This window comes from Erinaceus europaeus, chromosome 1 (assembly GCF_950295315.1).
Source record: "Erinaceus europaeus chromosome 1, mEriEur2.1, whole genome shotgun sequence".
Taxonomy (NCBI): Eukaryota; Metazoa; Chordata; class Mammalia; order Eulipotyphla; family Erinaceidae; genus Erinaceus; species Erinaceus europaeus.
Genome location: NC_080162.1, coordinates 111,151,052 through 111,223,140, shown reverse-complemented (window position 1 = coordinate 111,223,140; position 72,089 = coordinate 111,151,052).

Below are 72,089 nucleotides of genomic sequence, written 5' to 3'. Positions count from 1 at the left end.
CCAGGTCCTTGTGCATTGTAATATGTGCATTCAACCAGGTGCACCACAACCCGGCCCCAAGACGCTCAATAGTGCTCAGGAAATGTTAATTTTATAATCTCGTGCACTCTTCAACACACCTTCCATTTTACAAATAGGAAGGAGATTAAAGTCCTGTACCTACCCAGGCTGCTTGTTCAGAGTCCTCCCAGCCCAAATTCCCCCAGGAGAGACGCCACATCCATTTTCTGACAGTGTATGTTCTCTAATCTAGGGCTCTAGACACTGCAATTTAAGTTCTTTCCTGGACAACTGGAGCAAGGAAGTTAAAAGTAGGTGTGGGTGTGGGGCTTTGAACAGTAAAAACAAAACAAAACAAAAAGCCCTAAAGATTTATCCTCTTGAGGCCAGGTGATGGCACACCTGGTTAAGTGCACATATTACCAAGCATAAGGACCTGGGTTCAAGCCCCTGGTCCCCACCTGCAGGGGGAAAGCTTACTGAATGAAGCAGGGCTGCAGGTGTCTCTGTCCCTCTCCCTCTCTATTTCCCCTCTCATTTCAATTTCTTTCTGTCCTGTTAAAAATTAAAGAGAGAAAGAAAGGGAGGAAGAAAGAAAGAAAGAAAGAAAGAAAGAAAGAAAGAAAGAAAGGAAGGAAGAAAAAATGACAGGAGCAGTGGAGGTGTAGTGTCAGCACCAAACCACAGCAATAATACTACTGGAAAAAAACAAAAAAAAGTTTATCCTCTCTTTTACTTTCCCTAGAAGAAGTTCAGCTGACAAGGGTCAGTCCTTAATAAGCATTTCCTTTCTCTTCCTGAATGTGGATTTGTTTTGTTAGGTCACAGCAGACAGCAAAATGTCCTTGGTTTGAGACAGGAATAACCTAATCAGTTAACACACTCACACACACACCCTCCCCCCCACACACACACACAACTAAAATGAAAGGTAAATATAGTGTTTCCTTCCAGGGTCAATGCTTCCATATGCAAAAGAAAAGAAAAGAAACTAAAAGCCACGCAGCATGATAAATGAAGCTCAGAACCTTCATCCCTGTGTAAATTCTTTTTCTTCTTTCCTGAGGACTCAAGCCAACTCAGAGCTGGCTTTTCAGTGTGACAAGTGAGAGTTGGAAACCTGCCTTCCTTCTCAGCACCAGGTGTGTGGTCAACCACGGGCAGCTAGCCTACCCAGTTTGGCAGCTTCCTCACACACAACAGGCGGAGTCCTTGATGGGTGCAGAGTTTGAGAGATGCCAAATTCTCTGCACATTAGAATCACCTAGAGAAGATTCTCCACATTTCACAACCTGGGCCCCATTCCAGGTTAAGTAAACCACAATCTGCCACATAGGACACAGACACCTGGAGTTTGGAAGATCTCTGGAGGGTTTTAATAATTAGACACTTTCTGATAAGCACTGCTTTTTAAACACCTGGTCCTCATCTAGGGACCACTTTGCTTCCCTCTGTTCCCAACCACGTACATGCGAGGAGGCACATCTGTGTGCTTCTGGGGTACTGTACTGCCCTACAGTAGGAAGAATTCAGGGATGTCACTCAAACAACACCAACAACACAGACTGTCTGACCAGCATGTTAACCCAGGATATGTTCTTGCAATTCAAAATATGATTCGTGAACCAGTTACAATGTATCATGTGGACTTTGTTAGAAAGGAAGAGTCTCAGGCTTCACCTCAGACTTACTAGATCAAAATCCAAATTTTAAAGCAGAGAAGAAATTACAGAAGCCAGACCTTCCACCTTCTGTACTCCACAAGGATCCTGGGTCCATGCTCCCAGAGGATAAAGAATAGGGAAGTGTGGTCCAGGAGGTGGCACAGTGATAGAGCTTTGGACCCAGACTCTCAAGCATGGCGTCCTGAGTTCGATCCCCAGCAGCACACGTGCCAGAGTGATGTCTGGTTCTTTCTCTCTCCTCCTATCTTTTTCAGAAAGAAAGAGAGAGAGAGAGAGAGAGAAAGGAATGAAGGAAGAAAGGAAGAAAGAAAGGGGAAGCTATCAAGGGAGAGGATTGGATATGGAGCTCTGGGGGTAGACATTGTGTGGAAATGTGCCCCTCTTATCCCGTAGTCTTGTCAATATTTCCATTTTATTTAAAAAAAAAAAAAGAACAAAACAATAAAACTTTTAAATATCAACACATTGAAAAAAAATCCAAATTAGAGAAGGTCCCGCAGGATTCAGAATTCTGGTGGTGGTGTTGAGGGACAAGAGGTACCTGGGGGGTATTGCCACAAAAATGGGAGTGGTGACAGGTATGCTTGGAAAGGTGGAGGCGGGGTTTTGGTGGTAAAAGCTAGACCTGTGAGCTTCTGGCTCTCTGCCTAGATATCATCATGTGAGTATCAACTCACACTCTCTCTGTATGTGTCTTTCTCTCTGTGTGTGTCTTTCTCTGTATGTGTGTCTTTCTGTGTGTGTCTTTCTCTCTCTCTCTCATGTTCTAACACGAATGTTCTCAGTTTTCTCAAAATTTAAAATTCCTGAAAATCATGCTCTCTCCTGAATTCTTTGTTGAGATAATATGTAAACAACTTAAATGTTGAGGAAGCAAGCATCACTCCCTACTCCCCCAAAACAGTGGGAACAGTGTGGAGTTGCACCCCTGTTATCTTGTAAATCAATATTAAATCACTAATAAAAATTTTTTAAAGATTCCCCCAGTGATGCATGTATATTTTACAATCACATTATTTTAGGTTTATGTTGTATAGTGAGAGGTCCCTCAATTTACACTGCTATGCCAGATTTTTTAAAATTTATTTTTATTTATTTATCTTTACCAGAGCATTGCTCAGCTCTGGCTTATTATGGTGTAGAGGACTGAACCTGGAACTTTGGAGCTTCAGTCATGAAAGTCTTTTTGTATAATATTATGCTATCTACCCCTGGATACCAGATTTTTTTTATATATACAATTGTTTGTTTCACAAAAATTCCCAAGCTCCCCAACCTTATATACAGAAGCAGTCTTGGGGAATGTGATGGCATCTGGCTGCAGCTCGCTCTCTCTCTCTCTCTCTCTCTCTCTCTCTCACACACACACACACACACACACACACACACACACTCACATCCACACTGTCACAGTCAACTAACACATGTCTACACTATCTTGTGGGCTGTCTTGTGAGACAATGAGTGTTTATCTTTTCTCCTCAGTTGGCTGCTATGTACCCGAAGCAGGGATGGTGCCTTTTCCTGGTTTGTTCCCCTTAACACACAACTGAATCACACCAGAATCTCGGTAAACCTCTTAGTGATTGTGAGTGAGTTGATTGACTGACCAGGTCACAAATGACTGAACTAAATATGGCACAAGTATAGAAGGTACACACTGCAGTAAGATGGACTGTTACAAGAAAACTAGCCTTCTAAATATGTTTCCCTTCATCCAGGACAGAGTTACTTACGCAGCCCAGAAAACAAATTAGATACAAGGTAAGATGAGGGGAGGGAGTTGAGTTATGAAGACCCAAACCCACAAGTCTGTAATGTTCTGTTTCCAGCTGGAAATGCTTCAGGGTGGACTGAAACAGCAATTGCATTGTGTCTGAAGAAGTGAGAGGGGACCTGGTGGCAACACACCCGGTTGGGTGCACATAGCACCATGCACAAGGATCTGGGTTTGAGCCCCCACTCCCTACTTGCAGGGGGGATGCTTCACAAGCGGTGAAGCAGGTCTGCAGGTGTCTCTCTCTCTCTCTCTCTTCCCTCTCCCCTCTCAATTTGTCTCCATCTTATCAAATAAAAATAGAAAAGGGAAAAAAAAAAAAGAAAAATGGCTGTCAGGAGCAGTAGATTCATAGTGCAGGCACTGAGCCCCAACGATAACCTTGGTAGCAATGAAAAAAAAAAATATTAGCATATATGTACAAAAGTGAGATGCATGCAATGAGGAGAACCAGGAAGAATGGGAGGTGAAGAATACAACTTCAGAAGAAAAGCAGTTAGGTGTTAGAACAATAAAAACTTCCTCTTTGGGACAAGGTGTCCAGCATGTTCAAGAAGTGTGACAGACAAATGTGGCTTCATGCACTGGAGAGAACAGAACTGACACCTGCTGGGGGTGGGGGAGCCACAGCAGGTTGAACCGGCCAGTCTCCATGATTCTGGGCAGCCAATAATGGCACTGGGTCCAAATGGCACTGGGTTGAGCCCAAGAAACATGGAGCAGGAGTTTGGGAGAACTCCAGTTCCAGTAATTAAACGCAGACCTGGGCTACTGGGCTGGGATACAGGGATTTTTAATTCTCTTTTTTGCCACAGACAAAAAACTCAGTAGCTGCCATGTGTTAGCTAGGGCAAAGCAACCATGAGCAGGAGCAAGAGTGAGTACTGGCTTTCCATGGAGAATGGTCAGTTTCTCACAGAGAAAGCAAGATAGACAGTTCCAGGTGTGTGTGTGTGTGTGTGTGTGTGTGTGTGTGTGTGTGTGTGTGTGTGTGTGTGTGTGTGTGTGTGTGTGTTTATCTCCCAGGGGAATGTGGTCTGCTGGGCTTTCCATGGGGCTGTATCAACCCAAGTGTTCACTCTTGGAGATCAGAGGACAGCTGTGGATTCAGCAAAGATAAGGTGAAAACCCCTAAACATCAGAAGGGAAAGAGCAAGAGAGCCAGGTGCAGAAGGATGGAGGTTGAAGAGTGCAAAGAAAATGCCAAGAGCAGTGAGTGGTGAAGGACTCTAGGAAGCCTATGAGAATTAAGTCGAGAGTAAGAGAAAACTGTGTTCCAGAAGAATTTATCCAGAGAGAGAGAGAGAGATTTACCCTGGTGCATCAGCTATAAGCCACCAGTAAAGAAAGGCCTCCCAAGGTGGGGTAGATAGTATAATGGTTATGCAGAGAGACTCTCATGCCAGAGGCTCCAAAGTCCCAAGTTCAATCCTCTGCACCACCATCAGCCAGAGCTGAGCAGTGCTCTGGTTAAATAAAATAAAAAAAAGAAAAGAAAAAGAAAGGGAAACTCAAAGCAGAATCTGACTGAGTTTGGGGTATTGCATCAAAGTAAAAAATCTCTGGGAGGTTGTTCATAGCAGCACAATTTGTAATAGCCAAAACCTGGAAGTAACCCACGTGTCCAACAACAAATGAGTGGCTGAGTAAGTTGTGGTCTATATACACAATGGACTACTACTCAGCTATCAAAAATAGTGAATTCATCTTTTTCAGCCCAGTTTGGATGGAGCTGGAAGAAATCATGTTAAGTGAAATAAGTCAGAAACAAAAGGATGAATACAGGATGATCTCACTCTCAGACAGAAGTTGAAAAAAGAGACCAAAATAGAAAACACTAAGCAGAACCTGGACTGGAGTTGTGTATTACACCAAAGTAAAAGACTCTGGAGTTGGTGGGGAGGAGAGTACAGGTCCTGGAAAAGGATGACAGAGGACATAGTGGAGGCTATATTGTTATGTGGAACACTGAGAAATGTTATGCTCGTACAAACTATTGTATTTGCTGTTGACTGTAAAACATTATTCCCACAATAAAGAAATTTAAAAAAAAAAAAAAACTAATTCCCCAATAAAGAAAAAAATTAATTTTTTAAAAAATCTCATGGGGGAGAGGGAGGGTAAATGTTCAACTTCACTGTGTGGGGAAGGGGCAGAACTTTGGTGGCAAGAGTGATGTTAATATGCACTCCTATTAACTTATAGCCTCAAAAATCACTATTTAATCATTTTTTTAAAAGAAATAAAAAATGAAAATAAGAAAGGTCACCCATGGGTCCCAAAGAGGAACAGAAGCTCATTTCATCTGAGGCCTCCTTTTATTTCTTCTGCAAAATAAAATAACTACCCCAGCCTATTTCACACCCTTCTAAAAAGCAAAGCTGCATTATTTTGGAGGTTGACATAGAAGCAGTGCAGAGTGGGACAGACCTGCCTATGACAGAGTGAAGAGATGAGGGAAACCACACTCAGAGGGGTAATAGTAAGGGAATGGAGGTGTCTGGTTGTTTTTTTTTTAATTAACTACTGTCAATGAAAACCAGAAATCATGTCTGAATTTTTCCTCTTACAGAGAAATTCCTATCACCTGCCCAAGCTGGTTTCCGCCCAGGAGGATCTACCTGCGAACAAGTCCTGGCCCTCTCAACTTACATTGAAAATGGATTCCAGAAGAATTTAAAGACGGGTGCTGTCTTTGTTGATCTCACAGCAGCCTATGACACGGTCTGGCACCGTGGTCTCCTAGTCAAGATCTCAAGATGCCTGCCTCCATGGGTGGCCAACACTATATCATTTCTTCTTCAAAACAGAAGATTCCGGGTGCATCTGGGCGACAAGTCTAGCAGATGGAGACTTGTCTCAAGTGGCCTCCCCCAGGGCTCTGTTCTGGCTCCTACGCTATTTAATATTTACATCAATGACCTTCCAGAAACTTCTTCAAGGAAGTTCATCTACGCCCATGACATCTGCTGTGCAACTCAGGCATCCAAGTTTGACATCCTCGAGGAAACACTCACGAAAGACATGTCTCTGATATCTGATTACTGTAAAAAATGGCGACTAATCCCTAGCACTGCAAAAACGGTATCATCTCTTTTCTATCTACACCATGCCTCGGCCTTGCGTGAGCTTAATGTGCAGCTTGGGGATACGAGAATCCAGCATGAAGCCCAGCCAGTCTATCTTGGCATTACTCTCGATCGCACTCTGTCATTTCACGAACATCTCATAAAAACTGCAGCAAAGGTGGGTGCAAGGAATAACATCATTGCAAGACTGGCCAGCTCCTCATGGGGCGTGAGTGCTTCCACACTACGATCATCATCTCTGGCATTATGCTATTCCACTGCAGAATACTGTGCCCCAGTATGGTTGCGTAGCCCCCATGTCCACTTGGTCGATTCCAAATTGTACTCCTCCATGAGGATAATTTCTGGAACCATCCGTTCCACCCCGGTTCCATGGCTGCCAGTTCTTAGCAACATCGCCCCGCCAGATACTCGTCGGGATGCGGCATCATCTAAGTTCATTTCCCACGTCTACGCTCTTCCGGACCTGCCAATATACGCGGATATCTTCGCCCACCCTGTCCAACGCTTGATGTCTCGTCACCCAATCTGGTCCCCTACGCCTACACTGAACTTCTCTGTTCCAGACTCTTGGAATCAGAGTTGGCAGTCAGCTGAGGTAAAGAACAAACACCTCATCACAGACCCCTGCAAGCGTCAACCCGGCTTTGACCTAGCACGTTATGATTGGGCCCTCCTCAATCGCTATTGAACAGGCCATGGTCCGTGCGCAGCTATGCTCCATCGCTGGGGAGCCAGAGACGACCCGAACTGCCCCTGAGGCTACAGACAGACTATGACCCACATAGTCAACGACTGCCACCTCTCCAGATTCAAAGGAGGTCTCAAAACTTTACATCAGACTCAACCTGATGATGTTGACTGGCTACAGAAGAAGGGCAAACGCTAGAAGAAGACTCACTCACAGACATGGGTTTTGGGAAGTAAACAGCACAATGATTGTTCGGAATATAGAAGGGAAAGCACAAAGCAGAACTTAGGATTTGGTGTATTGCACCAAAGTAAAGGACTCTGGGACAGGGGTGTATATTCAGGTCCTGTAACATGATGGTGGAGGAGGACTTTGGTGGTCCTCCAAAGTTAGAGTTTGGTTAGAGTGTTATGTGGAAAACTGAGAAATGCCATAATGCACAAGGACCCGGGTTCAAGCCCCTGGCCCCCACTTGCTAAGGGAAAGCTTCATGAGTAGTGAAGCAGGTCTGCAGGTGTCTTTCTCTCCCTCTCTCTATATCCCCTTCTTTTTCAGTTTCTCTAACCTATCTAATAAAAACAGAATGAAAAAAGGAAGAAAATGTCCATCAGGAGCAGTGGGTTAGTAGTGCCGGCACTGAGCCCCAGCAATAACCCTGATGGCAAAAAATTGAATTAAATTAATACTCTTCAGTCTTCTTGTTCTCTTTCAGTGCTGTGTTGAACCTAGTGTTTCAACTTTAATTTTTGTTCTCATCTATATTCTTAAATTGTATTTAAAAACAAAAGGCTCACACCAGCTTGTGAGCATTTCTGTCCCAACTGCATCTATTTGGCAGCGGGGACAGGCTTTGGTCACCTGCAGGTCCACATCCAAAGAACTCTAAGTGGGGGTGAAAGGATGTCACCACAAAACACAGAAAAATAAAGATTACGACTTCTCAATCCCTGTTAGCATGAAAACATAATGATGCATGTTATGTTGCTCAGAGGCAAGGGTCATGCCTGTCAGAACCTCCTGACTTTGCAATCTTGTTGTCACCACCAGTTAAAAAGAAAGCATCAATTGACTTGAATTGTCTCAGCCAGTGTTGGCTGAATTGCAGGCCATGTGAAATCATAAGTATCATTATGAAATTAATCATGACAATAACAATTTCTTTTTTCTTGAGTGCCTCCTATCCTATGTGCATGTTATTTAATTCTTACAGCTATCCTGTGTATTATCATATTATATTAATGAGAAGCTGAAGCTGAGAGAGGTTAAGCAACTTGTCTAACTCAAGCTTGTTACAATCTAACTCCATGAGTACTGTAAAACAACTTCATAAACTATAACCTTTTTTTCCAATTTTTATTGCCACCAAGGCTATCACTGGAACTCAGTGCCTGCATAATAAAACCACTGTTCCAAGCAGCTATTTATTTTTCTTTCTCCTTCCTTTTCCTCCCTCTCTCCCTCCCTCCCTTCCTTCCTTCTTTCTTTCTTTCTTTCTTTCTTTCTTTCTTCCCTTCCTTCTTTCCTCCCTCCCTTCTTTCCTTCCATCCTTCTTTCCTTCCTTCTTCCCTGCTTTCTTTTTTATTTGTTTTTGTTTTTATTTTGTTTTCTTTTACCTTCTTATATTTTGATGGGACAGAGAAAATTTAGAGGGAAAGAGGAGCTAGAGAAGGAAAGAGAAAGAGTTCTGCTTCACAGCACAAGAAGCTCTGCCACCCTACCCTCTGCAGGTGAGGAGATTAGAGGCTTGAGCCCAGGTCCTTCCATATGACACTGTGTGCACTCAACCAGGTGTGCCCCCTCCTGACCCAACAAATTATATCCTTAATAGAAATCTTCATTGGATCTATAAATTGATTTTGGCAGAATTTCCATTTGAATAATATTTATTTTTCCAATCCATAAACAGGAGATATTCTTTCGTGTGTGTGTGTGTGTGTGTGTATGTGTTATCTTCTATTTCTTTTAAAAATGTCTTATAGTTTTCATTAAAAAGATTCTTCACCTCCTTTGTTAGATTTATTCTTAGGCATTTTACCTTCATAGGTTCAATTGTAAACAGAATTGCTTCCTTCAGTTCCCTTTCCTCTGTCCCATCTTTTGTGTAGAGAAATGCTACTGATTTTTGGGTATTGATTTTGTAGCCTGATACTTTACTTAACTTCAGACTGTGTCCAGAGACTTCAGGTGTGGATCGACAACCCTTCAGCTTCATCACTTGGGTGAGACCTTTCCTTTCATAGTATTCTCTAATTCCATTCCAGGTAGTTCACTTCCTAACAAAATCCCAAAACCTAGATATAGACCAGGTTCCAGGAGATAGAGCATATGTTCACACGTATCCTTAAACTAGTGCAAAATATATACCTGAACACAGTAGTACACTAGAGTTTGCAGTGAGTCCCCCCCCCCAACACTTCCTCTCCACTATTCCAACCTTTGGGTCCATGATTCTTCAACAATTTGTTTGGTTTTGTATGTTAGCTCTCTTTTCAGCCACCAGGTTCCAGATGCCATCAGGATGCTGGCCAGGCTTCCCTGGACTGAAGACGCCAGCAATGTGTCCTGGAGCTCCACTTCCCCAGAGACTCGCCCTACTAGGGAAAGAGAGAGGCATACTGGGAGTATGGACTGACCAGTCAATGCCCATGTTCAGTGGGGAAGCAATTACAGAAGCCAGACCTTCTACCTTCTGAAACCCACAATGACCCTGGGTCCATGCTCCCAGATGGATAGAGAATGGGAAAGCCATCAGGGGAGGGTTGGGATATAGAGATTGGGTGGTGGGAATTGTGTGGAGTTGTACCCCTCCATCCTATGATTTTGTTAATGTCTCCTTTCTTAAATAAATAAAAATATATATTATATTTTCACTTTTTCTCCAGAAAAGTGACCAAGATGTAATCTTTTCTCTCACCACACCCTCACACCTAAATAAATACACTAATTTTTTTTTGTCAGTGGTTGGGAATGTGTTCCTGTCCTTTTCCAAGCTACAAATAAATAGAACATAAGCATTCCATCTAATGTTAGTGATTAGAGGGACGAGATTAAATATGTACATAAGCATGCATGCCCTTATAGATCTGGGAACCACCAGCAGAAGTGAGTTCACTTTAAAACTGACTTTTCTTCACTTACAGCATGAGCTGTTTTTCTACCTTTTTAAATCACACATCACCAACTCAAAGTTGCATCATCACCACAGATTAATTTAAGCACGTATCTTAGCATATAATGAAACCAATGGTGTCCTGAGGTAAATAGCTTGTCAGAACTTGTCAGAATCAGTATTGTCAGAAGTTCTGAAATAAACTATTATACTAGACTCTTTGTCTTAGAATCTGTCTCAGGAGGGATACTTTGGCAAACTGAGGGCATTGGAAAGGCTTTCAGGAAGTAGAGAGACCTTCTGGATGTTAGTAAGCATGAGAGAAATGCCCAAGAAACAAGTTGAAAGGAAGCAGTGGAATTCCCATGGTTTTATTTATTTTTTTATTTCCTTCCTATTTTATTTTTTCCCATGGTTTTATTTATTTTTTTATTTCCTTCCTATTTTACAGGACAGAGAGAAATTAAGAGGAGAGGGGGATAGATAGAGGGGGTGATAAAAAGAGACACCTGCAGACCTGCTCCACTACTTGTGAAGCATCCCCGCTGCATGAGAGAGGCTGGGGCATCGAACCCAGGTCCTTGTGCTTAGTACTATGGGCATTTACTAGGTGTTAAGTCTCTTCCCGTAGAGACTTCCTGACTTCTGTGCCATCTACACTTTGGATCAATAGTGACACTGAAATGCTATAAGCACATGGAAATTTGTCTTCCAAAAAAAAGCTAACAATAGTCTTACATTACTAAAATGTGATTTTTTTGTAAAAACTGGCTACTCTCCAAGTGTGGGTTCTGAACCTGCATCAGCATTGCCTGAGGACTTGGAAATGTACACCCTCAGGCCTCTCCCAGGCTTCAGAAGGTTTCAAGATGGGTAGCAGCAAACTGCTCTAATAATCCTTCCAAGGGCTCCATGCCAAGAAAAGTGTCTGTAGGCACAAGACAGGGCCCCATCACAGAGCTTTCTGGCACTTACTCAGTGCACTTTTAGGCTTGCTATTTAATATATAATATATATTAATATCAAATATAAAAATATATAATACATTAATATAATATATATCCAATATATATTAAATATATTGGATAGAAGCATGGTGAAATTTAGAGGGGAAAATAGAAAGGGAAAGAGACAGAGAGACACCTACAGCCCTGCTTCACCACTCATGAAACTTCCCCCTGCAGGTGGGGACCAGGGGCTTAAACCCAGGTCTTGTGCATTGTAATGTGTGCACTTAACTAGGTGTACCATTGCCTAGCCCCTAGGCTTGCTATATATCCATCCTTTCTGAGAAGTTTTCTTTTTCTTTTTCTCTTTTTCATTTTCTTTCTTTCTTCTTTTCGCCTATAAAGTAGTGACTGATGATCATCACAATTATCATAAAAATGAAAATTAAGCAATGTAGAATGAAAGATGTTCATAATTGTAAAAGAGAGAGGGGGCGGAGGGAGAGAGAGAGAAACCATAGAAATACAAGGCAAACAAATAGGCAAGCTTTTAAAATGCCAGCAGTACTCACAGCACAACAGCTTGATTGGAGGTTCTGGTGTATTCTGAACAGGCCTCTGAGGGCCTTAACAGCTGCTGGGATCAGCCCCACATCTACACAAATCCAGCAGCCATTTGTCTGCCCTTGCTGACATGTGAGGCCATCTCTTTTCTCTCTGCCGGCAGCCTCCAGAGATGAGGGCTCTGAGGGCAGGCAGTCTCATGTCCTCCCTGCACTGTGACTGCAGGTGGGAATGAGTTACAGATAGCTGGCTCCATGTTTCCTCAGCTGCCTGGTCTTCCCAAAGGCAAGGAGAAGAGAGAAAAGAGCCAGGGGCAGAAGAGAGATAAAAGGTCTCAGCTTGACATCCTAGAGGCAAGCTGCTGTGCATCAGGAAGGAAGAAGTAATTAGGTCACAGACTGAGCAGAGATCATCTAGGATCCAGGGAGGAGGAGGCTTGATTCGGATCCCATTTGCTCATGCCTGTCCCCTGTGTACAGAACACAATGCAAGCAGCGTTCACACAGCCTTAAGCCCTGCTGAGAATACTTGCCACCAGGTTCTGTCAGGAAGATCCACAGCACGTGAATATAAAGAGTGGTCCCTCCTCTGCAGGTGGACAAACACAGTGCAGCTTCATCTTCCAGAAGCCCTCTTGGCTTTAAGTCTTTGGATAGCAAAAATTCTGCTAAGCATGAACGTATCTAAGACAGTGGAGCCCCGGGGAAGCCAGGACAGTACACAAATCCCCTCACTCTGTGTCCAGCAAGGGAGTGAGATTTTCTTGCAAAGAGAGTGAAGCAGGAAAGCTTGCTGAGTGTGGAAGTTGTGTTTCACCTGTATAAAGACTAAGCAGCGGGGGTCGGGCGGTGGCGCAGTGGGTTAAGCGCATGTGGCGCAAAGCGCAGGGACCAGAATAAGGATCCCGGTTCGAGCCCCCGGCTCCCCACCTACAGGGGAGTCCCTTCACAGGCGGTGAAGCAGGTCTGCAGGTGTCTATCTTTCTCTCCCCTTCTCTGTCTTCCCCTCCTCTCTCCATTTCTCTTTGTCCTATCCAACAACGAATTGTGTCAACAAGGGCAATAATAATAACCACAATGAAGCTACAACAAGGGCAACAAAAGGGGGAAAAAAAAAAACGGGCCTCCAGGAGCGGTGGATTCATGGTGCAGGCACCGAGCCCAGCAATATCCCTGGAGGAGGAAAAAAAAAAAAAAAAAAAAAAAGAGGCCAAGCAGCTCACTAATAAAATTAAAAAAAAAAAAAAAAGACTAAGCAGAGGGTCCCCGGCAGTGGGTTCAAATCCGCAGTCCCCACATGCAGGGAGAAAGCTTAATACATGATGAAACAGGGCTTCAGGTGTCTCTGTCTCTCTTCCTCTCTCTGTGTTTAACTCACTGCTATACCACCTGACCCCTCTTGTCCTCTCTATATTCCCCTTCCCTCTCAATTTCTCTCTGTCTCTATCCAATAATAAATAAATAGACTAAGCAGTGGTAGTAATTTTCAAAAGGGGGAAAATTCCTATATTTGATGGATTCTCTTCTACAGTGTGATGAGATGATCTCCAACTCATCACAAATTCTGAAACTCCAGAATCTAGTTATTTTATTTGATGCAAAGAAAAAAATCTGAAAAACTATACCCTTGCACATACAGAATATAGCTGTAAGCACCAGATTAGTGGAACCATTTTTTACCAGATGCCCAAGATTACTCTCATATGTTGGTGTTTTACACTGAAATAGCTAGTTCAGACTCCAGAAGCACAGGCTGAAATGGTCTTGTGTTTTTAGCTTCCATATTCTGACACAAGGTCAAGGGGAATAAAGACCAGACATAAATGTCATCCAAAAGAGAAAAAAAATGAACAATTTTCTTTTTAGTTCTTTTTATTATATTTTTATTTATTTATTAATGGATAGAAACAGAGAGAAACTGAAAAAGGGAGGGGAGGTAGAGGAGAAGAGAGACCTAGAGACACCTGTGGCCCAGCTTCACTGCTCATGAAGCTTTCCCTCTGCAAGTGGGGATCAGGGGCTTAAACCCAGGACCTTGTGCATTGTAATATAATGTGTGTGCTTAACCAGGTGCACCACCACCAGGCCCCAGAACAATTTTCTTACAGACAACGTTTTTGGGTTGCATTAAAGATGGTAGCAATAGCAGGAAAGGTGGGGGTGGGAGAGGGTAGGCACACAAATATCTCTGGCCTGGCCAGACAAGAGATAAATGGGAGATTGTTGTTGTACACGGGCCGGCGGAGAAGAGAGAGAGGGGGTCCAGAGCGAAGAGGAAACACAAATCTTTATTTGCGCTGGCACCTCAGAGTTGGGTGCTAGAGAGGCAGGTTGGGCCACATGGAGGTAGCGAAAATGGCCACCTCACGCAGTAACCTTTCCTGCGTCTGAACACCGGAGTGAAGCGCTGGCAAGAGAATGAGGTGAGGAAGAAGAAGGGCTTTTATAGGAGTAGCTTTCCTGAGAATGGGAAGGGGGAGGAGTAACCATAGCAGTCCAGGATAGGATAATAACTCTCATGAGAATGGGAGGGGGGAGGAGTAACCAAAGCACTCCAAATATTGCGGGGATATAGACAATGTCCTGAGGGCACAACATGGCTGAACAGGCACTCCGAGAATGTCCCAACTCTCACAGGAACTAGCAGTAGCCTGAGGGGACAACATGGTAGATGTGACTGCATTGGCACAATTTCCCAGCAGGAGATGACCATAAAAAAGAAAGATAAATAGGAAATGACAGAAAGAAAGAAAGAAAGAAAGAAAGAAAGAAAGAAAGAAAGAGAATAGCTCAACCTTATGGTTTTATAAACACAATTCCTCTCTTCCCTTCTTACTATCTCCTAAGCCTGCAGCTAGTGTTTTTCCCATTTTTTTGTATTTGTACAGATGCCAATTTAGCTCACAGAGCAGAATAAACAGCAGCTCTCAAATATTCTCTGAAAACTGGACATTCATGTTTGGCCAGAGTTTTACCCATATTAAGCTGAGGACTACAGTCAAAGAATCCCATTTAGCCTTTCTTTGTATTTGATTTCCAGTATAAACAGATGAGAGCTGACACATTATCTCCAGTTGGAGGGATTTAGGGAATGTCTGTGTAAAACAACACAATTTGAAAGTGTTGACATTCAGAACTGATCATATCACAGAAATGAAACTGCAAGTAAAGAGATTACGTGATATTCCCTGGGATCTCAAAGCATCTCACTGATGGGTATTAAAGTATCCAGTGATTTCTGAAGTTCTTTTTTTATTATCTGTATTTATTTATTGGCTAGAGACAGCCAGAAATTGAGAGGGAAGGGGTGATAGAGAGGGAGAAAGACAGAGAAACACCTGCAACATTGCTTCACCATTCACAAAGCTTTCCCCCTACAGGTGGGGACTGGGGACTTGAGCATTGGGTCCTTGTGCATTGTAACATGTGCTCTCAACCAGGTGTGCCACCACCCAACCCCCTGTGAAGTTCTTTCAATCTTTATCAATTTGCATTAAAGCCTACTCCCTATGTCAAACCCATAGACCACAGAGGTAGAAATAGCAAGTGAAGTATAAAGTAAAGGTTTAAAAAGTCCACTCCACTTCCACAAACAGGATTCAGGGATCCTGGAAGAGGAAAGATAAATAAGTTCCGGAAGTCTGGAACCATCAGGAAAAGAAAAGATAAAGGCCTAGACACCATTTCCCTGAGAGGATCTACATGCCATCATCACATAGTCAGGAGGAAGGGGAAATAGGTCAAATGGTGGAAAACAGGACTTTCAAACCCCTCATCCTTCCTTAAAATTCATCAAATGGGTGAGGTAGTAGAGTCTATACAAAAATATATATTTGCATATATATGTATATATTTGCATTAGCTGCTCATTGACAAACATACTCTGGAAAGTTCATCAAGACAGACTTTATAACCTTCCCAGAACACACCTTAATGGAGGCCTTGGAAGTGGAGCTCACCCCAAAGACTCCTTACTCTTCTGTCGTCCTATATTGTTGCCCTTTTCCAGAGAGTCCAATTCTCTCGTTTTTGGTTTAACTCTGTTAGTCTGTTATAGGATCTTTATTTCTTTAAAATGCTTGCCTCTTAGCAACCTAAGCACATACACACACACACACACACACACACACACACACATTTTTGTTCTCCCAGTTCTTGAGAGGGTAAGGGCAAGTTGTTGCACAGCCTAAAAAGAAGTGGATATAAAATGCCAGGAGATCCTTGCCATTATTACCTTTTCATGGGATGAGATAGCTTGAGTAAGGGTTGAAATCTAGAGAGGGTGGGGGGGGCGGTGTTGCCAGTGGATTGGATGTTGGATATGAGGAGAGTAGATTCCATGACAACTCTTGTACTTCTATTTTAGGATGAGGTAAGGGTAAATAGTGTAATGATTATGTAAAAAACCTGTCATGCCTGAGGCTCTAAAGTTCCAGGTTCAATCCCCAACACCATCATTCATAAGCCAAAACTGAGCAGTGTTCTGCTTAAAAAAAAAAAAAAAAAAAAAGATGTTGATGATCCACTCTCTGAGGCAGAGAAACTTGACAGAAAGTTTGGCAAGCAGTAGTCATGAGATCTTTCTTTTTTTTTTTTCAGATGGAGAAGGTGTTAAAGACAACACAATGATGCTTCACCACTCCCCATATGTAGAGAGCACCCTAGTGCTCCTGTGTAGTGCTAGGGGTTGAACCCAGGGCTTCACACATGGAGGCTAACAAGTAAGCTACCTCCAGATCCCTAGGAGCTTCTGGATAAGCATAAACTGAACTTCCTACTGCACATCCAAGCAGATATGCTGAGTAGGCAGTCCAATAGATGTGAAGCCAGAGGATATATATACCCAGGAATAATCATATGTCACAACCTGCCCTCTACCCTAGAGCCAATGACGTGGGACATTTCAGTTCAATGAAAGAGCACAGGAGAGGCTAGTATTTGCCAGGTATTATTGGATTGTGAAGGCTCAAAAAGACCAAGACGTTTTCTCAATGTTCCTTCTCTAAGTAAGTGTTTGATTCAAACAATGGTCATCTATTCTTGTATCTAGTCAACTGCTGAACATTGATTAGGTCCCTACCAAGGGAAAGACATTATAGGATCTAAAAGATACCACACATAAATAAGTAGAATAAAATAAATGTTAGTTAATATATACTTATATATCTGAGGAAAGAGTGATCTCATGAAGACAGAGACATCAATTTAAATAAAAATTTTAAAAAACCTCAAGCAGTCTGATTTATGTTCTCAATCTGCCAATATGTCTTTTTTTAATTTATTTATAAAATGGAAATATTGACAAGACCATAGGATAAGAGGGGTACAATTTCTATACAATGTCCACCACCAGAACTCCATATCCAGTCCCCTCCTTTGATAGCTTTCTTGTTCTTTATACCTCTAGGAGTATGGACCCAGGATCATTATGGAATGCAGAAGGTGGAAAGTCTGGCTTCTGTAATTGCTTCCCCGCTGAACATGGGCATTGGCAGGTCAATCCATACTCCCAGCCTTCCTCTTTCTTTCCCTAGTAGGGCAGAGATCTGGGGAATCGGAGCTCCAACACACATTGGTGGAGTCATATGCCCAGGGAAGTCAGGTAGCATCTGGAATCTAGTGGCTGAAAAAGACTGAAGTTATAAAGCGAACAAATTGTTGACTAATCATGAACCTAAAGGCAAGAGTATTGTAGATGAAGTTTTGGGGTCTCCATTTTGGGAGCTTGTTTGGAGGTTCTAGCAGGGGAGCGCAGCTACTCGTATACCCTCGACCGAAGACCAGTCAGTCTCTATTCGGGTCTCTATTCGGGGAAGACCGTCCTCTTCAACCGAGCACTCAGCTTCAGGAGGGACACACATGGAGCAGTGAGGGAGGAATGGGACACCCGCCTAGCCAGCCAGATCAGTCGAATCAACCCTGGCGATCAATGGGGTGACAGATGTTGCAGCCAGATTGCCCTCACATCTGGGGTCTCCGTTTTGGAAAAAGCTGGTAGGTCTATTTTAGGTATATTCCACGGGGCCTGTGATTTTATTAGTTTTTGCCAGAACCTGAGCCTGACATCTAGTATGCTGTTGGACCCAAGTTATTGTCTGGGGAGATGGTGTCATAATTGGAAAAAGAGCTGTGTCAAGGGAAGAGAGTAGCTCCCAAATATGGGAAAAGTATATGAATATTGTTAACTGTAAACCCCATAAATTTGATCTGGGGCCCATATTTAAAACAGGAGCCTATGTAACCTCTGCATCCCTGTATATCTGAACTCATAATCTATAGTCAGGGCTAGGAACATTCCAGGCTGCACTAATTTCAGGACCCATCTTCCTTGAGTGATAGGTAGGGTATGTTATCCAACCTCCCTTCAGAGAATGGAACATTCCCTACAGTTGTTGATCCACATAGAGGACAAGATCCTATAGGGGATGACAAAGAGGTCCATTATGTTGTTCCTGATGAAGATGACCAGTGACAGTGGTGTCTAGAGATATCAGGTGTGGAATGTCAACTCTTCAGCTTCCCTACTCTGATAAGAGCTTTCCTAGCTCATAGGACTCCTTAATTCCAGTTCGGGTGGTACACCCCTTAACAAACCTCAAAACCTACATATAGACCAGGGCCCATGAGATAGGGCATATGTACATGTAACCATAAGTTAGGGAAAAATATATATCTTAAAGCAAAAGTGCACTATAGTTTGCAATGAGTCAATAAACGTAGCAAGCAAGCAGAAAGACCCAAAACAACACCATAAAGTACTTAATGAAATAGTGTCTTCTTAGACCTAAATACCCTCCTCACCTACTTCCTATTATACATCCCTCAATCACTCCAAAACTTACCTTCTCAGACAAAGTAAGGACTACAAAAACTGAATAAGGGCAAGATACTGGCACATTTTAATGATGACTCTTTAGTCACTACTAGGCCATCCCATCACCTGGGGCCCTAGTCAGAGAGTCCTGGGATTCCCATACAGACATGATGGGCCTAGACCTCTAACAGTACCCTGTCTTTTTCGAAGTGTTGTCCTCCTGTAAGTTGATATGACTTTGAAAAAAAAAGAAACAACTTCATTTATATTCACTCTCCCATCTCATTCTGGGAAAGATTTCCATCCCCGTATTCTGCCAGTTCTCTCCCACTCCTCTTCCACTTCAGTCCTGGACACGCTTGTCATTTCCTAATAGAGGTGTTTTTTGTCCTGTCTATTCTCATTTGAGTCATAAAGATAGCAATAAGGCAGGATCTTCTGTCATTTATTCCATCTGTTTTCCTTCACTCTTAGCCCCCAGCAGCTCAGAGTCTCAAAAAATTCCCCAGATGCTAACCTTTATGGGGAGCCCACTGGAGTCCATGTCTTGCTTTACCAAACCTTATTCATTTTCCAGAGTGGCTTCCAAACCATTGTTGCTTGGTCATTCCTATTCACTATGGTGTTAAGCAGGACTGCAGGAACTATAGGTAAAGAGAATTATCATTCTCCCCATGTGCTTTGCCTACTATCGAATCATTACTATTCCATTTCAGTCAAAATTCCCTCCACCAGATTCCGACTTTCAATTATCCCTGACTTTTAGCCTTTCCATTGTTATTGTAGCTTAATTATCCTGTTGTGTTAAGGAGAAATTGTAGAACTTAGATCCCTTTATCCTCTCCATTATATCAGTGAATTCTAAATATGATGTGTCTTGGTGTCTTTAAATCTGAGTTAATTCTATTTGAGACTCTCTGAGCTTCTTGAACCTTTATATCTTTTATGTTGTCTAGAGTAAGGAAGTTCTCAGATATTATATCCTATAGAATGCTTTCTTCCTCTGGCAAGCCAATAATGCATATATTACTTCTTTTGAAGTCATCTCATATGTCTCTGCTATTGTTTTCAGAATCTCTTAATCTCTTTTTGAGATCAGTTACTTCCTTCTTGGTTTTCTCTAATTCACCCTTAATTTGCTAATTCTGTTTTCTGCCTCACTTATTCTATTCTGTTTTCTCTCTGTTGTTTTCTATAGCTCAGCTATTTTGTTACTCTGTTCTGATACTGTATTAGCTTATTCAGCTATGTGTGCTCTTACCTCAGCCATTTCAGCTTTCAGCTTTCTATTCACTTTAAGATAGTGTTTTCTTTCAGAGTCTTATTTGCTGTTTCCCCATTTCTGATGATATTATATTCAAACTCTTTCCTCATTCCTGTGACTAACACCTCAGTTGGTGTTTGGATTTTGTCCTCATTCTTATGTGCTTCTACCTTTGGGCGAATTTTATCTGAGCTTTTGTCCTGGTTCATTTTTCCCATGTTTCTTCTTGGTTTAAGCATTGTATATGGTGTGTTATGAGTCCTTCTCTCAGTACTATTCAATCTACTAATCACACTTGCTTGAATTGACTTGTGTCTACGTACTTAAATAGATCACAGTTGTGGAAATTAACAGTTTTCTCAATGTTGTCTCAATGCTTGAGGTGAAGTATGACAGCTGTTAAACCCTCTTTTATATTTTATCTTCTCTGTAGGTTATGGGAACCAACAGGCATATATATCAGAAAGAAATGGAGAGAGGAGGGGAAGACAGAGAGGTGGAGAGAGAGAAACACCTGCAGACCTGCTTCACCATCTGTGAAGTGACTCCCCTGCAAATGGGGAGCCAGGGGCTCGAACCGGGAGCCTTATACTGGTCCTTGCACTTGGTGCCATGTGCACTTAACCCATTGCACTACTGCCTAAGCCCCCTCTGCAGCCTTTTTAACAATAAGTAGATTTTGTTTTTGACTTAATTACTCACTCCTAACCTAGAGATAAAACAGGGTTGGAGAGAGATAGCACAGTGGTTATGTAAGGACATTCCCATGCCCCAAGGGTCCAAAACCCCAGGCCCAATCCAGCTTCTCTGACAGCAGCCAGAGCCAAGCTGGGCAGCAGTCCTTGGTCCTATGCATTTCTAAACAAATTCTGTTTGTACTCCATTTGCTCTGAGGCAATTATTCAATGTTTTTCCAAATTCATTAAAACAATGTGGAAAGGCTTCCACTATACATCCCCACTTCCAGACCACTGGGAGTGTATGTCTTCTCCTGAGTTGCCCAATCAGGTCACTGCCCACAATATCAGCACAGGGCCTTCCCATTGTTGCTCCGGCCTCCAAAGTACAGTAGCAACGGAGACTCACAGTTGTTGTATCTGCGTCCTGCACGTTGTAAGGTCGAATGATAAACCTGAGAGAAGGAATGAGAGATGATTGGGGCAGGGAGGACCATGACAAAGACACGGTAACTTTATTTCTGAATCTCCAAGATTTATACAGAAGGCAAGCAGTTCTACACAATACAAGATTACACAAGATATCATGATTTACTGGCAGTTAGTTAAAGATCAATCGGTTATTGTATTTTAATGTCCTCCTCTAATGATTTACTAACAAAACTTATTTTTCTACAGTTGTTATGTTCCCATTACTATGTTCTATATGTGCCTAGTTCCAGGAATATGATCAACTGAGCATAACAGAAAAACAGGGGAGTGGTTACATGCCTTCAAGTCCACATCATCCAGACAAGGCATAAACAATAACAGGGAAGTTACTGGAGTGCAGCCAAAGGTCATGGTGTATCCATGTCACCCCTCCTGGCTGACTATCTTCTCGAGGTGCCTGCAAGGGGTACCATGCCACCCCTCCCAGCCATCCCTTTTAATGAGGGGCCTGTAAGAGGTTAACCCTGAACGCTGCACCCAGCACACAGTTGCATTTGGTGAGCTGTAGGGGATCTTCTCTTCCCATCAGCAGTTTATTTGTTGATAAAACTCAGACCAGAGGTGGTACCTCAACTAGCAAACTGTCAGTCTGTTACCAGTCACTGCCAAATAGATATGGGCTTTCAACCCCAGGAATCTCTCCTTAGGCCCCTCTCTGTCCACAAGCCACACGTGTTTTCACTCAAAGATGATTTGGTGGGTTTCCAAAGTATTCTAAGTCTTGTCTTGTGTTTTCATATTGCTATCCCAATATCAGCAAGTCCTTACCTTGTTATAGGATCTTTATACAGATATATAGTTTTTTATTCTCAAGAATTTGAATTGTAAAATATAAAGAACCAAGCTACTGATAATGATAAATATAGATCGAATAAAGAAAATAAGACCAAGTCTGAGTCATCCCAAGGTAGGTTAAAGGGGCCAAAAGCAAGCCAAAAGTATAAGGAATAAAAGTTAACATAAAACAAACTCTAAGTATGCTATGGATTCTTTACACAAGAAAATCCAAAATCATTTTCAACTTTTCATTCTGCCTCCTATACTATTTGTCCCCAAATTTAATCAGTTCTTCTTTTGAATCCAACCCTCTCTTTGTTTATCTGCCATCCTTCTACCAAGTCACTTTGCTTTCACATCAACTTTTTTTAATTTATTTATAAAATAGAAACTGTCGACCAAAGCATAGGATAAGAAGAGTAAAATTCCACACATTTCCCACCACCAGAGTTCTGTGCCCCATCCCCTCCACTGGAAGCTTCCCTATTCTTTATCCCTATGGAAGCATGGACCCAGGATCATTGTAGGGTATAGAAGGTGGAAGGTCTGGCTTCTGTAATTGCTTTGTGACAAGGTCCCCCCTTCCTTAGCATAACTGACTCCATCTTGACCTGAACCTGAACCTGTGAAACCACTTTACTTGTCAACAAGAAATAGATCTTGGTGTTCTGAAATTATTGATTAATCATTGATTGTTTGTTTCCATGACAGGTTGTCCTGACTGCAGTAACAGAACACCTTAACCACCACAGATTTGGCTGTTGTAACCTAGCTTGCTTCCTGCACCTACCCCTATAAATGATTGTGCTACACTGAGCTCAGGACTGCACTCTGGGCAGTGCTTTTAGCTGTGAGTGTAGTCACTGACCGGCTTAATAAAGACTCTCAAATTTGACTGAACTGGTCCCGGGTGGTCTCTGATGCTTAACACACAACAGCTTCCCCACTGGACATGAATGTTAGTGGGTGAATCCATACTCCCAGCCTATTTCCATCTTTCCTTAGTGAGATTGGGCTCTGGAGAGGTAGGGCTCCAGGACATATTGGTGAAGTTGTCTGCTTGGGGAAGTCAGATTGGCATCATGGTAGCATCCACAACTTGGTGTCTAACAAAGCATTAATATATAATCACATCAACTTTTTCTAAGTGTTTTCTAGTTGGTCTCCCAGTCATCAGTCTATCTTCCACATTCTTCAGATTGTCACTAGAGTTAACTCTTAGAAATCAAATTTACCGGGGAGTTGGGCAGTAGCTCAGAGGATTAAGCGCAAGTGGCACCAAACGCAAGGACTGGCTTAAGGATCCCGGTTCGAGCCCCGACTCCCCACCTGCAGGGGAGTTGCTTCTCAGGCGGTGAAGCAGATCTGCAGGTGTCTGTCTTTCTCTCCCCCTCTCTGTCTTCCCCTCCTCTCTCCATTTCTCTCTGTCCTATCCAACAACGACGACATTAATAATAACTATAACAATAAAAACAACAAGGGCAACAAAAGGGAATAAATACATAAATAAATATTTTTAAAAAAAGGAATCAAATTTACCTTTTCCCTTTATCTCTAGATACCTCAGTTACTTCAGTACTTCCTTCTTCACAGAGATCAGAATTCTAAACATGTAACTCAGATTCAAAGTCCAATATAAATGCTGTCTATACACATTATCCTCATTGCTACGTGTCATCATTATATCAACACTATAAGTATCATCTTCTTCCATGCTCCTTCTACAGTAACACATTCAATTTTGTATTTCTCAAATATCACACTTTTTTTTCTGCAGCACCATGACTTAATATTTGGCTTCCACAAATGTCTAACACCCTTATCTCCCTCTTAAGCTTCCTAATGGGTTGTCAGAAAAGTCATGATGTATGTTTCTATATTTTTCAAAGTAGAAATGTGCCATGACTTTTCCAACAACCCAATATTACTCTGAGTAGAGTAGGATAATACCTTCTCTGTATTTCCATTAGTAGTCTATCAAATTCTGTGGCAAGTCAAAAATGGTTACAAATTCTTCAACCACAAATAGAGAATTAGAGTCCATGTTCTCTTCTCTTGAATCAATACAGATTTATGACTGCTTTGATCAATAGAATATGACATAAGTAATTCACACCTTAAGAAATTAAGCTTCTGTTTTCTGCTCTTTTATTACACTCTCAGTGGCAGTCCTTACCAGTCATGTAAGAAGTCTTGACTACTCCTAAATCAATCAATGTACTGGAGGGACCATAACTATTCTATTTAATAATCTGTGGCATACTCTTTATAGCCTACAAGGTATATATATATATATTGGATTCCAGTTTGTATTCACATGGTCAATAGTATGGGTTAGCCGAGACAAAGATAACAGTACATTGTCTCACATAACTCCACACATTTTTAGACGACTATAAAGCAACCTAACAAAAGGAACCTACAATCAAGAGGATCTGCTTTCAATTGCTGACTTACCTGGAAAACTGCACCAAATCCCTGTGCTCTGGAGGCCCAGACACCAATGCACTTTTCTGTTAATGGAAAGATAAGTATTTTGAGTCTTTGGTTTTGCAAGCTATATTCTAAATATGGTTTTGCAAATAACCAACTTTGCCACTGTAGATCAATATAAGCCGTTGATAATAAATGTGTGTGTGTATATATATGTGTATATATATATATATGTATGTATATATATATATGTGTGTGTGTGTGTGTGTATGTGTGTGTGTGTGTGAATGTATATATAAGGATATTGGGAAAGTCATGATGCATTTTTGAATAGAAAAATATACCAAAAAACCTCATGACTTTTCTGATAACCCAAAATATGTATATATGTGTGTGTGTGTGTATACATATATTACTGTGGGTGAATTTTTATGTTCCCCAAAATCACACATTGAAGCACTGATGTCATTTAGAGATGACTACCTCAGAAAGTCATAAGGCTAAGCTAAGTTCATGAGGGTAAAGGCATTATAGCAGCCTTGGAGTCTATCTTTATAGAAAGAGGACTAGAGAGTGTCAGGTGGTAGTGCAGCAGGTTAAGTACACATAGCTCGAACCGCAAGGACCTGCATAAGAATCCCAGTTGCAGGTCCCAGGTCCCCACCTGCAGGGGAGTCGCTTCACAGGAGGTGAAGCAGGTCTGCAGGTGTCTAGCTTTCTCGTCTCGTCTTCCCCTCCTCTCTCCATTTCTCTCTGTCCTATCCAACAACGATGATATCATCATCAACAACAATAATAACTACAACAACAATAAAAAAAGAAAGGGCAACAAAAGGGAAAATAAATAATTTTAAAAATTAAAAAAAGAAAGAAAGAAAGAGGACTAGAGACAGCTCCTAGAACCAGGCTTATGCCTTGCCACATGCACAGCTCAGATTGGAGTCCTGGTGTCACATAGGAAGTGCTATGCTAACAGGGGAAGCTCACATGCTAAGTTGTTGCTCCCTCTTTCTCTTCCTTTTCTCTCTCTCTCTCTCTCTCTAGATAAAAAAAAATAATAAAAATTAATGTCTTAGAGTGGTGAAACTATAGCTTGGCAAAGAGAAAAAGGAGCAATAGAAGAGAAAGGAGAGGGAAAGAAGGAGGAAGAGAAAATCACAGATTCTCTCTCTTCCAGAATAAAGAAGATGGTGATGATTTGCAAACCAAGAAAAAAATTCTCACCAGACACCACAATCGTGAGACCCTTGATCACAGAAGTGCCAGTCCCCAGAAAGAAAAGCTGTCATCTAAGCCACCCAAACTTAGGGTATTCTAGAGCAGGCCAAGTCACTGAAATTGTATAGCTGCCACCAAAATAAAACTTTATTTATAAGCACAGGCTGCAGTTTGAGCCCTAAGGCTAAACTCTAGCCAGGAATATTACACAGAGATCATAAAACTACACACAATGGCTGCAAGCATTAAATGGATAAAGGTGTAAAAGCTTCTCTGCAGACAATAAGCCCAGCTAGGATGAGAAAGGACACAAATGAAGGCATACAAAGGGCATCTGAAATAAGCTCCCCTTACTCAGTCATGTGCTGGATGCCTCACTGATGATGGTGGAGTACAGCCTGTGAGGTGGCCCTCACTGTGAGTGCTATAGAGAAATCTACATCCATAGGCCAGAGACCAGATGCAAAATAGTAGTTAAAGCCTGAGTCCCTGCAACTTTAGTTATTTAAGACTTAGTCTACTACTTTTCAGAGCATAAATATGCAGTCTTCAGACTAGGTTCAAGCATGCTAAACAATTAGCCATAAAAAAACTGCCAAGGAATTCTTATAGCTTCATTGTTTTAGTAATCAAGACAGAATTCTTATAGAATACTGAAAATTATGAGTCACTATTCAAGGAAATTGTAAAAGACACAAAGAAGTGGAAAGATATTCCATGTTCATGGGTTGGAAGAATTAACATAATTAAAATAAATTTACTACCAAAAGCCATATACAAATTTAATGCTATACTCATAAGATCCCAACCCCATTTTTTAGCAGAATAGAACAAATACTACAAATGTTTATCTGGAACCACAAAAGACCTAGAATTGCCAAAACAATCTTGAGAAGAAAGAACAGAACTGGAGGCAACACACTCCCAGAGCTCAAATTATATTTTAGAGCTATAGATAACAAAACTGCTTGGTACTGGAACATGAATAGACACACTGAACAGTGGAATAGAATTGAGAGCTCAGAAGTAAGCCCCCACACCTATGGACATCTAACCTTTGACAAAGGTGCCCAGACTATTAAATGGGAAAAGATGAATCTCTTCTACAAATGATGTTGGAAAAAAAATGGGTTGAAACATGCAGAAGAATGAAACTGAACCACTGTAGTTCACCAAACACAAAAGTAAATTCCAAGTGGATCAGGGACTTGGCTGTTAGACCAAAAACTATCAGATACTTAGAGGAAGATATTGGCAGAACTCTTTTCCACATAAATTTTAAAAACATCTTCATTGAAACAAATCCAATTAGAAGGAAGACTAAGGCAAGTATAAACCTATGGGACTACATCAAATTAGAAAGCTTCTGCACAGCAATAGAAACCACTACTCAAACCAAGAGACAGAATGGGAGAAGATCTTTACATGCCATATATCAGACAAGAGGCTAATAACCAAAATATATAAAGAGCTTGCCAAACTCAACTTCAAGAAAACAAATGACCCTATCCAAAAATGGGGAGAGGACATGGACAGAATAGTCACCACAGAAGACTTCCAAAATCCCGAGAAATACATGAAAAAAAATGCTCCAAGTTACTGATTGTGAGAGAAATGCAAATAAAGACAACAATGAAATACCACTTCACTCTTGTGAGAATGTCATACATCAGAAAAGATAGCAGCAGCAAATGCTGGAGAGGTTGTGGAATCAAAGGAACCCTCCTGAACTGCTGGTGGGAATGTCAGTTGTTTCTAACGTCTGTGAAGTCTGGAGAACTCTCAGAAGGCTAGAAATGGGCCTATGATCTTGCAATTCCTCTCCTGGGGATTATATCCTAAGGAACCCAACACACCCATCCAAAAAGATCTGTGTACACATATGTTCCTGGCAGCACAATTTGTAATAGCCAAAACCTGGAAGCAACCCAGGTGTCCAACAACAAATGAGTGGCTGAGCAAGTTGTGGTCTATATACACAATGGAATACTACTCAGTTGTAAAAAATGGTGACTTCACCATTTTCAGCCAATCTTGGATGGACCTTGAAAAATTCATGTTAAGCGAAGTAAGTCATAAACAGAAGGATGAATATGGGATGATCTCACTCTTAGGCAGAAGTTGAAAAACAAGATCAGAAGAGAAAACACAATTAGAACCTGAACTGGAGTTGGTGTATTGAACCAAAGTAAAAGACTCTGGGGTGGGTGAGGGAGAGAATATAGTTCCAAAAAGGATGACAGAGGATCTAGTGGGGGTTGTATTGTTATATGGAAAACTGGGAAATGTTTTGCATGTACAAACTATTGTATTTACTGTTGAATGTAAAACATTAATTCCCTAATAAAGAAATTTTTAAAAAGGGAGGGGAGAGAGAGTGAGAGAGAAAGCTTTATCTCAGAGCTCCTCTCCAAAAGAAAGAAGTTATTGATGGTGAGCTTTACAGTCCCTCTACTAACTACAGCAGCCAACAATCCTCCACGTGAACAGCAGAAAAACAAAAGGGAAACAAGTGGTGCCAGGTTGTGGTACTTCCTAGACTCTCTGCACATCTGACTAGAAGGCTGGACTGCTCCCTTTTCTCATGTTCTCCATTTGCTTCTTCCACAAGTCTCTTTCCATCCATCCTAGAAGTGAATGTTTCATAAAGACAAGTACCTATCTGTGATTCTATCACATTTCTTAAGGCTTCTTTGACTGCAACAGGTCAAACAACCCAGAAACACTAGAGCCTGAGTACTGATTCACTAGAAGCTATGAAATAACCACTGGACAATATCTTGCTAAGTCAAGTGCTTTTGAGCTCTCAGTAGTATACCTTCTCGAGAGCTTGTTTGGAGGCTCTAGCAGGGAAGTGCAGCTACTCCTATACCCTTGACTGAAGACCAGTTGGTCTGTATTCAGGGAAGGCAGTCCTCTTCGAAGGAGCACACAGCTTCAGGAGGGATGCACATGGAGCAGTGAGGGAGGAAGGGGACTCACACCTAGCCAGCCAGATCAGCTGAATCAACCCTGACAATAAATGGGGTGACAGATGTGGCAGCCAGATTGCCCTCACATCCATACCTTCTTGATTCTGTTCTCCATTTGTACTTCAAGAAGTTTTCCTGAGCTTCCTTATTTCTCTCCACTAGCCCAGTGAGAAGCAAGGTTTTAATCCCCATGTCGACCGTGAATTTTTAAAGGAAGTGTGTTGGGGGGATTTACCAAGTTTGTTCCCCTCCCATTTAAAAGTTTGTCAGGCATAATCTCAACAAAGAATTGAGAAGAGAGCATGATTTTCAGGAATTTTTAAATTTATTCAAGAAAATCGAGAACATTTACATGTCAGGCTGAAGGGAGGAGAGAGAGATGCCCCCCTCAGAGGTCTTTCTTTGATGGGGGCTCACCTTACAAAGAGAGTGACCATGCCCACAGGTCTAGTTTATAGGGCCCAAGCCCCGCCTTCACCTTTCCAAGCCACACCTGTCACCACTCCCATTTCCTGTGCCGCCCTCAACAGAAGGACTGTGGTTTGTGTTCTAGCAAATCCATAAACATGTAAGGTGCAGCTACACACAAGTATTCACACCATGACAATGGATGGCAGTGGAAAGCAGATGTGCAGACTCCAGGGAAAGCTAATCCCTCTCAGAGCAGCTAAATTCACTTATTAATTATCCACACTTGACTCTTCCCTCAAAACATCATCATCAACAACAAAATCCAGTGCTTTGAGAGCATTTCTCCTTTGAAGGGAAGTTACTCCTTCCTAGAAAGAGCATTGTTGTGAATGAACAAATATATTACAGCACACAAACTTTTGGTTGAACCCAAGTCACTGTCTGGTAGCTGTTTTTACCTTAAGGTCACTAGGCCTCTGAAAACATATTCAGATGAAAATGGAATGAATCTTCTCTCTTGGCATGGGACCAACATAAGGACCCACTGCAGTTTCTGAGAAGTAAAACTAGGAATAAAGTCAAACTCTGCTAACAGAAAACTCACTTGAAATGGAAATGTCCTATCCCTCTTCACTTATCTTAATCACTAACCACTTGTGGAAGAGTGTTGCAGGCTTTTCTGTTACAGTTTACACCTTCCATTCCCTTTATATGTAGAGAAAATGTATACACAAAGATACCTTTAAAAGAAAGTAACTTTTAGGATAGACTCAGTCAAATATGAGAAGGACATTTACGATTTGAATAACAAAGGATTCCTGGAGTTTAACCCAGCAACAATCTAATCAAATCCACTTTCCAACATACAGAAGACAGAAAAACACACAACACTTGGTTTTGGGAACTGATAACCTACAAAAACCTTGAGCTCCATTTATTTCTTCTCCTCACTGGGGTAAGAAAAATGTGGGTGAGTGGTGCAGGAGGTGGCACAGTGGATAAGGCATTGGGCTCTCAAGTATGAGGTCCCAAATTAAATCTCCAGCAGCATATGTACCAGAGTGATGACTGGTTTCTTCTCTCTTCTCATATCTTTCTCATTATTAAATAAATAAATTCTTTAAAAAAAAGAAAAGAAGGCAGGAAGAAAGAAAGAAAGAAAGACAGGAAGGAAGGAAGGAAGGAAGGAAGGAAGGTGGAAGGAAGGAAGGAAAGAAGGAAAGGAAGGAAGGCAGGCAGGAAGGAAGGAAGGGAAGGGAAGGGAAGGAAAGGAAAGGAAAGGAAAGGAAAGGAAAGGAAAGGAAAGGAAAGAAGGAAGGAAGGAAAGGAAGGAAGGAAGGAAAGGAAGGAAGGAAGGAAAGAAGGAAAGAATGAAGGAAAAGAAAGAGAGAAGGAAGGAAAAGAAGGAGAGAAGGAAAGGAAGGAAAAGAAGGAGAGAAGGAAAGGGAGGAAGAAAAAAGAGAGAGAGAAATGTGGGTGATGCTGGTCAGCTTTAGTCCACATGTATGTTATCTATCAGCCTCAAACAAAAATTACAAAAGTCACAGGCCCCTTGGAACAGACTTCTTAGCTTCCTCCCACCCTTCTTCTTCTAGCTTTTGCCCTTCTTCCGTAGCCAGTCAACAGCATCAGGTTGAGCCTGATGTAAAGTTTCGAGACCTCCTTTGAATCTGGAGAGGTGGCAGTCGTTGACTATGTGGGTCATAGTCTGTCTGTAGCCGCACGGGCAGTTCGGGTCGTCTCTGGCTCCCCAGCGATGGAACATAGCGGTGCACCGGCCATGGCCTGTTCCATAGCGATTGAGGAGGGCCCAATCATAACGTGCTAGGTCAAAGCCAGGTTGACACTTGCAGGGGTCTGTGATGAGGTGTTTGTTCTTTACCTCAGCTGACTGCCAACTCTGATTCCAAGAGTCTGGAACAGAGAAGTTCAGTGTAGGCATAGGGGACCAGATTGGGTGACGAGACGTCAAGCGTTGGACAGGGTGGGCGAAGATATCCACGTATATTGGCAGATCCGGAAGAGCGTAGACGTGGGAAATGAACTTAAATGATGCCGCATCCCGACAAATATCTGGCGGGGCGATGTTGCTAAGAATTGGCAGCCATGGAACCGGGGTGGAATGGATGGTTCCAGAAATTATCCTCATGGAGGAATATAATTTGGAATCGACCAAGTGGACATGGGGGCTACACAACCATACTGGGGCACAGTATTCTGCAGTGGAATAGCATAATGCCAGAGATGATGATTGTAGTGTGGAAGCGCTTGCGCCCCATGAGGAGCTGGCCAGTCTTGCAATGATGTTATTCCTCGCGCCCACCTTTGCTGCAGTTTTTATGAGACATTCGTGAAATGACAAGAGTGCGATCGAGAGTAACGCCAAAATAGACTGGCTGGGCTTCATGCCGGATTCTCGTATCGTCAAGCTGCACATTAAGCTCACATGAGGCCGAGGCATGGTGTAGATGGAAAACAGATGATACCGTTTTTGCAGTGCTAGGGATTCGTCGCCATTTTTTACAGTAATCCCACCCTAAAGTCCCTGTTCTCATCAGCACCATCCCTACTTTCTGCCCTTGGTTTCCATGTTGGTAATGATAGTAAAAACATAACCAGTTTCATAAGGATATGAACTGGAAGAAATGTGCTCTAAACTAAGAGACATTTTATGTTTACTTACCTTATTAATATTATTATTATTATTATTTTGCCCCAGAGATTATTTCTAGGGTTTAGTGCCTGCACAACTCCATCATTCCTGGTGACCATTCTTTTTTCTTTTTGATGACAGACAGGCTAAGAAAGAGAAAGGTGAGACAGTGAGACATCTGGCAGTTCTGTTCTATGGGTAGTGAAGCACACACCTCCTCTCCCGCCAACCCTGTAGGTGGGTATTGGGGTCTGCTTGGTAACCTGTGTGCTCTACTGGGTATATCACCACTGCCCAGCTCCTATATTTATTTTTTCATGTTTATGAGAGAGACCAGAGCACTGCTTAACTCTGGAGAGAGAGAGAGAGATGCCGCAGAGATGATAAAGTCTAAGCAGGCACGGGGCAGGGTGAGGATGGGATGGGACACAGTCTTTTGGTGGTGGGAATGATGTTTATGTACACTCCAATCTAAGCAGGCACAGAGCCCCAGTAATAACCCTGGTGGCAATTTTTTAAAGTTTGTGTGTGATAAATATAATATAATATATAATGTAATGTAGTAACATAATGTATTCATAGGTATGTATATATTGTATACTTACCATATATGTGCTGTCAAACATGTCATATATATGACATATAAGATGTTTATATGAAATATATATATATATATATTTCAATGCACCTCTGTAATGTAAACTCTCTTTTATCAAAGTAGTCAGTACAGAGTCCTTTACAGAAGGCAAATAAAAATATATGCTGATCCAGGCAGTGGTGCACCTGGTTAAGTGCACATGTTAACCATGATCAAGGAACGGGGTTCAAGACCCCAGTCCCCACCTGCAGTAGGAGAAGCTTTGAGTAGTGAAGCAGGGCTGCAGGTGTCTCTCTATCTCTACATCTCTATCTCTCCTGCCTCCCTCTACTTCTCTGTTTCTGTCTAATAAAATAATTTTTTAAATAAAGTATGTGTAAATTGATGATCCTAAAAATTGGGAGGCCTGTTGCCCAAAGACAAAGAGCCAGTGTTCGTTCTTTCAGAGAGTGAATTTTCTGTGTGCATCCTTGTCCTTTGATTCAGATCCCAAAGGCCTATAGATGCACCTCCTTTAACTGCCACTCTCACCAACTTTTTGTTCCATATACACAAAGGAATGTTTGGGGATGCCCCACCTTCACTGATCGCATTGGCATACATGCACATTTGAGGTACAGAAGGAGATGAGGAGATGACCTGATACATACAGAGATTGCAAAATAATGGTCATAACAATGTGGGTAATATTAGCTTAAAGTGTCAAGTGATTGTAAATCAGTTTAAATCCCAGGTAAACATACAGGCGAAACATGCCTTTAAGATAAGATGCAATATTACCCTCCCTCCTTTCCAAATGCCATAACAGTTATTCCATGTTGGTATTTGGAAGAGGCAATTAATATTTAAAAGATAATAAAGGAAAACTGTGAAGAAGATGGAACTGGGCGTAAAGTAATTAATATGAGAAAATCCAGCAAACTGGTCTCAAAACCTTCATCTAGAGGAGGAATCACTGGGAATGCAAAAACATTTATATTGAAATGGTACCATTTCTCTGGGAGAAAGATAGAAGCATGTTTCCAGTTGGTCAGGTCTGCCTGGAGTCAACCACAGTTTGGGTGAGGATGCCAAGCACTATTTCAGCTCAGTGAACATTGATAATAATAGTCATAAAACAGTACAATTCCAAGGCTCTTACAAAGACTGCATAATCTCACTTTCTCCCCTAACAACAAGCAGAATCAGTATCATTATTCACATTTGACAGCTCAAGGAACAGAGGTTAGAAGTCATGACACTTGCTCAATGTTACACAGCCAATTAGGGCACCCGTTTGACTTAACAGTTATTGATAAATCATAGTGTGCCCAGCACAAGGATGTAAACTGGCAAATCAGAGATGAATAAGACATTTCCCTTCTCTGTGTTCGACTTGGAGGTATTAAGCTACAAGATTTGTACCTCTTGTATTGTTTCTTTTCTTGGCCTTACTTGCAATTCCCCTTCATGCAATCTCTTGGCCAGCTCTGAGTACAACCTCAGGGGAAACATTTGGCAGAGTGGAGGCACCAACAGTGCATGTATCTTCCTGGCTTTGGCATTCCAAAAGCCTAAATTCTTATAAAACCCTTAGAAAATACAAGGGGGAAAAATCTAGTATGCCATGGGGGCCAGACACTGGATTGAGTGCACATGTCACAGTGCACAAGGATCCTGGTTAAAGTCCCCGATCCCCACCTCCAGGGGGAAGCTTCACAGTGGTGAAGCAGTGCTTCCCACTTTATATTCCCCTTCCTTCTCAGTTTCTCTGTCTTTATCCAAAGAATGAAAAATAAAATATTATTTTAAAAATAATGTCTTGAAAAAATCAAAGGAATGTGTCCTAGACTAGACCAAAGTTTCTATTTTAAAATGCTAATTTTGGGGGCCTGGTGTGGTGCACCAGGTTAAGCATACATAGTAAAATGCTAATGTTATTCAAACGTAAGAGAAATTGTATCAGGAGAGAATTCAGGTCTTCAAAAATTTTAAAAATAGAGATAGCGTAAAAGAGTTATTTTCATTAGTTCTGTCAAATAAATATTATTTTGTTAGGCTTATATATATGTATAATTCATGTATTGTACATGAGACATTAACATATACAGGAAGGATGTCAGTTAACAGATTTCTTAAAGATGCAAAGTTTGTAGATTCTGCAGTAAATGCTACAATAATTTGAAGTAGTTAAGATGTGTTAATTAGGATCCAATCAGGAGATAAAATCTCTCTCCCTCCCTCTCTCTCTCTCTCTCTTTTCCCCTCCCTCCCTCCCTCCCTCCCTCTATGCCACCTCTTTCTCTATTTGAGCAGAACGAATGATGCTAACCCTGAAAAATGATGAACTATTTAAAGGGCAGAGTAAACTTTAAAAACACAACTATTACCTCCGAAGTTAACAGGCATCACACTATGAAAGTATAGCAGAAGTATACTAGAAGTATACTAGAGTTTGCAGTGAGTACCTCCCTAATACTTCCTCTCCACTTTTCCAAGCTTTGGGTCCATGATTGCTCAACAATTTGTTTGGCTTTGTATGTTAACTCTCTTTTCAGTCACCAGGTTCCAGGTGTCATCAGGATGCCAGCCAGACTTCCCTGGATTGAAGACACCACCAATGTGTCCTGGAGCTCAGCTTCCCCAGAGACCCATCCTACTAGGGAAAGAGAGAGGCAGACTGGGAGTGTGGACTGACCAGTCAACGCCCATGTTCAGCGAGGAAGCAATTACAGAAGCCAGACCTTCTACCTTCTGCAACCCTCAATGACCCTGGGTCCATGCTCCCAGAGGGATAGAGAATGGGAAAGCTATCGGGGGAGGGGGTGGGATATGGAGATTGGGCGGTGGGAATTGTGTGGAGTTGTACCCCTCCTACCCTATGGAATGTATTAGGTAGAAAAAAAAAAAAAAAAAGAAAGTGTGCCTCCTCCTTCCCAAGCCACTATTAAAGGTGTCGATGCTATCTTAGGGCACAGCACAGGATCCATTCCATTGAGGTAGGCCCCAGGTTTCACCCCAGGCCCTGAACTGTGTTTGCTCTCCACACCCCCACTGAAAAAAATAATATAATTATTTGTAAAAACCTGCTTAACAGGGCCAGGTGGTAGCACATCTAGCTAAGCGCACACATTACAGTGCTCAAGGATTCAGGTTCAAGCCCCTGGTCCCCACCGGCAAGGGGAAAACTTCACAAGTGGTGAATCAGGGCTGCAAATGTCTCTCGGTATATCTCCTTCTCCTCTCTAAATTTCTCTCTGTCTCTACCCATAAATAAATAAATAATCTGTTTAACAATATCATTTTAAGAAACAAACAATGTCCTGATTAAGGTCTTCTCAGAAAAGTGCTAGCCACCACAGAAATATGTAGACTTCGAGGCCAAGAAGTGAGGCTGACTGTGAGACAGAGCTGGTCTTGGAGCAGCATGCTGAGTGGCAGGAGAAACACAGACTCACAAAGGATATGAACAGGCAGTGTTAGTCACACAACATGGCCAGCTAGGATGTTAGTGGCAGAAAGTCTCTCGAGAGTGGGCCCCTTGTGGACTACCCACATCCTGACATGCTAGCAATCATGCCTCCGGAGGAAAAAGAACTAAATAATCAAAAAACAAAAACAAAAATCTCTCTCATTGGACAGACTTGTAGCACCCCACCTCCCTCTACTGACAGAAGCATAGCACTGCACCAGCTGGCAAAATAAGTAAACAAATAACAATAATAATATAAAATAAAATGTGTGTGTGTGTATGTGTACAGGTTACAACTACACTATCATAAGACAGGGCAAAATGGTGTGGGGGAGGCAGAAAAGAGGGGTAGATTTGGAACAGAAGCAAAAAATTAACAAGTAGCCCCAGATGAAAAGTCTAACCCCTGGAGAATCGACTAAAGAAAAAAAAAAAATCTTGAATAGAGCTAAAAAGTCAATAAGGTAGGGATAGATAGCTTGCCAGTTATGCAAAGAGACTTTCATGCCTGAGGCTCTGAATTCCCAGGTTAATTCCCCTATAATCCTCTGATAAAAAAATAAATAATACTAATAAGTCAATAGATACACTTGAGTAAAATTATTTTTTCCATTTTTTATTTATGATTAACAGTAGGTTGCAAGATTGTAAGATTACAATGTAGAGTTCCACACGACCCCCACTGCTAAATTCTGTCTCCATGATAAATATAGTGAAGGCTACCTGAAAAAACATTGAATTGTATCCTCTACATGGAGGCATTTTGTTGTACTTGAATTGTTTACAGTCTTCTTCTTCTTCTAGCATTTGCCCTTCTTCCGTAGCCAGTCTACAGCGTCAGGTTGAGCCTGATGTCAAGTTTCGAGACCTCCTTTGAATCTGGAGAGGTGGCAGTCGTTGACTATGTGGGTCACAGTCTGTCTGTAGCCACAGGGGCAGTTCGGGTCATCTCTGGCTCCCCAGTGATGGCCTGTTCGATAGCGATTGAGGAGGGCCCAATCATAACGTGCTAGGTCAAAGCCGGGTTGACACTTGCAGGGGTCTGTGATGAGGTGTTTGTTCTTTACCTCAGCTGACTGCCAACTCTGATTCCAAGAGTCTAGAACAGAGAAGTTCAGTGTAGGCGTAGGAGACCAGATTGGATGATGAGATGTCAAAAGTTGAACAGGGTGGGCAACGATATCCGCGTATATTGGCAGGTCCGGTCGAGCATAGACGTGGGAAATGAACTTAGATGATGCCGCATCCCGACGAATATCTGGTGGGGTGATGTTGCTAAGAACTGGAAGCCATGGAACCGGGGTGGAATGGATGGTTCCAGAAATTATCCTCATGGAGGAATATAATTTGGAATCGACGAAGTGGACGTGGGGGCTACACAACCATACTGGGGCACAGTATTCTGCAGTGGAATAGCATAATGCCAGAGATGATGATCGTAGTGTGGAAGCGCTCGCGCCCCATGAGGAGCTGGCCAGTCTTGCAATGATGTGATTCCTCGCACCCACCTTTGCTGCAGTTTTTATGAGATGTTTGTGAAATGACAGAGTGCGATCGAGAGTAACGCCAAGATAGACTGGCTGGGCTTCATGCCGGATTCTCGTATCGCCAAGCTGCACATTAAGCTCACGCGAGGCCGAGGCATGGTGTAGATGGAAAACAGATGATACCGTTTTTGCAGTGCTAGGGATTAGTTGCCATTTTTTACAGTAATCAGATATCAGAGACATGTCTTTCGTGAGTGTTTCCTCGAGGATGTGGAACTTTGATGCCTGAGTTGCACAGCAGATGTCATCGGCGTAGATGAACTTCCTTGAAGAAGTTTCTGGGAGGTCATTGATGTAAATATTAAATAGCGTAGGAGCCAGAACAGAGCCCTGGGGGAGGCCACTTGAGACAAGTCTCCATCTGCTAGACTTGTCACCCAGATGCACCCGGAATCTTCTGTTTTGGAGAAGAAAAGATATAGTGTTGGCCACCCATGGAGGCAGGCATCTTGAGATCTTGACCAGGAGACCACGGTGCCAGACCGTGTCATAGGCTGCTGTGAGAGCAACAAAGACAGCACCCGTCTTTAAGTTCTTCTGGAATCCATTTTCAATGTAAGTTGAGAGGGCCAGGACTTGTTCGCAGGTAGATCTTCCTGGGCGGAAACCAGCTAGGGCGGGTGATAGGAATTTCTCTGTAAGAGGAGAAATACGTGACAGAAGCAGCCCCTCAAGGAGTTTGTAACACACGGAGAGGAGAGAAATTGGTCTATAGCTGGCAGCCAGTGTTGGGTCTTTCTTTGGTTTCAAAATTGCTATTATCTTCGCATGACACCAAATTTTGGGCATAGATTCGGATTCCAAGATGTGGGACAGGAATGTAGTGAGCCACTTCTTTGCCACGGGGCCCAAGTTAAGAATGAGTTCTGGGGTGATGTTATCATAGCCAGCAGCCGTTCCCGGTTTAACCGTCTTCAAAGCGTCTTCCAGTTCAGACAGTGTAAAGGGGGAGAGTTTTGGAGATGGACAAGATAAATGGAAGTGGGATGACCACTCATGGGGAATTTCTCTTTTCCAGACTGGGTCGATCTTAGCACATCCAACTTGAGTTAGGTGACTGGCCACTGAGTTTGGAGATACGGGAGAATGGGAGACAGGAGAGGGTTGGCTACCAGCACCCAGACTATGAAGAAGCTTCCAGGCCTTCCTACTTGAGTGGGTGAAGTTCAGACTTTCCGTGAGTTGTTGCCAGCAGGCTTGGCGTGCTGCATCCAGGGAGGCAATGAGATGGTCAGCCACATCTGGGTCGCCCAACTCATCATACTGCTTTAGTAGTTGCTCGCATTCAGCATCAAGACAAGGCGTATAGTTAGCACGTCTCCCACAAGGAATAGCTTGGGAAGCTGCTTTGAAGATGGCTTGGCGGAAGCGCCTGTAGGAATCTTCAGAGGGGATAGAGTTAATTGGAATTGCAGGAATAGATTTGTTGGTAAGATCACTGAACAGACGCCAGTTTGCTTTCCGAAAGTTCCATCTTAGTTTCTCCGAGCACAGAATCAGTGGGAGCTGGAGACCAATGTGGATGATAGCTGGGCGGTGATGACTGTGCGGGAAGATCTTGAGAACTTGTCTCGTAGAGGGAAAGGCTTGGCCGTTGACTGTGCTAATCCAGCACAGGTCGGGTGATGAGTCTTTATTCCATCTAGCACTGTGAAAAGAGCCTGGCTGTTTGGGATCGTATAATAGGAAGAGGTCATTCGCTGAAGCCCAGTCGGCTAAGATAGAGCCATCAGCATGAGTGGAGGAATATCCCCAGTCTTGGTAATGACTATTAAAGTCTCCAACGTAAACAGCTGGGTGATTCGGGCTAGGCAGGACCTCATTATCCCATGAGGCACTGGGAGGCTTATATACGTTGACGAGCTGAATAGTTCCAACACTAATGGAGTCGTAGAAGGTCGAAGAGGCCGTATGGTAAACGTCCACAAGATACGATTTAGCGTAGATGACTCGGCCGTGTTTAGGATGGAGATTATAGCATATTAATCGAATCCACTGATGGTGAATTGAGCAGCTTTATCGACTGCTATATGTGTTTCTTGTAGGCAAATAACATCTGCCTGATGCTGTATCGCCAATTGACCAATAAGAACACGTTTGGCAAAGGACAGCCCCTCAACATTAGTTGGAGGACTCGAAGAGCAGGACCAACAGCTTGAAAGCTGTCAGGAGCTGCTTGTTGCTGGCTTTGAAAGTGACTGGGACCCATGTGGATTCAGTCGGCTAGGAAGGATTGTCAGTTTCCCCAATGAATGTGAACTCACAGGATGCACCACGGGAAGGTCGATCCAATGCACCCCATTGTTTACAGTAATAAAGTCAAAAGAGTTTTTGATGGTTTTGTTTTGATTCTGACATCAGGGTTACTGCAGGAGCTCAGTGCTTACACAATGGCTGAACTGTTTCTGGTCGCCAGCTGGTTTTTCATTTGGATTTTTGTTTTTTGGGGTTTTTTTTGGTTTTTTTTTTTTTTTTGGTTAATTAGGTGTTTTTCTTTTCTTTATGGAGACATAAAGAAATTAAGAGGTGGGGAGGTAGTACTTGCAGCACCATTTGCAACTTCTTGAGGTGGGTGGGGACTGGATCCTTGAACCCAGGTTCTTGTGAATGCTACCAACTATGCCAGCCCTAGTCAATAAAGTGAAGTTTTTGTTTATTTGTTTTTGTCTCTCAGGTTATCACTGGGGCTCAGTGCCTGCATTATGAATCCACTGCTCCACAGATGTGCCTGGGGAGTGTGTTCCAGCATGGTGCTGCAGTCCCCTCCAGGTACTTCCTGTCTCTCAACAGTCCTGTACAGCCTCCTCTGTCACCAGTGATGCCTAGTCTCTTCAGAAGCTCAGTCCCATCTGGAAGTATGTGCATTACAGCAGAGCTAAAGGGGAGTTATAGTTTGCTACCCAAGGTGCCTGTTGCATCAGTACAGCTGTCTGAAGGACAATAGAAAGACCCATTGCTGGGTTTCTAGATCAAGACATCTCCTGTACAGGCCCTGGGGTGAGATTCAATGTCTGGGAGCAGGCTTCTGAGATGAACAGATAACTCCAGGAGTCCAGAGCTCCTTTAGAGGAGCTGGAATGGAAAGGTACAGTCAGCAGAAGCAGGACACTGAAGTCAGAAACCACAGGTAAAGTCAAGACTATAACAAATAGCCTTTCCCCCTTTGGGTGTTTTTTTAAGTCAAAGCAAATAAATTCGTCCTCATGTGATTCACCTGTAGGCCAAGGCTACTCCCATAACTGACAGCTTCTGAGAGCTTGAAACTAGATGTTTTGGAGAAAGAACAAGAAGGATTTTGTGAGTCTAGTAAAATAAAACTTGAGAATTTCCTGAGGTTTGGTCCATGAGGTAGTGCAGTGAATAAAGCACTGGACTCTCAAGCATGAGGTCCTGAGTTCAATCCCTGGCAGCACATGTAGCAAAGTGATGTCTTATTCTTTCTCTCCCTCCTCCTATCTTTATCATTAACAAATAAATAAAATTTCTAATTTTTTTTCCTAAGAGGGAACAAAAAAACCACGTAATAACAAGAATGCCCACACAAAATAATCAACGTGCATTTTATTTTGCACATAGAAAGCACCAAATTAATTGATAAGTGCTAAGGAAAGTCTTAAGAAAAAAATCATTCAAAGCACAGTAATCAATTTAGTATATTTGTACTTCTATTATGTCAAAATATAAGTATAGCACATTCATAGCAATTATATGATGTAAATTAAAAGAAAAAATAAATAATAATTTTTAATTAAATATATATAATACGGGGAAAGGTGGTGGCACACCTGGCTAAGCATACATGTTACCACGTTCAAAGACCTGGGTTCAAGCCCCTGCTCCCCAACTGCAGGAAGGAAAGCTTCATGAGTGGTGAAGCAAGGCTGCAGATGTCTCTCTCTGTGTCCCTATTTCCCCCTTCCCTCTCAATTTCTTTCTGTCCTGTCAAATAAAAGGGGGGAAAAGGAAAGATATATATATATATATATATATATATATATATATGGCTACTGGGAACAGCGGATTTTTCATGCAGGCACCAAGACCCAGAGATAACACTGGAGGCAATACTATTACAGACACCAAACATGGCAGCTTCTGATTTGAGCTCTTCCCTTGAATTGAGGCAGCCACCTCCTCACTGTGGCCTTACATCATGTCTCCCAGAGGTACATACATGCATGTGAAGAAAGATATTATTTCCTCTTCTTAAAAGTCACTGATTCCATCATGAGGGTCCCCTCTGCTGGACCTAATGTAGTCCCAGTGATCTCCTAGAGACTGTCTCCAAATGCTGTCACATTAGACTTTAGAGCTTCACCGTGTGACTTTGGAGATGGCAGATTCAGTCCATACTATTAATTATTCTAGGCCTCACAGCATGCATGGTTAAATGATGAAAGGCATAAGAGAAATCAGAACCTTAGTGCTGCTTCCAGATTACATGAAAACCTTAGCACATTAATGTTCTAATTCCCCTCTTAATACTGTTAGGGGGGGAACTTAGGGGAAGAGGAAAGACATTAGCACCTCCTCTCCTGAACCAAGTAGGGAGCCAGGAAAAGGGGCCAGAGGTTCCAAAGTGTCTGCAGCCTGCAGGCATCTCCCCCTCCACCTGACTGCTGAGACCATAAAATGTAAATGTATGCAGATTGAGCACATGGAGACAAAAGCTGCAGGAAACCCCCTCAGGGGCCCACACTATAAAAGTTAGAAAAGATAGAAGACTGGGAAACCATGGGTCCTCCCAGCATTCATACTCTCTCTCTCCTCTCTCTCTCTCTCCTCTCTCTCTCCTCTCTCTCTCCTCTCTCTCCTTTCTCCTCTCTCTCTCCTCTCTCTCTCCTCTCTCTCTCTCCTCTCTCTCTCTCCTCTCTCTCTCCTCTCTCCTCTCTCTCTCTCTCCCACTTTATCTCACTCCTGCATGCCTCTAAAGTGTACATTTTCCTCTTTTCTCTCCATGATATATCTCAGTACACACTCATCTCCCTGGAGAATGTTCTCTCTTGTAACTTAGAAGGATATCCATGTCCTGTCTCCCTTGTGGGTCCCTGTGGACTGTACTGTGTGCACTTAACCAGGGGGACCACCACCTGGCCCCAATTCAGGTCTATTTTTATCTCTTGCTCTAGTGTCCTTTCATTTTTCAGGATTTTTTTGTATGTTTGTTTTTAAAGAAATGCTACTAATAATAGTATTGAATTGAAGCAGAATGGATTTAGCTGACCTTCACTTTGAACTTTTAAGTTTTTACCATGAGCTTATCTGGCAAACTGTGAAATGCTAGTGTAGTAAGTGAAAGATAATGATAACATATAATGATAAAGATAACAGCTAATTTAAAACTAAGTACCAAGATAGTCTGTTCCTCTTTAACATTCCAGATGGACTACAACCACCCTCCCCCCTTTGAGGATAGTGTTTAGGATACTCAACTGAAAAAAAAAAAAATTATGTGTGCATGTTCAGTAGGAAAAGCTAGAGCTCCTAACCCTCTGACCCTGCTGAGTGCATTCCAGCACCACATCTGTTAGGAGGCCACTGACCTAGCCCAACCACAAACTAAGACAGACACAGACAGAATAACAATGTTCAACGACTTATTCACCCACACAGACATACAAAGTCTCACCCATACAGGGGAACTCAGCACTGAGGGTTCACTAGCTGGGATCACTCCCTGGCTAGAAACCCTGGGCAACTTTGAATCCCCCTGTTTAACTCTCAAGGGATGGGGGTTTCACAAGCAGGATGTCTCTAGGGATGGGGGCTACACAAGCAGGATGTCTTCATCTAAAGAATACAGATGCATATTACATTTTAATCTTTACCTTGAGCAAGGCAAAGGGCACATTCCACCCTAATTCTTTATCTAAACAGTACGCTCTAATCTCTATCTATGGTCCCGATCTTTATCTCAGCAAAGCAGGTAAACAGAAGCAAATGGAGTGGGAACTTTTAAATTTTAACTGTCACATAAACATTATTTTGCATCATCATCAGTCTTGCAGGCTTAAACTAGTTATCTATAGCTGCCCAGATGGCCCGAGCATCCATGGAGAGAGGTCAGCTTGTTTCTCAATTTTTACTGTCTTTTATCTGAAAATGATATAGAATGTGGAGGAACTCTTGAAACTGGAAGCTCTTGCTCTCACCTCTTGGTTTACCACAAGTCTGAGCTATCACTTGACCTTTTGCTTTGAAACTTGCACGGTCCTTCTGTTCATAAAGCAGTTATGTTCCCTGTAAAAGGCAGTAGCCTTGAAATTCCCTTTTTATGCAGTTGTTTGTTAAGTGCTTTTAGTATGTCTTGCTGAGTGAAGTAGAAAAATTCCTTGCCCCTTCCCCCTTGAATAAGCAGGACCTAATCAGTGAAGGCCACCCATTGTTCCAAGGACCCTGCCTGGGGACAAGCCTTATCAGGACCTAATCAGTGAAGGCCACCCATTGTCTTGTAAGTTGTTCAAAGGACCCTGCATGGGGACAAGCCTTATCAGGACCTTTGCACAGACTTTGTGGTGTGCTGTCTACCGGATGGATGGTCATAGCCGATGGCAGGAGGATGTGCCTGGTTGAATTCTATTGGTTGTGTGATCTTACTATATTTGAAACTAGCCTGCGCTTTGCTTTGAATGGATCATGCTTTTGCTAAGTTTGAAATGATTGGATCTTGTGTTTGCTATAGCCTGTTATTGGATGTAGGTTGATAAGGTGATATGCTCCCCCTCCCTGAGTGTAGTCTGAATTCCTATAAATTGTGTGGTTTGAGCCCTGTTCGGGGTCGAGCTTGGTAGACTAACACCAGTCACCATCTCGGCCCGGATTGCAATTCGTCAATAAACATCTTTGCTTCCTTACAGTGGATGGTGGTTTGATTTATGCTCACTAACATTCCCTCCTACACAAACCGATTCTTTGTGATAGTTTTTCCCTAAAATCCCTGACTCTCTACAAACTAAAACTTTTCTGTTGAATTCTCTGTCCAGGCAACAGTGGACCCAATTTTTTAATTAAGGCAATTAAGGTCTGTGACAATAGCAATGATTTTGTTATATTGGCTTGTATTTAAGCATATGGTGGAAGTTTTATTACCCATGGTGTCCATCAAGCTTTCATTTGAATGAGAATAAAGATAATGTTGACACTGACCAAAACAACAATGGAAAGAGAAGTTCCTGGGGCCCAAGTATTATACCCTCATAGTAACTGGAAGGCTAGAGAAGGACATCAATTATTCTCTTTGGCAGTCCAATTGTCTTTGTAAAATGATAGGCTGATGGGCAAAAGTCACAAATAATACCTTTCTCACTGTCCAGGTATAAATGAGCTATTTATAATCCCCACTGTCATTATCTTGGGTTTTTATTTATTTTCTATGACCTAACAATTAAACCATAGGGGAAATGTGAAATATAAGAAGGTAAAGCTTTGGGTGGGGGGGAGAATACAGGTCCAAAAAGGATGACAGAGGACCTAGTGGAGATTGTATTGTTATATATGGAAAACTGGAAAATGTTATGCATGTACAAAATTTGTATTTACTATCAAATGTAAAACATTAATTCCACAATAAATAAATTCTTTAAAAAGAGGTAAATCTATAAAAATACAAAGTTACAGTTACTTGTAAACAACCAGACATTGTTTTTTCCAAAGTATTCACCTGAAGAGAATGTATACTTATTCAAATGAAATTATTTATTTATTTTCATTATTTCTTAAAAAATATATTTAGTTCTCTATTATTGGATAGAGACAAAGAGAAATTGAGAGAAGGGGAGATAGAGAGGAAAAGAAACAGAGAGACACCTGCAGCCCTACTTCACCACTCATAAAATTTTCCCCCTGCAGGTGAGAACCAGGGGTTTGAACCTGGGTTCTTGTGCACTGTAACATGTGCACTTAACAAGGTGTGCCACCACCAGCCCCCCCAGATGAAATTGTTTATTAGACTTTTACAGGTTTTTGTTTATTTAAACAATCAGTTGTCATCTTGTTCATTCTTTTAAAAATATACATAGAATTCCTAATATATGTCAGACACAGTATAAGAACTTGGAAAATCAACAATGTAAGTTTGTCTTAGCTTTCTTTTTTTTTAATATTTATTTATTCATTTTTCCCTTTGTTTTTGCCCTTGTTGTTTTATTATTGTAGTTATTATTGTTGTTGTTGATGTCTTCATTGTTGGATAGGACAGAGAGAAATGGAGAGAGGAGGGGGAGACTGAAAGGGGGAGAGAAAGATAGACACCTGTAGACCTGCTTCACCGCTTGTGAAGCGACTCCCCTGCAGGTGGGGAGCCGAGGGCTTGAACCGGGATCCTCACATTGGTCCTTGTGCTTTGTGCCATCTGCACTTAACCACTACGCTACCGCCCGACTCCCTTGTCTTAGCTTTCTAAAGTGTTCAACCAGTTGTTGAGATGTTTAGGTCATTTAGGTACTTTCATTATGGGGTTGGTAGAGCACATTATGGGAAAAACATGGAAAGGCTTGTTATATAGATCAATAAAAAGTCAAGGACCAATTCCTGGAGCAAGTGGCTTCTCAAACAAACTGAAGACAGCAACCAAGAATTGTGTGAACAGATGATTGCAAGGGGGTGTGCAAAGGTCTGAAAGTAGCAGTAACATATGGCATGTGTGTAGATCATTAAGTCATTTGCCTGAAGTAAACATTCAAGGTAGAGAGGGTTTAGGGATAGAGGAGTAATGACAAGCAAGTGTCACACCAAGTTTAAATGGTTGAATTGAATTGAATTGAATTGAATTGAATTGAATTGAATTGAATTGAATTGAATTGAATTGAATTGAATTGAATTGAATTGAATTGAATTGAATTGAATTGAATTGAATTGAATTGAATACCACTTCTAAAATTTAACTCAATGGGACTGGATGGTGGTGCAGCTGGTGAGTGCTCACATTACAGAGCACAAGGACCAAGGTTCAAGCCCCTGGTCCCCACCTGCAGGGGAAAAGCTTCACAAGTGGTGAAGCAGGGCTGCAAATGTCTCTTTCTTTCTCTTTCTCTCCCTCTCTATCTCCCCTCCCTTTTCTCAATTTTTCTCTGTCTCTATCCAATAAATAAAAATAATACCAAAATAGTTTTAAAAATAAATAAAAGTAAAAATATTTTATTAGTTCAGCAGATAGAGCCACAGTCCTTGAGTATCTCGAAAATGCACATCAGTATCCGTTAATGAGCAAACTAACCATTTTCCATGCAATTATTCAAACTCTTGACTTTACACTTTAAAAAAAAAAAAAACTATCCCAATTGAAGTTTTGCTGTAAGCTTTAGGGGTTAAGGCATGCCTATCTAAAGTGAAAAATGAATGATATTCTCTAACTAATCCATGGCAGATTTCTCTTCATATTCAATTCTGTTGAGTGGCATTTTCCTTCAAGGTGGGTCTCAGGAAGAAAGTAGTAAGAGTTGGATGCAAAACCAAAAGTGATCTGAGTATACATTGTTTATCATTTCATTGAGAAGGTGTCCACTTCCAGGATTGCTGTGGCCACAGGGATACAACTTCACACCTCCCTCCAGAGGTGGTGACACTGTTGAGAGAGAAGTGACAAATTACCGCCCAGAAATGGGAGTGATTACAGGTGTGACTGTAATGCTGAGAGAGGAGGTGCCATCCAGAGATGGGAGAGGCTACATACAGGTGTGGCTTAGAAGGTGTTGGTGAGATTTTGGGTTTAAAAGCAGGATCCTAAGCATATTCAGCCACCTTGGGCCCTGACCTCAACCATGTAAGTCTCCCTTGTCTCCCTACCTCTTCCTTTATTAACAAATTATTATTTTAAAATAGACAGTAAATACAATAGTTTGTACATGCATAAAGTTCTCAGTCTTCCACATAACAATACAACCACCACTAGGTCCTCTATCATCCTTTTCCAGGACCTCTATTCTCCGGCTCCCCACCCCGAGCCCACCCAGCCCAGACACTATTACTTTGGTGCAATTCACCAACTACAGTCCAGGTTATGCCAGGTGCTTTCTCTTCTGATCTTGTTTTTCAATTTCTGCCTGAGAGTGAGACCATACCATAGCCACCCTTCAGTTTCTCACATACTTCAATTAACATGATTTCTTCAAGTTCCATCCAGGATGAGCAGAAAATGGTGAAGTCACTATTTTTAATAGCTGAGTAGTATTCTATTGTGTATATATAGCACAACTTGCTCAGCCACTCTTCCATTGTTGGAAACCTGGGTTGCTTCCAGGTTTTGGTTATCACAAATTGGGCTGCTATGAAAATAGATATACACAAATCTTTTTGGATGGGTGTGTTGGGTTCCTTAGGATATAATCCCCAACAGAGGAATTGCAGGATCATACGTTAGGTCCATTTCTAGCCTTCTGAGAGTTCTCCAGACTGCTCTCCACAGAAGTTGGACCAACTGAAATTCCCACCAGCAGTTCATGAGGGTTCCTTTGACCTCTCAACCTCTCCAGCATTGTTAGTGCTATCTTTTCTGATGTATGACATTCTCACAGGAGTGAAGTGATATCTCGTTGTTGTCTTTATTTGCATTTCTCTGGCAGTCAGTGACTTGGAGCTTTTTCTCTATGTTTCTCAGCCTTTTGGAAGTCTTCTGTGATGAATATTCTGTCCATATCCTCTCCCCATTTTTGGATGGCATCGTTTGTTTTCTTGATGTTGAGTTTGGCAAGCTCTTTATATATTTTGGTTATTAAACTCTGGTCTGGTGTATGGCATGTAAAGATCTTCTCCCATTCTGTGAGGGGTCTCTTGGTTGGGTAGTGGTTTCTTTTGCCATAGAGAAGCTTTTTAATTTGATGTAGTCCAATAGTTTTTTGCTTGCCTTAGTCTTCTTTGTAATTGGATTTGTTTCATTGAAGATGTCTTTAAAATTTATGCAGAAAAGAGTTCTGCCAATATTTTCCTATAAGTATCTGATAGTTTCTGGTCTAACATCCAAGTCCTTGATCCAGTTGGAATTTACTTTAATGTTTGGTGAAATATAGTGGTTCAACTCCATTTTTCTGCATGTTTCAACCCATTTGTCACAACACCATTTGTTGAAGAGATTCATCATTCCCCATTTAATAGTCTGGGCCCCTTTGTCAAAGATTAGATGTCCATAGGTGTGGGGGCTTACTTCTGAGCTCTCAATTCTATTCCACTTGTCAGTGTGTCTATTCTTGCTCCAGTACCAAGCAGTTTTGTTATCAATAGCTCTATAATATAATTTGAGATCTCGAAGTGTGATGCCTCCAGTTCTGTTCTTTCTTCTCAAGATTGTTTGGCAATTCTAGGTCTTTTGTGGTTCCAGACAGGCATTTGTAACATTTTTTCTATTCTGCTAAAAAATGTGGTTGGGATCATGATGGGGATAGCGTTAAATTTGTATATGGCTCTGGGTAGTAAATTCATTTTAATGATGTTACTTCTTCCAACCCATGAACATGGAATATCTTTCCACTTCTTTGTGTCTTTTTCAATTTCCTTGAGTAGTGACTCATAATTTTCAGTATACAAGTCTTTCACTTCTTTGGTTAGGTTTATTCCTAGATATTTTATTGTTTTTGTTGCTAAAGTAAAAGGAATTGATTTCTGGATTTCATCTTCTTCTAACTTAGTGTTTGCCTAGAGGAATGCCACTGACTTTTGTATGTTAATTTTGTAGCCTGACACCTTACTATATTGCCTGATGATTTCCAAAAGCTTCTTGCTGGATTCTTTAGATTTTTCTATGTATATTATCATGTAATCTGCAAATAGGGAGAGTATGACTTCTTCTCTTTCAATCTGTATCCCTTTAATTCCTTGCTCCAGCCTGATAGCTATGACAAGAACTTCCAACACTATGTTGAATAGTAATGGTGATAGTGGGCATCCCTTTCTAGTACCTGATCTGAGGGGAAATACTTCTAGTTTTTCACCATTAAGTATGATGTTGGCTGCAGTTTAGCTATATATAGACTTCACTGTCTTGAGGAATTTTCCATCTATTCCAATTTTTATAGTGTTTTGATAATAAAGGGATGTTGGGTTTTGTCAAAGGCTTTCTCTGCATCTATTCATATAACCATATGGTTTTTGGTCTTGCATTTATTAATGTGATGTATCACTTGGATTAATTTATGTATATTAAACCAACCTTGCATCCCTGGGATAAACCCCACTTGGTCATGATGAACAATCTTTTTAATATACTGCTCTATCTAGTTGACTAGAATTTTGTTCAATATTTTAGTATCTATGGTCATCAGAGATATTTATTGGTCTACAGCTTTCTTTTTTGGTTGCATCCCTGTCTGCTTTTTGTATCAGAGTGATGTTGATTTTATAGAAGTTGTAAGGGAGTATTCCAGTGTCTTCAATCTTCTGGAAGACTTAAAAGTAGAGGTATTAACTCTTCCTTGAAGGTTTTATAGAATTCATTTGTAAAACCATCTGGTCCAGGACTGTTATTCTTGGGAATTTTTTTTATAACTGTTTCAATTTCATTAGCTGTGATGAAACTCTTCATACTATCTAGTTCTTCTTTATTTAATTTTGGAAATTTGTAGTTCTCTAGGAAATCTATTTCTTCCAAGTTCTCTAGCTTGATGGCATATAGTGGCTCATAGAAGCTTCACATGATATGTTGAATTTCTGCAGTGTCTCTTGTGAAAGAGGAGTCTTTCATTTATGATCTGATTTATTTGGGTCTTCTCCCTTTTTTTGTGAGTTAGGCTAAAGGTTTGCCTATTTTGTTCACTCTTTTGAAGAACCAGCATTTATTTCATTGATCTTTTATATGGTTTTATTATTTTCAATGCTATTTATTTCTGCCCTAACATTAGTTATTTCCGACCTTCTCGTTACTTTAGGGTTCCTTTTTTCTTCATCTTCTTTAACATGTACATTCAGGTTGTATGTGAGCTTTTTCTTGTTTCCTAATGTGTGTTCATATTGCTATGAACTTCACACTACCTTAGCTGTGTCCCTAATATTTTGATAGCTTATGTCTTCATTTTCATTGAACTTTCGAAATGTTTTGATTTCTTCCTTTATTTCCCCTTTGACACAGTAATTGTTGAGTAGTGTACTGTTGAGCTTCCACATTTTGGAACACTTACTAGTCTGTTGTTGATTGTTAAGTGTGAGATTAATTCCTCTGTGGTCTGAGAAAATGCTTAGGATAATTTCAATGCTCGAATTTGCTGATGCTGTCTTTGTGGCCTAACATATGGTTTATCCTTGAGAATGACCCATGTGGACTTGGGTAAAATGTATATTCCAGTTTTTTGGGGTCAATGACTCTGAAAATGTTGAGCAATTCTAGTTTTTAATTATTTAAAAAGGAGACATTAACAAAACCATAGGATAAGAGAGGTACAACTCCACAGAATTCCCACCACCAGAACTCCATATCCCATTCCCTCCCATGATAGCTTTCCTATTCTTTATCCCTCTGGGATTATGGACCCAAGGTCATTGTGGGATGCAGAACGTAAAAGGTCTGGCTTCTGTAAAGGTTTCCCTTTAGGTCGATCCATACTTCCAGCCTGCTTTTCTCTTTCCTTAGTGGGGTGGGGCACTGGGGAAGAAGAGCTCCAGAACACATTAGTGTCATCTGTGCAGGGAATTCTGGTCACATCCTGCTAGCATCTGGAACCTGGTGGCTAAAAAGAGAGTTAACATACAAAGCCAAACAAATTGTTGACCAATCATGGACCTAACGATTGAAATAGTGCAGATAAAGTGTTTGGGGTCCTCCATTTTGTAGAAGGCATATTTTAGTTACATTTCAAAGGGCCTGTAGCTATACTATTTTTTTCTTCTCTCTGAGCCTGAAATCTGATATATAGGTGGATCCAAGTTATTGAGTTATTTTCTGGGAGATAATGTCATGGCTGGAAAAAAGACCAGAAAGCTGGATAAGGGAAGCGAGTATCTCCCTAATATGGAAAAGGTGTATAAATATTGCTGACAGTAAACCCCGTTGATTTGATGTGACCTGTGGCCCAGTTCAGCTTAGGAGCCTATGTGACCTCTGCATCTCTGTAGATCTAAGCTCACATTGTGTGATCATGAGTAAGAGCATTCCAAGCTGCCCCAATATCAACCCATGTTCCTCAGGTGTAGTATAGAGTATGTTGTTCATCCTCCCTTCAGAGGATGGAACATTCTCTACCATTGTTGATCCAATTTGAGTGCAAGGTCCTATGGGGGCCCAAAAAGGGTCTATTTTGTTGTTCCTGATAGAAATGACAGGTAACAATGTAAAGGGGATTTTTTTTCAAGTTCTAGGCCAATCAAGTCTGTTTGGGAATCTCAGGACTCCCTGACTATTGCGCCAACTGGTGGAATGGCCTGATAATGACTAAAGAGTCATCATTAAAGTATGCCAGTCTCTTGCCCTTACTCAGCTTTTGCAGTCCTTGCTTTGGTAAGGTTAGCTTTGGAGTGAGTGAGAGAACTGAAGTAGGAAGTAGGTGAGGAAGGTATATACATCTAATTAGATAATATTTCATTAGGAACTTTATACTGACTCACTGCAGACTATTGTGTATTTTTGCTTTCAGGTATATATTTTGCCCTACTTTATGGATACCTATGAGCATATATATGCTCTATCTCATGGTACCTGGTCTATATCTAGGTTTTGGGACTTTGTTAGGAAGTGAACCACCTGGAATGGAATTAAACAATACTATTAAAGGAAAGGTCTTACCCGAGTAATGAAGCTGAAGGGTTGTTATTCCACACCTGAAGTCTCTGTACACTGTCTGAAGTGAAGCATGCTGAGGTGGTAGACATTGTGTTGATTAGGTTGGGATCGGCAGATGCAATATTATTTGGTATAAACTGAGAGAAGCATGTAGAAAAGTGATTCCCACCCTAGAGGTTCCATGACTGGGGGAAATATAGGCTCTATAGTGGAACTGTGAGGTTCCTGCAGTCTTAGGGTTCAAGAAGACAATTGATAGTTATTGTTATCATCACATTATTTGTTAATTGGGTTAACTTTGAAAAATCCCTTTGTTAGGATTTGCTGTATAATACCCAACATCACCATAATTTACATCCTTTCACATTATTTGTATATAGCTATGCTACCAGTTGCTTCTGTTCTCCCTGGTCTAGGCATTTGAGACAGTCACCATATCAAAGACTTGGTCTATGTATTAAAAAGACTCAGTCTGTGATTTAAAGAGTTTGAGACATACAATCAATTTTCCCATTCATATTAATTAAATAGTGATTTATATGACTACAAATTAATAGGAGTGTACATAAACACCATTCCCACCACCAATAAGACTGAGTCCCATTCCACCCACCCACCCCCTCACCACCCTTAGCTGATATCAACCCTCACCCTCACCCCAGGGTTTTTACTTTGGTGCCCTTCTCCAGATTTAGTCAAATCCTGCTTTTAGTTTCCCTTTCTGTTCTTCTTTCTCAACTTCTGTTGATGAGTGGTGTTGTTGTGCACGGGCCACGGAGAAGAGAGAGAGGGGGTCAGAGCTAAGAGGAAACACAAATCTCTATTTGCGCTGGCACCTCAGAGTTGGGTGCTAGAGAGGCAGGTTGGGCCACATGGAGGTAGCGAAAATGGCCGCCTCACGCAGTAACCTTTCCTGCGTCTGAACACTGGAGTGGAGTGCTGGCAAGAGAATGAGGTGCAGAAGAAGAAGGGCTTTTATAGGAGTATCTTTCACGAGAATGGGAAGGGGAGGAGTAACCATAGCACTCCAAATATCTCGGGGATATAGACAATGCCCTCAGGGCACAACATGGCTAGACAGGCACTCCGAGAATGTCCCAACTCTCATGGGAACTAGCAGTAGCCTGAGAGGACAACATGGCAGATGTGACTGCATTGGCACAATTTCCCAGCACTCCCTCTTTCCTTTTATCTAATTCCCAGGGCAACAGTGTGTAAAGTCTATGAACTACTCAGGGTCAGTCTATGAAAAAACAGCAACGTGAAGGGAAGGAAGCTGCTGTAAAATTGTCTAAAGTGTCCAAAGGGTATACCAGCAAGTCGATAGAAGTCTCAGTCCAAAGTAGGCAACTAGGGGGAAAAATGGCAGGGGATGAAATGCTGCATGAGGAAGTTCAGCCTCTGGAATTCCACTCTTCTGTAGATTGTGAGCTGGAACTGCCAAAACGTGACAGGCAAAGCAGAAGCAGGAAAGGCAGACAGACAGTAAAAAAGTTCTCTCCTTGGAGTCTGTGAATCAGGTTCTTCAGATCGTGTCAGGTGACATCTAGGGTTTCGGGGTGTTGCTGAGGACTTATTCTGATGCAGTCTCCGCCCCCAGGTTTTTCTATGCCCCGCTAAATCCTAGAGTGCCCCCTTTCAACCAATCCTGGCCCTACACATCACCCCTGGTTGTCGCCCAATAAAAAGCCCCCTCACCCCTCCCCTCTCTCTCTCTGGGCTCTCGGCTCTCCCTCTCTGAGCTCCCTGCTCTCCCCCAGTGGTCAGCCATTGCCGGCTGACTCCACGTGGTCTGAACCAAACCTCCCCCCCCATCCTATTATAAAGATTTGTGTACCCCTTTGCTCTGGACGTCCGCTCTCTTCTCCGTGGTGCAGCCCGACACCAGACCACCGCAAAAACATCGGGGGGTGTGTGCCACTGTAGTCGTGCCATCTAGTGGGTGATGTCAGGGTGTGCAGGGGTCCAGATGTTTTTTTCCGGGATTCCTGTGGAAGAAACACAAACAATCTGCTTCTCGTGGTTAGCAGGGCATCTGATTTGAATGCTTTATAGAAAAAGAAGTTTGGTGCCTTGACCAACTGAGTATTAGGGATGTATCTTTCCCATTCATTTATTATTATATATTCATGGGGAAAAAGAACTTATCTTTTAACAAAGACTCTAAGGTGTAGGGAAGCAGGAACTATCTTATCCTTTTTTTTTTTGTATCTTGCCTTTTGTTGCCCTAGTTGTTTTGTTGTTGTAATTATATTGTTGTTATTGCTGATATTGAGGTTGTTGGATAGAACAGAGAGAAATGGAGAGAGGAGGGGAAGACAGGGGGAGAGAAAGACACCTGTAGAACTGCTTTACTGCCCGTGAAGTGATTCCCCTGCAGGTGAGGAGCTGGGGGCTCAAACTGGGATCCTTAAGCCAGTTCTTGCACTTAGCGCCACCTGCCCTAAACCCGCTGCACCACCGCCCAATTCCCAGGAACTATCTTTTAACATCAACTCTATGGCCATGCCAATAGCAACCTTGAGGGCACATGTGGCTCCCCACATGTTCCCCTGTCTTATATCATGTTTTGATGTTTGGCAAACTTTGTTTTGTGGCAGGGTGGACTGTGCCTGTCTTAGGTTGGGGATCAGCCTTCCATCCTACGCATCATTGGAACACCTGGTCATTTTTGCCCAGTAGTACCAGATGCCCTGTCTTAGGTTGACTGGATAGCGCTAGTTGCCTCTTACCCATCATTGCCTAGCCAGCTCTCTACATGGTGGACGTTCTAATGGAGGGGGGAAAATCCTCCACAGCAACTCAATATTCTGCCATGTCCAGACTATGATAGTGAGTTTGTATAGGTTGCATCTTTATGGCATCAATCTGTTGCTGCAAAAAGGCCATGAGCTTGTTAAGAATTATAGGACTGTGATCTGGGAGGTGTTGCAGTGGATAAGGCGTTAGACTCTCAAGCATGAGGTCCCAAGTTTGATCCCTGTCAGCACATGTACCAGAAAGATATCTGGTTCTTTCTCTTTCCTCCTCTCTTTCTCATTAATAAATAAATTAAAATGTTGAAAAAAAGAATTATAGGACCTATTGTGGGCATAAAAAGTTAAATAAGCTAGGGTCCCACAACTAAGGGTAGACAGGTAAGGAAGGGGGAATGTATCCATTGGTATGAAGAGGTGGGATCATATCTCAAGTCTAAGGGAAGCAGTCAGTGGATGTGATATCCAGAGGAATAGCCATTTGTCTTTGGGGGTAGTAAAGGATGTCCATGGCATGGGTGATGTTATAAAGGGAAACATCTTTAAATTGTTGGCTGACAAAGGCAGGCCTATGGTGGCAAGACAAGATACACCAGTTAAGTGTACAAGAATATGTGAATGTTGTTAATTCACATAGGTTGGATATGGAGGAACTTCTTACAGTTTAATACCTTACCATATGAACAGATGATTCCTCATATGAAGGCTTGATAGCTGTAATCACTTACTTGTGAAAAAAAATAAAATTTGTAACAAGTTATAATTGACTTTGGACTATAAGCAGACTCAGGTTACTTAGAGAGTTAACTCATGTTAGTGACAATGGTTTTAACATTTAGAGTACTCTGAGCAGATGGGTCATACAAAAATTTTTGGTGATTCAACACACTCACTCACAAAACACAACTGACCAGTCATAACATAAGACATTCAGGGAAGGGGTAGGAGAGAGGGCTCTGTGAGCCAACTTTTGTAGGTTCTGCCATGTCATTTTATGGATCCTGGGATGTATCCTGTGGCTAGCCCTCTTGTATTTCTTGTTCTTCAGGAATAACAGTGCCATCATGAGGGTATTGTCGGACATGGCGGGCAGGAACCCAGACAGGTTTAGAGTAATTATGTGGGGAAATGCATGCAAAACCTCTTCCCATGGTCAATAGAGGGTCAGGCCCTTTCCAAATTTTATCGAGTGGGTCTCTCCATTTGACCTTAATATATTGGAGAGTAGATGGTGTTTGCTAGTGAAGAATAATAGGAGTTAAGTCCGAGTTATTGTAAATATTAAAGAGATTTAATGTAGTTAAGGCTTTTGCTAGCTGGATATTGGGGGGGTACATTCGTCCTTTATCTTTATTTAATTGAGCCTTAAGGGTTTGATGGGCCCTCTCGACAATGCCTTGTCCCTGTGGATTATAGGGAATGCCTGTGGTATGAGTAATGTTCCAGAGGGAACAAAAATCTTTAATTGTTTGCTGGTAAATGCACATTCATTGTCAGTTTTCAGTTGAAGATGTAAGCCCATCACAACAAAACAGGAGAGCATATGGCTTATAAGCTTTTTAGAGCTTTCTCCTGTCTGAGCTGTTGCCCACATAAATTTAGAAAAGGTATCAATTGAGACAAAGACATATTTTTGTTTGCCAAAGTTTGGTATGTGGGTGACATCAATTTGCCAAATAGCATTAGCTTTTAAGCCTCGGCGGTTAACACCAAGTGTCTGAATAGCAGGTGTTTTTATGAGACTTGCACAGGAAGAGCATGTAGCTAGGATATGTTTTAACTGAGGTAAATAAACATCAGGAAATCGAACTTGAAGGCCTTTAAGATTAACACGGGTTAGAGAATGGAAATCAGCAGGATCAGAGACAGAGACTAGGAGAGTTCCTGTGGAGGCAAGGCAGTCAGCTGCAGCATTCCCTTCGGACAAGGAACCAGGAAGAGGGCTGTGGGAACAAAGGTGCTGAATATATAGTGGTTGGGTTTGAGAAGAGAGCATAGAGGCGATTTGAATCAAGAGAGGGGAAAGTGGGTTGTCATCAATTTTCACATAAGAACGAGCAAGCCATGGAAGTAAGTTAACAGTATACACACTGTCAGAAAAAAGGTTGAAGGATTCTGGCACAGCTTTTAATGCAAGGAAAACAGCATAAAGTTCTTTGTACTGAAGGGAATTCTCTGGAAGCTCAGTAAAGAGAGGTTTAGGGGGTTGTTCGTCCGGGTAATATATGAGGGCAGCAGCTCCCTTTTTTCCACAATCAATGAAGACTGTAGGAGCAGAAGGAATGGGATCTCGAGAGAAAAGTTTAGGTGCTAGTAGAGGCAGAAGAGGTACAGAAGCTATCAATTTCTTAGAAGGAAAATGGTTATCTATTTGTCCTGGAAACCCCATGAAACTGTGGCAAAGCAGGAATGATGGTGTATGAGCCACTCTGTATCTGTGAGAGAAAAGGGCAGAATAATTAAATCCAGTTCTTTCCCTAAGACCTGCACAGACCTATTTCTCCCTTGGTGAACCATGAATGCTAACGCGTCTATCTCAGTGAGGAGTCTTGGAGTTCCTCCTACTGGCGTGTGAAGCCACTCAAGAACCCCATGGTCTTGCCACAATGCCCCTACTACTGTGGGGGTGGAGTTGAAGATTAGAAGGTTTACCAGAGAGGAGGGTGAGAATCGAACAAGGTGCATGTCCTGGAGGGCCTTGTTAACCCTTTCTAGTGCCGAGAAGGCTTCGGGAGTTAACTTACGTTTTGAGGAGGGCTGTTTGTTTCCTTTCAACAGGTCAAACAGTGGTTGGAGGCAGCTTGTGGGCACATAGAGATACTGCCTAAGACAATTTAAATTTCCTAGAAAACTTTGTAAATAAGCAAGAGTAAGGTTAGAAGGAAAGGTGACATTAGGTTTTAAGGGACGAATTTGTGTTAGAGAAATCTCTGAACCTAAAAAAGATATTGGAGGAATTAGCTGTATCTTTTCAGGAGCCACATTAAGGCCGCTGTTCTTTAATGCAGGAATGAGAAAATCACGTAAGGCATAGAGATCTGTATCTGAGTTTCCCCATATTAATACATCATCCATGTAATGAAAAACATTCAGGCCCTTATGGATATATGGGAAAAAGGCAGATTTAATAGCCTCTTGACAAATTGTAGGACTATTGGCCATGCCCTGAGGCAGCACCACCCATTCAAATCTGTCAGCAGGGCTGGCGTTATTAATAGAAGGAACAGAGAAGGCAATACGTTTACGATCTTGCGGATGCAAGGGGATAGAGAAAAAACAATCTTGTGTATCAATAGCTATGATTGGAATTCCTGTGGGAATTGCAGAAGCAAGAGGCAAAACCCTTTGGGGGGAGCCCCAGACCTGCATGGTTTTATTAACCGCACAGAGATCTTGGAGGAGGCGCCATTTTCCTGAGCACTTTTTAATCATAAAGACAGGAGTATTCCATGGGCTTTGAGAATGACAAGTGTGTCCCAAGGACAAGTGCTCTTGGGCGAACTTCTTTTAAATTTCTAGCTTATCCCTAGGTAAAGGCCACTGTTCCACCCAGACAGGCTCATTAGAAAGCCAGCTTAAGCAGGGTGTTTGGCTACAAACAGTGGCATTTAGTATTGGGGGTGCTGATTAGATTTGGTCTCGCAGGAGTGGGTGTTACGCTCTGCAGAGGCATCTGTGGATATCCTAACATCAAGACATTCCAGAAGATCCCTGCCCAGTAGGTTGGTGCTAATATTAGCTACCAAAGGGTGGAAGTGTCCGGTAGAACCTTCTGGGTCTTCCCACACAAGTGAATCTCATGTGCGAAATGATGGGGTCACCCATCATCCTACTCCATGTATACTGGGGCCAAGGAGGAGTTCCCAATCTTGGGGAACCTCTGCTTTCCTTAAAATCGTCTTTTCTGCTCCCGTGTCAATCAAACATTTAAAAGGAATATTGCCAATCCTTACTGTAATAGAAGGGTGACCTCGTTCTAAAACAGGAGTGGTCCACAAAATCTCAAGCCCCGAATTTGTACCATTCAGGGGTGTGCCATCTTTGTGAAAATTTGACCAGCAATCTCTCTTCCAGTGAAACCCTTTACAACATCTTGGACAGAACTACGTGACTTCTGGCTCCCTGACTGAAGCCGGGGTTGTCCTGATTGGAGGCAGGGTTGTCCTGACTGGAGGCGGGATTGCCCTGACTGGAGGCATGGTAGCCCCAACTGGAGGCGTGGTCGCAGCTTATCTGGACATTGGTTACGCCAATGCCCTTGGCGACCGCACTGAAAGCAGGCCCCGTTTTGATTACGTGGGGTAACTGCATAAAGCTGTGTTGTAGCAGGTGCCCCATAATTGTCTGATGTAAGTTCCTGTGTTGCTAAAATCCAATTATCTGGGTGTAGGTGTTTAAGACTAAGGCATGCCTGATGGAATTGTGGTATCATGCTATCACAGACAATAGAATGCAGGAGGAAAGAGAGGATTTCAGGATTATAAACCTTTCTCTCTAAGGTTTGCCTCACACTTGAGATGAAATTTGCTAAGGTTTCATCAGTGTTTTGGCGAAGAGAGTTAATAGGGACTGAGGCCTCTACTGTGGTTGGGGTTAATCTTTCCCATGCTTGTGTTGTGCAGATGCGTACCTGTTCAAAATAACCAGTTGGAAACTTGGCTTCTGCCTGCTGAGTTCCAGATTCAAACTCTCCTGCTCCAAATAATGCATCAAAATTTCATGCTATCTGTTTGTTACTATTTTCCTGAGATTTTCTAGAGCATTCATCATGGAAGTATGCTGTCCACTGTAGGTAGAGGGGGTCTGGGAGTGCAGCACAAACCAGGTCTTTCCAGTCCTGGGGGGTGTTAAGGTGCTGGTAAAAACTCCTTAAAATGGACTTAGTCCATGGAGCATGAATTCAGTCTTCCCTCACAGCTTGTCTGAGTTCCCTGACATCTTTGGAGGAGTATGGATGCCACATTTTGTCTACTTGGGGCCACATTTACCGGGAAGGTGTGGATTTGGTTCAATGTCACTGGGGATGGATCTACAGAAGTGGAAGGTGCTGTAGTGGCAGGGGAAACTGAACACTTATCTATGGGGATGGAGTTCTCAGGGTGGACTGCAAATGGTTTAAGGTCCCTAAATGCTGAAAAAAATCCTTTAACTCTCGTATCTCAGCCACGAGGTCTCTTAATGATGAGGTGTCAGCAGGGGTAGGAGTCGAAGGAGAGGAAGCCACAGGGTCTCTTAATGATGAGGTATTAGCAGGGGGAGGAGTCAAAGAAGCGGAAGCCGCAGCAAGAGAAACCGAAACCGTGTCTTTGGGGACAGCTGGGGGAGGGGTCAAAGGAGCAGCCGAACACGTGTCTGTGGTGACAGCTGGAGGAGGAGTCAAAGGAACGGCTGAACACATGTCTGAGGGGGCAGTGGGGGGAGGGGTTGTGGAAGCAGAAGCTGCTGCAGAAGAAAGCAGACACGTGTCTCCAGGGGCAGTGGGGGGAGGGGTCGTGGAAGCGGAAGCTGCCGCAGGAGAAACCGAACACGTGTCTCCGGAGGGAGTGGTTTTGGGGCTGACTGCAGATTGCTTAGGGTGTTTAAGTCTTAAGCAAATATCCTTTAATTCCCGTATCTCAGCCTCAAGGTCACTTAACCTTTTGGCAGGAGGCCTTGTACATATCCTGAAAATAGTAAATATAGCCATGAGAACCCACGGTGTAGCGAAAATTAAAGCGTCTCTGAGATCGAAAGCCTGTCCCAGGAGAGAAGGATAGAATGTCTGGGACACCTCCTCATAAAACGGAAAAAATCCTATGGTGGAGGGAAACGCGGGGCCACAGAGGCGGGTGGATGCCACTTACCTGTGTCTGGGCAGCTTTTCTGGACCTCAGGCTGGGTGTGAGTGCGGGACACGTCAGGCGCCAGATGTTGTTGTGCGCAAGCCACAGAGAAGAGAGAGGGGGGGTCCAGAGCAAAGAGGAAACACAAATCTCTATTTGCACTGGCACCTCAAAGTTGGATGCTAGAGAGTCAGGTTGGGCCATGTGGAGGTAGCGAAAATGGCCGCCTCACGCAGTAACGTTTCCTGCATCTGAACATTGGAGTGTAGCGCTGGCAAGAGAGTGAGGTGCGGAAGAAGAAGGGCTTTTACAGGAGTAGCTTTCGCAAGAATGGGAAGGGGGAGGAGTAACCATAGCACTCCAGGATAGGATAATAACTCTCATGAGAATGGGAGGGGGGAGGAGTAACCAAAGCACTCCAAATATTGCAGGGATATAGACAATGCCCTGAGGGCACAACATGGCTGAACAGGCACTCCGAGAATGTCCCAACTCTCGTGGGAACTAGCAGTAGCCTGAGGGGACAACATGGCAGATGTGACTGCATTGGCACAATGTCCCAGCAGAGTGGGATCATCCCATACTCATCTTTGTCTTTCTGATTTAGCTCACTTAACATAATTCCTTCTAGCTCCATCCAAGAAGGGTCAGAGAAGGTGGGTTCATTGTTCTTAATAGCTGCATAGTATTCATATATAACACAGCTTTCTCAGCCATTAATCTGTTGTTGAGCTCCTGGGTTGCTTCCAGGTTTTAGCTATTACGAATTGTGCTGCTATGAACATAGGTGTACAAATATCTTTTTGGTTGAGTGTTATGGAGTCCTTGGGGTATATCCACAAGAGAGAAATTACTGGGTCATATGGAAAGTCCGTGTTTAGCCTTGTGAGAGTTTCCGGACTGCTCTCTACAGAGGCAGGACCAAATTACATTTCCACCAGCAGTGCAGAAGAGTTCCTCTGTTCACATAGCCTCTCCAGCATGTTTTGCTGCTGTCCTTTTTGATGTATGCCATTCTTACAGGGGTGAGGTGGTATCTCAATGTTGTCTTTATTTGCATTTCTGTGACAATCAGCAACCTGGAGCAATTTTTCATGTGTTTGTTAGCCTTTTGGATCTCTCCTGTAGTGAATGTTTTGTTCATATCCTCTGCCCATTTTTGGATGGGGTCATTTGCTTTTTTTTGTTAAGTTTGCTGAGTTCCTTGTATATTTTGCTTATTAGTCTTCTGTCTGATGTATGGCATGTGAAAATCTTCTCTCATTCTGTGAGGGGTCTCCTTGTTTGTGTAATAGCTTCTTTGGCTGCGCAGATGCTTTTCAATTTGTTGTAGTCCCATTGATTTGTTTCTGCTTTAGTCTTCCTTGCAGTTGGGTTTGTTTCATCAAAGATGTCCTTGAGGTTTAGGTGGGAAAGTGTTCCACCAATGTTTTCCTCTAAGTATTTGATAATTTCTAGTCTAACATCTGTGTCCTTGATCCATTTGGAGTTGATTTTTGTTTGAGAGATAAGGTGGTTCAGTTTCATTCTTCTGCATGTGTTAATCCAGTTTTCCCAGCACCATTTATTAAAGAGAACCTCCTTCCTCCATTTAATACTTTGGGCCCCCTTATCAAAGATTAGATGTCTATAGGTGTGGGGGTTTAGTTCTGGACTTTCATTTCTGTTCCACTGGTCTGTGTGCCTATTTTTGTTCCAGTACCAGTCTGTTTTGATGATGATGGCCTTATAATATAGCTTGAGATCTGGGAGTGTGATGCTGTCATTTCTGTTTCTTTTCCTCAAGATGGTTTTGGCAATTCTAGGTTTTCTGGTTCAATAAATGACTGCAGTTTATGTTCTAATCTCTTAAAGAAGCTTGGAGTAATTTTGATTGGTATTGTGTTAAATTTGTAGATGGCTCTGTGGAGAATATTCATTCTGATAATATTAATTCTTCCAATCCATGAGTATTAAATGTCTTTCCATTTCTTGGTATCAGTTTCTATTTCCTTAAATAGTGACTCATAGTTTTCAGTATGCAAGTCTTTCACTTCTTTGGTCAGGTCTTTTCCTAGTTATTTTATTGATTTTGCTGCAACAGTGAACGGGAGTGATTTCTGGATGTCTTCTTCTTCACATTTAGTGTTTGCAAAAAAGAAATGCCACTGATTTTTGTACATTGATTTTGCAACTTGACACCTTGCTATATTGCCTAATAACTTCCAGTAGTTTTCTGCTGGATTATTTAGGTTCTTCTATATATACTATCATATCATCTGCAAATAATGAGAGCTTGACTTCTTCTCTTCCTATCTCTATTCCCTTGATTCCTTTCTCTTGCCTGATTGCTATGGCAAAAACTTCTAATACTATATTGAAGAGTAGTGGTGATAATGGACAGCCCTGTCTAGTCCCTGATCTGAGGGGGAATGCTTTTAGCTTCTGTCCTTTGAGTATGAGGTTGGCTGTAGGTCTGCTATATACGGACTCCACTACCTTGAGGAATTTCCCATCTATTCCCATTTTTGTAGTGTTTTGAGCATGAATGCATGTTGGATTTTGTCAAAGGCTCTCTCTGCCTCTATTGAGATAATCATGTGGTTTTTGGTTTTGCTTTTATTGATGTGGTGAATGACATTGATTGACTACTTATGTTGAGCCAGCCTTGCATTCCTGGTATAAATCCCTCTTGGTCGTGATAAGCAATCTTTTTGATATACTGCTGTTATCAGTTGGTCAGGGTCTTGTTTAATATTCTGGCATCGATGTTCATCAGAGATATTGATCTGTACGTTTCCTTTTTTGTTGTCTCCCTATCTGCTTTTGGTATCAAGGTGATGTTAGCTTCATAGAAGGTGAAAGAAAGTATTCCTGTTTCTTCACTCTTGTGGAAGAGCTTTAGAAGTATGGGTACTAACTGTTTCCTGAAAGTTTTGTAGAATTCGTTTATGAAGCCATCTGGTCCAAGTCTTTGGTTGTTGGGAAGATTCTTAATAACTGCTTCAATTTCTTTGTCTGTGATTGGTGCATTTAGGTTTTGTAGTTCTTCTTGGTTAAGTTTTGGAAGGGTATATGTTTCTTGAAATTCTTCCATTTCTTCCAGATTGTCTACTTTGGTGGCGTATGGTTTCTGTAGAAGTTTCACATGATTTTCTGGATTTCTGTGGTGTCAGTTGTGATACCTCCTCTCTATAATTTACAATTCTATTTATTTGGGTCTTCTCCCTTTTTTATTTAGTGATTCTAGCTAGGGGGTTGTCTATCTTATATAATTTTTCAAAGAACCAACATTTGGCTTCATCGATCTTTTGTATGGCTCTCTTATTTTCGATGTTATTTATTTTTTCTCTAATTTTAGTGATTTCAGTCCTTCTGGTTGCTTTAGGGTTCCTTTGTTCCTCTTCCTCTAAGTCCTTGAGGTGTACAGTAAGGTCATTTATTTGAGCTTTTTCTTGTTGTTTAATATGTGATTGTATGGCTATGAGTTTCCCTCTCAATACTGCTTTAGCTGTGTCCCAAATATTTTGATAGGTTGTGTCTTCACTTTCATTTGTTTCCAAGAACATTTGAGTTTCTTGCTTGAGTGTCTCTCTGACCCAGCTGTTCTTAAGCAGTATGTTGTTGAGTTTCCAAAATATGTGTCATTTAGTAACTTTCTGTTTGTTGTTGAATGTTAGCTTTACTCCATTGTAGCCTGAGAACATACTTGGGATGATTTCAATGCTCTTGAATTTTTTGTTGCTGTGTTAGTGACCTAACATGTGGTCTATCCTTGAGGATGTGCTGTGGGGATTTGAAAAGAATGTATATTTCAGTTTGGGGGGTAAAGGATTCTGAAAATGTCCAGGAGGTCTAGTCTACCACCTCTTCATTTAATTCTCTTGTTTCTCTGTTGATTCTCTGCTTTGTTGATCTAAGTGTGAGAGTGGGGTGTTGAAGCCTCCCACTATTATTGCATTACTATTGATGTACTTTTGTAGTTCTTTCAGTAGGTGTTTGATGTATTTAGATGGTCCCTCATTGGGTGCATAGATGTTAATAATTGTTAAATCTTCATGGTTGATTACTCCTCTATTCATTATGTAATGGCATTGCCTATCTTTTATTACTTTATTTAATTTAAAGTTTATGGTATCAGAGATGAAAATGGCTGTTCCTGACTTTTTTGTGGTCCATTAGCCTGTATGACAGTTTTCCATCCTTTCACTTTAATTCTGTGTTTGTCTTGTTATCACTTGCTGCGGCAGCAGGACACAGATAAAGGAGGTTTGGACCTCAGGGTTGGGGTGGGAATGCAGCAGTTCAGGCCACGTGGAGCCAGCCAAAAATGGCCATCTCCCGCTACTGCACCACCAGGCAAGAGAGTGAGAGGGGGGGAGAGAGTAGGAGGCCTTTTTTAGGTCAACACCCAGGAGTGATGTGTTGGGACGGGATTGGTTGGGGAAAGTACCTGAAAGTACCGTATATCTCTGTGTGAAGTGGCAGAGCCTTGGGGAGAGCACTTAAGGGTACCATAACTCTCTGTTAGAGTGGCAGAGCCTTGGGAGATATCTGCACAGCATCTTGTTGCAAACAGCAACAAACAGGATTATTGCAAACAGCATATGGTTGGGTTGTGTTTTCTGATCCATCCTCCCACTCTGTGTCTTTTAATGGGTGAATTTAATCCATTGATATTTATTGATATTATGGCTTGAATGTGTTGTAATGCCATTATTCAACAATTCTTTACTTGCTCTGATATACGGCAAGTATTATAGTGATGTTCTTGTTTATAAGAGGTGTTTTAGTACCTCTTTCAGGGCAGGCTTGGTGATAGTTGCCTCCTTTAACTGTTGTCTGCCTAGAAGGTTTTGATTCCTCCATCTAGTTCGAATGAAAGTCTAGCAGGATATATTATTCTTGGTTGAAATCCTTTTTTCATTCAGGGCTCAATAGATATCTTGCCATTCTCTTTTGGCTTTCAGAGTTTGAGTGGAGAAGTCTGCTCATAGTCCTATGGGTTTTCCGTTGTATGTGACTTTTTGATTTTCTCTTGCAGCCTTTAGGATCCTTTCTTTATCCTTGATTCTTTTCATTGTAACTATGATATGTCTTGGTGTCTAGGTCTGGGTTGATTTTGTTTGGGACTCTCTGGGCCTCCTGAATCTTAATGTCCTTTCTGTTATTTAGGTCTGGGAAGTTTTCTTCCATTATTTCCTCTAGAATATTTACTTCCCCTTCCTCTCTTTCGTCCTCTAGTAGGCCAATTATACAAATGTTACTTCTTTTGAGATCATCCCATATGTTTCTGTTGTTGTTTTCAGTGTCTCTCAATCTCTTTTTGAGCTGTTTTACTTCTTTCTTTGTTTTCTCTAGCTCATTCTCTGTCTGGATAATTCTGTTTTCTGCTTCTGTTAATCTGCTTTCCCCTCATCCAGTTTCTTTCTTCAGTTCAGTTATAGTATTAGCTTGTTCTTCTATTTCTTTTAGCTCAGCTATTTCAACTTTCATTTCTCTAATTACCTCGAGGTATCTAGTATATTCCTTGAGGGTCTCATCTGTTGTTCCCCTAATTTTGTTGTCCCTTTCCTCCATAGTTGTCTTCATTTCTGTGATTATTAGGTTTATTATTGCTTGCATACTTTTCTTATCTATGGTTACTTTTGACTTACTTGGAGTTTCTTCTGGGCTCCTGTCCTGATTCATTGTGGTAGCAGTTTTATTTGCTCTTAATTAACCATTTTTTAATTGATATGGTTATTATTTTTCTGTTCTGTTGTTCTTCATTTGTTGTGTTTTGAGTACAAGCCACGCTATACTAAAGACCTTTATGACAAGTGCAGTCACCAACCACAGAAATTACAACAATAGTAACTGCAGCAAGGATTGATGCAGTTCAACCAATATCATTTAGTTAAACAACATCTGCAGTCCAAGAAAAAATAGCAACCACACAAAAGAAAAAGAAAGAGAAAAGAAAAAAGGGAAAGCAATAATAGACAATTATTCAAATCTAATGTCCACTATAATTTCTAGGTTATAAAGGTGAGAAAGGGAAGTAGAGAAAACACACACACACTGAGTCAGATTTCTTCCCCAAAATAATTCACAAGTGAGTATCAGTGAATTCATAAAACAGACAAAGGAGGAAGGAAGAAAAGAATAATAAAAAGAAAGAAAGAAAGAAGAAAAAAGGAAGAGCAGTGAAAGGAAAAAGGTGTTTTCTTTTTTAATTAGCTAGGAGAATTTAAAAAGGAGAGTAGAGAGAAAAGATAGAGAAAAACAAGTTCCTCTCACAATGAATAGGACACCCAGTCACCTAGAAATGGGAAAAACAACAACAGTTAATTTTGGTCAAATTGAAGAAGGTGGATGGAAAAGGGACACATATATATAGTAATAGTAGGAATAAAATAAAATAAAATAGAAGACCCCTAACAGTCAGTCTGCAGCTTGGACCACTTGATTGGCTGCAAGCAGCCTGAGCAAAGAAAGCCAATTGTAAGAAGTATCCAAAAAAAAAAAAAAAAAACCCTCCAGGTAGTCTTTCCCAGGCAGGAATGAGGCTTTAATTGGTCAGGTATTTTGTCACTCAAATAGAGCTCCAGCCACTTAAAAAAAAGAAAGAGAAGCTAAAGGAAGAGAGTTGGAATGACACCCCTGGTGAGCCAGGAATCTTGGTAAAGAAATAGCTCTGCAGGGAGCCTGCTAGGAGCAGCTGCACTGTGCCTGGAGGCTGGTACTGGGGTGAGAGGTGGGTGAGCTCAGAAATAATCAAAGGATTTTCCTTTGTCTCCTTGAACTTTGTTTGTTAGCTCAAAAGAGAGTTATGGGACTGTATTTTGGTGTCACTCTGACCCGCCCATGTTCACCCTCCTACAGACAGCCCAGTATACTACCCTATCCAGCAGATCCCAGGTTGCAAGCTGCTGCCTCTTGGAGATCATGGCACCTGCGGCTCCAAAGTGGACATCTTGGCTCCACTCAGTTTATCTATCTCTTCATCTAGCTCCCTCATTTCTTTATTGATTTTCTACCTGGATGATCAGTCAACTTGAGAGTGGGGAGTTGAAGTTCCCTACTATGACTTTATTGCTGTTAATACCTTGCTGTAGCTCTTTCAGTAGATGTTTGATGTATTTACATGGCTTCTCATTGTGTGCATAGATGTTAATAATTGTTAAGTCCTCTTGATTAACTGATCCTATGAGCATTAAGATAAAATTTAAAAAGATACCGGTGGACATTTTTAATGCCCAGAGGATCAGTTTTTTTTTTATTTTATCTTTTCTAATTTTATTTATTTTAAAGTCTATCATGTCAGATATGAGAATAGCTGTTTCTGCACGTTTTTGTGGACCATTGGCTTGTATGACCGTTTTGTATCCTTTCACTTTGAGTCTGTGCTTGTCTTGTTGAGTTAGGTGAGTTTCCTGTAGACAGCATATTGTTGAGTTGTGTTTTCTTATCCATCTTCCTACTCTGTGCCTTTTAATAGGTGAATTCAGGCCATTGACATTTATTGATATCATAAATTGAAGATAATTTAAAGGCATTATTCTATATTTTTAGAGTGTTCTGGTATATGAAATATTTATGGTGGTTTATAGGAGAAGTTCTGAAAACTTCTTTCAGGGCAGGTTTGGTGATATGCTTGTCTAAGAAGCTTTTTATGCCTTCATCTAGTCTGAATGACAGTCTAGCAGGATACAGGGTCTTCGTTGAAAGCCTTACTCATTGAGCACTCAGTAGATAACTTGCCATTCCCTTCTGGCCTGTAGTGTTTGTATGGAGAAATCTGCTGCTAATTGTATGAGCATTCCTCTATATGTGACTCTTTGTTTTTCTCTTGCAGCCTTCAGAATCCTTTGTTTATCCTTATTCCTTACATTATAAATATGATATGTCTTGTTGTCTTTAAGTCTGGGTTAATTCTGTGTGGGACCCTTCGGGCTTCTTGAACCTTTATGTCTTTGATGCTGTCTAGACTAGGGAAGTTCTCAGCTATTATGTACTGTAGAATGCTTTCTTCCCCTCCCTCTCTTTCTTCCTCTGGCAAGCCAATAATACTATTTCTTTTGAATACTATTTCTTTTGAAGTCATCCCATATGTCTCTGTTGTTATCTTCAGTATCTCTTAATCTCTTTTTGAGATATCTTACTTCATTTTTAGTTTTCTCTAATTCATATTTGATCTTACTAATTCTGTTTTCACCCTCATTTATTCTATTTTTCTCTCCCTTCTACTGTTTTCTGGAGTTCACCTATTTTGTTACCCTGTTCTGAAACTGTTTTAGCTTGCTCAGCTAGTTGTGTTTGTAGCTCAGCTATTTCACATTTCAGCTCAATAATTACCTCAAGATAATTAGTGTTTTCTTCCAGAGTCTTATTTGTTGGTTCCTCATTTCTGATGACTGTACTTTCCTCACTCCTGTGATTAATTCCTTAACTAGCATTTGGATGTTGACTTCATTTTTCTGTGTTTCATCCTTTAGGGATTTTTTAGCTGGACTTTTGTCCTGGGTCCTTTCTCCAATATTTATTCTTGGTTTAGCCATTCTAAAATTATATTATAATGTCCCTCTCTCAGTACTTTTCCAATTACTGACCAGTCTTGCCTAAGTAAGGTACTTAAAGAGTTCACAGTTGTGGAAATTAACAGTTGTTTCAATATTATCTCAATCCATGAGTTGAAGTACAGTATCTGTTAAAGCCTCTTCTGTTCATTTTCTTCCCTGTAGGCTATGGGAACCTGAGGGCTTTTTAACTATAAGTAAGCTTCTTAGCTTAATCACTCAATCCTGACCAAGAGATAAATCAGGGTGGGGGAGATATAACATGGTGGTTATGCACATGCTCCAAGGATCCAAAGCACCCAGGCTCAATTCATCTGGTCTTCCAGCAGCCAGAGCCAAGCTGGAAGTACTTGGCCTTGTTAGTTTCCAAACAAGTCCCATTTGTACTCTGTGGGTTTTGTAGCAGTTATTCACCAGGTCTCTCCAATTCATCAGGAGAACAATGTGGAAAGGTTGTCACTGTACAGAGCCACCTCTAGCCCACCAGGGTATAGATCTTCTCCTGAGTTTCCTGGACAGTTCTTTGCCCCCCCCCCCCCCATGTCAACACAGGGCCTCCTGGCTGCTGCTCCAGCCTCCAAGGGTCAGTAGCAATGGAGACTCACAGTTGCATTTGGTGAGCCTTAGAAGAGTCCTCTCCTCCCTTCAACAGTCTTTTTGTTAGTAAAATAGACTGGAGTTGGAGCCTCAACTGGTAAACTGTCAGACTGTTACCAGCCTCTCAGGAGTAGACACGGGAATCTCTCCTTAGGCTCCTCTCTGTCCACGATCCACATGTGTTTGCACTCACTGGTGATTTGGTGGGTTCCCAAAGTCATTCTAGTCCTGTCTTGTTGCAGTCCCAGGTGGTTTCCTTTGATATTCCTAGTTGACTGGGGAGAGAAGAGGAGAGGAGACAAACATAGCTGCTACTGCTCTGTAGCCTCGCCTCTCGAAGTCCTAAAGATTATTTTCTCTTTCTCTCTTTCTCTCTATATCTATCTATCTATCTTTCTTTCTTTCTATTTCTCTCTCTATCTTTCCCTAACATGTTTTGTTTTCAATAAAAGTTTAATTTACCTGAATAATCATACTTCTGTCAATTCTTTGTTGAGAAAATGTGTGACAAACTTTAGGATTGGGGAGAAGCAAGCATTGGCCTTCTCATGTTCCCCTACAATAACACCTTACCCTTTGCCAAACTATAATCTTTCCCCATCACTGGGCAGTGGCTCCCTAACACCTCCTGAGCCAGCCCCCTATCTCTAACCCCACACACATCTCCTGCTCTCTGAGTCCCCAGAGCTCCACAGAGTCCATTAAAGTTTCACCCTGAGTGTCTGAGTGCTCTTGTATCACTGGATGCTCAGCAAAGCAGTCATCTTCAATTATTCATATTGCTTCCCTGCAAGACAAATGGTATTCTAGCTGTTAACCTGCTCATCTTAGAGCCACTGCTGCAGAAACTCTTTGTGAAGGCAGCATGGGATTCTCTGGGCTTCTGTGGCCTGCCTGGTACTTGCATCTCATGTCTGAGGGATGCCACTCTCTGGGAATATAAAGTAGAAGTTTTACTCAAGTAGATGCATCACAAATCTTTGGACAAAAAGAGTAGTTATATACAGAAACCCCACTGCTATCATACAGGAATCTTCAGTTCTGACTTATAGTATAGCAAAAAAAGATGAGGGGGCCAGGCTGTCAGCCAGGTAACCTACCTGGGTGGTGCACCTGTCTCACCATGGCTCTGACCTAGGTTCCTGTCTATCCCACCAGCTCTGGTATGAAACTTTAATCCCCTGGTGCCTTTGTAGTAGAGATGTAACAAACACTAGATAAGAAAGCAGATTAAAGTGGATGAGATAAGATGATAAGTTAAGATAGGATAGGATAAGATAGATGATATGATAAGATAAGATAGGATAGGATAGGATAAGATAAGATAAGATAGGAAGTGGAAAACAGAGAACTGGAATGCGTAACAACAATTTAGATCCGAACTAGGTCAGACTGCTCTGTCATGTGTGGAGTGAAATAGTCCATTCTCTGAACAATGTATCTGCTAATTGAAAATGTCCATGTTATTCATGGTGGTGGGCTACAAAATCTCCTGTAGTTGTAACTGCAAGAGCTAACTGCTGTGAATTTTGCTTCTGTACTTCCTAGCTTGCTTGTTTGTGCTTATAGATTTGCAATAAACTATAAAAGGCAGTTTAGCCCCAGGTTGGGGGCCAACTTTCTCTGGAATATTCCAGGCTCTGGCCTACTGGTGTAGTAAACTCTTCCCAACATTCTTGTTCTTGATCTCATTACTAGCTATAATACCTGTGCCTCTCGCCCTCTGTTTACCTCTTTCTTTCTAACTGAAAAAGTTATCCAGAGTGATAAGACCCTGCAAATAAATAAATACAATACAGCATAGAACAATACAACATAATACAATACAATCTAGAAACTAAAAGAGAGAGAACAGATATAGAGGCCAGAAGGGTGCTTCAGCAGTAGAGTGTATGTCTTTCCTTGGATGTGTGAGGCTCCAGGTTCGAGTCAGCACCACATAATAAGACAAAAATAAAACAGAATATTATTAATGGTGGAGTTGGACTCTGGTCTCTCACTCTTGCATATACACATGCAGTAAAAAGTTATAACCAAAATAAAAAATGGTAGGAGGAAATGATGGGGTAGGAAGAGATATGCATTAATACCAGTTAAGTTTACTGGTTTAGGAAGTTAAAGCAGTAAGTGAAAGAGAGAAAGAGAAATTCAAGTCAGAACATGCAAACACTAAAACACCAAGTCTAAGATAAATTGATTTTAAACAATATAAATTAAAAATGACAATAATAATGAAGCTCAAGGATCCCAGTTTGAGCCCCCTATTCCCCACCTGCAAGGGCAGTCTCTTCATAAGCAGTGAAGCAGGTCTGCAGGTGTCTATCTTTCTCCCTATTTCCTCTTTCCTCTTCCTTTCTCAATTTCTCTCTGTTCTATCCAATAAAATGGGGAAAAAAAAATAGCCACCAGGAGCAGTGGATTCATAGTGCCAGCACTGAGCCACAACAATAACCCTGGAGGCAAAAAAAAAAAAAAGGCAATAATAAAATTAAACACATTATGGGAGTC